Here is a 57065-nt window from a genome sequence, read left to right on the forward strand (position 1 = left end):
GTTGATTCTATAGCATTTTTGAAATTAAGGTTTTAAAGCAACGTAATAAATTTTTATAAATGCAGTCCATATCTGAATCATAACGTAACCAAAAAAAGAGTAACGTAATATTTTTTTTTTGTAAATGCTGTCCATATCCCAATCATAACCTAACCAGAAAAAAAAAGTAACGTAAATAAATTTTTATAAAGACCGCTTTGTTCGACTTCATCATCTTAATTCAAAGACCGAACATTCTCTTTTTTCTTTTTGGTAAAAAAGACAGAACCTTTTCATTATGTCCTGCTGAAACAATGCCCAACTCCAACGCCGACCGTACTCATCCTCCTCCTCCTCCGCAGCCGTCTCTTTCCTCACTGCCTGACGATATCGTTTTGAGATGCTTGGTCCTTGTCCCAAGGATCTATCACCTAAACATCTCATGGGTCTCAAAACACCTAAGATCCCTTGTCCACTCGCCTGAGCTCAACGCCTTGCGATCCATCCTCCTCCCCAGGAGCTCCTCCCTCCATGTATGTTTTGAAGAAATCCACGGCAACGGCATTGACGAAGAAGAACATTCAACCTTCCACTGGTTTACTCTGACTAGTACAGAGGAGGAGTATGGGTTTGTTCTGACCCCAACTCCGTTCCCTCCTCATCCTAATTACGGTTCTACAACAGTCGTTTCAGTGGGCTCAAAGATCTTCTTCATTGGCGGATCTAGAGAACCATCCACGGATCTATGGATCCTTGATACACGAACTGGAAACATGACTCAGGGACCGAGCATGAGTGTGCCTCGAGTACATCTCCAAGCAGCTGTGGGAGTAATCGACGGGAAGATATACATACTCGGAGGCGGAAAGTTTGATGAAGAGTTCAAAGTTGAAGTTTTTGATCCAGAGTCGGAGACTTGGGAGCTTGCTGGGGCGGAGATCGTTCGTAAGATTCCACGGAGTGGTTCCTCGGTACTGGAGGGGAAGGTTTATATGGTGGAGTACGGGGAGATAAATGTGTACAATCCGAGAGAAGGTGGAGGACAACGGATGGTTCATATGGTAAGCCAGAGACTCTCGGAAGACGACGGAAGCAAGGTTAAGTTCACTGGAATGGCGTATAACGTGTGTGTGGTGGAGGATGTTCTCTTTGCTTTCTTTATCCGGACCGGGTTGATGTGGTTTGATACAAAGCTCAATGTGTGGAGGAAATTGATTGGTCGTGATGGGAAGGAGCTGGTTATCTCACGTGTGAGGGCCATGTCGGAATATGACGGAAGGCTTGTTGTTTTTACCTACATTATTCCAGCTGACGTCTTGAGGAAATCAAATGCAGTTGATATGAAGAAGGATGTTCAGTGTATGTTGGTCTCACTGGATAGAGCCGGAGACAAGATTTGTGGGACGATCGATTGGTCTGGTATTGTGGCTACAGTCCCAGTTTGGTTTAATTCTCGGCATTGTTTAGCTGTTTCCGAGTGATTGGTTAGAGTGTGTGTTCTTGAGAGAGCAAGTTGTTTGCAAACTAGAAAGAGATTTATAATGGAACCAAATAAAGAAATGAACATGTTTTGAAGTTTTTGGAATGAAAGGAATTTGTTTGTAATAACTGTTGCTTGCTTGTGACAACCATCAGGTGAGTCTGGTAAACAAAAGTTGGCAGGTTCCAAACTGATTTTCCATAGGTAAGTTTTTGGTAAATTTTCAGGCGAGTCAGGCGAACGAATTTTGGCAGGTTCCAAACTAATTTACGGCAGTTTTAGATGAGTTTTGGACGAGTCTTACATGAGTTTCTGGTGAGTTTCCTACAAGTAACTTTTTGGTTTGCCTTCTAGTAATTTATCACTATTATGTTCCATTATTCAAGTTGATATTAATCTATTGTAAGCTTCACATCAAAATAATTGATGATGATGATGATTTTTACGAAAAAAAATAATTGATGACTACACAATACACACGTGGAGAAAAAGCATACAATATCTTTGATATCTTGCAGTTTCTCGCACAACATTGCCGTTTTTTCGGTCGAGCACGTACTTCTTTTTCCTTTTTTAGCTTAAAAATGCTACACCATCATGCCGTTTGGAAACTAGAGAATGAAAGGATACTAGAAGTCAAGCATGTGGTGAGGTGGCAAGTATGAGATCATCTAGACGACGTCAATCAAACCGCAAGTATCTCGCATGAAGAAGGAGTCGCACGACTCAATTTATTTTCTAGTTTTATTAATAAGCGAAGTGGTCTTCCTTGACTATAGGAACCAATCCTCATGTCAAGTTACCCATTAATTCCATGTTTGTTATGAGTTGATGCTCCACTTTCCATTTTTTTGATTCATGTATGCTTTTGCTATTTATATGAATGAAAAACCTAAAAAGAGGTAAAGTCTTAACTACCCAAAAAAGTGTGTTCTTAGTTTGTTCTTGACAAAGTCTCTTTGATTTGAAGAGGATCTTCGATCAACGATGTCCAACTCCAACGCAGAGGAGCGACCGAGAAGACACAGCAGCACCCATCATCCCTCGCTTTCTTCACTCCCCGAAGAAATCGTATTGAGATGCTTAGCCCTCGTCCCAAGAATCTACCACGTAAGCGTCTCTTTGGTCTCAAAACAACTGAGATCCCTTGTTCTCTCCCCTGAGCTCAACGGCTTGCGATCCATCCGGAACAAGAAGTCCCTCCACGTATGTCTTCGAAAAGGATACAACGACGTCCACTGGTTTACTCTCCGTCCGAGCGAGGAAACAGAAACAGCAACGGAGTATAGATTAGTTCCGAACCCAACTCCCTTCCCTCCTCATCCTAATCACGGTTCTTCGACCGTCGTAGTGGGATCAAAGATCTTCTTCATCGGCGGATATAGAGAGCCTTCCTCGGATCTATGGATCCTTGACACCCGATCCGGGAACATGACTCAGGGACCTAGCATGAGCGTGCCTCGAGCAAAGAACGAAGCAGCCGTGGGAGTGATCGACGGGAAGATATACGTGATCGGAGGCGGAGGGTTTGCACCCGAAAGGTTTCAGGAAGAGATCCAAGTCGAAGTTTTTGACCTAAACTCGGAAACTTGGGAGCTTGCGGGGATGGAGAACGTGCGTAAAACCTCACGGTGTAGTGCCTCGGTGGAGGGGAAGGTTTATATGGTGGAGTACGAGGAGATAAATGTGTACAGCCCGAGAGAACGGATGGTTCGTATGGTAAGCCAGAGACTGTCGGAAGGTGGGAGAAAGGATGTGTTAAATGATTCGGCGTTTATTGTGTGTGTGGTGGAAGATGTTCTCTTTGCTTTCTTTAGCAAGAGTGGGGTCATGTGGTTTAATACAAAGCTGAATGTGTGGAGGAGATTGTTGGGTCGTGATGGGAAGGAACTACCTTTTGTCTTACATGCGAATGAGATGGCGGAATACGACGACGGGAGGCTTGTGGTTTTGTACACTGTTAGCAAGAGTGTTCGGTGTGTGGTGGTCTCGCTGCATAGATCTGGAGACATGATTTGTGGGACGATCGATTGGTCTGGTGTTTTGGGTACTGTCCGACATTCGTTTGATTTTCTGCATTGTTTAGCTGTTTCCGATTGATTTTGACTGATTGTGTGTGTCCTTGGCTGCTTCTTGTTAGTGGTATTTTCTTGTTGATGACCATTTTAGAAAATAAAGAGCTAGTTCTTTTAGTATCCTTGATATTAGTAGAGGTCCTAATTAGTATCGTTGATATTAGAGTAGACCCCTAGAGATTTACAATGTAATCAAAATGAAGCTAAAAACCTTTTAGGAAGGGGAGAAGCGAAGCTAGTAGCATGGATAAAGCCGGAGCTACATTTTATCATTTTTTTATCATCTTTTAACATCTCTAACTCTATAAATGATTTCATTTTTAATTCTCCCATTGGCCTATTCAAACTTTAAAAATGAAAATTTATTTTAAGAAAATTCAATTCGGTAATCTCCAGAATTCAAATTTCTATCTATTCTTTATGTAAGAATTTTTGTTGTTTTTTCATCAAGATAAAAGGCTAAGTAGAATAGAAAAACTTAATGGAACTCTAAGAATTTCGGTGTAGTCCTCTCTTTAGCGATGTCTAAGAACACATGCTAGCTTTAAAAATATTGCTAAGGAGGCTTTCGTATATATTTTTAATATTATCCAAAGAGTTCAGCAAGAGCTTTAAGCAAAACTTCCTACGCACACATGCTGGAGTTTAAGCAATAAGAACTTCACGAGTGACCAAGATCACCTGTCTCTTGTTAGGAATTTGGACTTAATAAAAGAGAAAATAGACCCCACGCTAGCACATAGTTAGTTAGGAAAAAAATAATGGTAAAAGTTCGTTGCAGACAGAATTGTAAAAGTTTAGTCTTGGGTTAAAGCATGGTCAGAAATTTCATTTGTGAGAAAGCAAAATCCATACGTTGAGTGTTTGTGTTAGAACATGGGAAGAGAAGAAAGATTAGCCAAGTCAAAGACATGGATCAGATTGTATGGATGGAGGCCCAAATCTGAGTTAAAGCCCATAGATTAAGAACAGCCTGCTGCAACTTATTTACATCAACAAGAAGACAAAAAAAAGCAGAGGAAGTAATGGAAAAGCAGCAGTAGAAAACAGGTACCAAAAAAAATAAAAAAAGCTTACTCAAAGCAGTTATCATCTCAAAGCTTTAAGCTTTTCTTTTTCTCTCCTGTTGAACGCAGCAATGTCTAACTCCAACGCAGACGAGCCACCGGAAAACTACAGCACCCATCCTCCGCCACCGCCGTCGCTTTCTTCACTGCCTGACGAAATCGTTCTGAGATGCTTGGCCCTTGTCCCAAGAAGCTACGACCTAAGCCTCTCGTGGGTCTCAAAACACCTAAGAGCCCTTGTCCGCTCGCCTGAGCTCAATAAGCTACGATCCAACCTCCACAAGAAGTCTCTCTACGTATGTTTGGGAGAAAAAGGAAGCGACTCAACCGTCAAGTGGCTAACTCTCCGTCCGGTTGAGAAAACGTATCGGTTAGTTCCGAATCCAACTCCTTTCACTCCTCCTCACCCTTTAAAGAAGGGTTCTTTGACCGTCGCTGTGGGGTCGAAGATCTTCTTCCTCGGCGGCGGATCTAGAGAACCTTCCTCGGATCTATGGATCCTTGACACCCGTTCTGGGAACATGACTCAGGGACCAAGCATGAGCGTGCCTCGAGCAGGCCGCTGTGCAGCTGCGGGAGTGATCGACGGGAAGATATACGTCATGGGAGGCGGAGAGTTTCAGGGAGAGGTCAAAGTCGAAGTTTTTGATCCAAAGTCGGAGACTTGGGAGCTTGCTGGGGCTGAGAACGTGCGTAACGTGGAGGGGAAGGTGTACATGGTGGAGTACGAGAAGACAAGCGTGTACAACCCGAGAGGATCCGAAGGAGAGCAGTTGGTTCAGATTGTGAGCGAGAGGCTCGAGAGAGGTGGGAGAAAGGAGAAGCTAAAGGATGGAGTGGATCGCGTGTGTGTTGTGGAGGATGTTCTCTTCGCCTTCTTTCAGCGGAGTGGGTTGTTGTGGTTCGATACGAAGCTTAACGTGTGGAGAAGATTGGTGGTTCGTGGCGACGGGAAGGAGATGTTTATCTTTCATGCGGATGCGGTCGTGGAATACGATGGTAAGCTAGCGGTTCTGTACATGTGGGGTGAAAGTGAAGTTGATGGTGTTGTCACCAAGAGTGTTCGGTGTAAGTTGGTCTCGGTGCATAGAGGTGGAGATAGGATGTGTGGGACGATTGATTGGTCTGGTGTTGTGGGTACTGTCCCTGATTCCTTTGATTTTCTGCATTGTTTAGCTGTTTCCGACTGATTGAGAGCAAGTTGGTTGCTAGCTAGAAAGGATTTATATTAAGGAATCATATTTTAGGAAATTAACATGTTCTTAAGTTTTGTGTAATGAAAGCGTATGTTTTGTAAAACTGGTTAAGTGAAGATGATGAAAGGTGGTTTCTTGTTTGTTCATGGTATTGTTGTCATCTTCCATTAGTCAAGTTGACGTTAATCTATACATCACAGATACCCCATGGAGATAAAAGTGTAATCTTCAATCCTTTATTGGTCACCACTGGGAAAATTACGTGTGTTGGTTATAACTTATAACCATCGCGCACTAAAACTTTTACAACCAAGGTATACATTCTTGTTGACAAGTAAACCAAGAAAAATATGCTTGTTGAAGATGCTCTAATGCTAATAATGAACATTTAATCGTAGCGGTGACCCAAGAACCGCTAGTGCGAATGCGGAACACCTCTTTTGCTACCTACTAATCTTTCACCAGAACCAGTCCAAACAAAGCATTCGAGTGAAACTGAAGGGAATACTGCTTCACCATGTGATCTTTAATGTATCTTATTACAAATGTACTATATAGCAAACTAAATCGGTGATAAATTCCCGCAAAATCTCTGATTTTTTCATTCGGCGCTAGGCGCAACCCAAGTAAATGTAAGAAGAGTAACGAATATTTGCTTAATTTTGACATTTTCTCAAAAAAAACATATATGGGAGACCTCTCGCGTCTCGTATCATCCACGTCACCAATATATACATACCATATCTATCCACAAAACACATACAAGTGTATAACAAATAATGTCCCACGCAGATATTCCACCGTGGAGGTTTGGTTACGGCTAGAAACGTCAAGCGTGGTGGCCAGTTGATGGGGGTGGACATGCTCTTTGATGCTCAGGTTTGTCAATTCTTAAATCTCACAATCATAGTGTTAAACAATTCCGGCGACCAAGTATCAAACTTTTTATTTATCTCATAATCAAACTTTATATTCCGATTTTTTGTTTAATAATTTTTTTAGAACCGAATGTGGTTTCTCAGATCTTAAATCTCTTAATCATAATGTTTTTAACAATTCTGACGACCAAGTATCAAACTTTTATTCATCTCATATCTTCACTGAGTTCATCTTTTGAAAAGTTTGTTGATGATGATTTTTTCCACAACTGTTTCAGGCCACTCTCATGCCGGCCACCGTGAATGTTCACCGGCTCCCTGCTTTCAGGAAACTTCTCAAGGCTGGTTCATTGTTCACACTAGGTGGATTTGAATCGGTTCATTGTTCGATGCGTTAACCAAACCGTTTCACCAGCACATAACTTCCAGGTACATCCTTGTAACTAGTAAATAATAATGCTAACCCTCATCTTGCAGATATTCTTGGTGAGCTAATTGTTGTGAAAAGTACAATGAGTGACAGCCCCCAAGGAAAGAACGTGTCATGGCAACTATCAAACTCGATAAGTTAGTCTCTTCTCCATATGAAGCCATTCAATTACGTTCATAATTGATGAAACTTTAGTATTTCAATGCACGTTTACTATTTCATATTATGTCTTCCTCTTGGCAGTGATGTGTCTGTGACTTTGAGTCTGCTTGAGTTGCAATTTGTGTCGTTTCACAACAAAACTGGAAGGCTTTCGGGGTGATTCCTCCCAGATTTGTTTTCACAACTAGCTAGCCTAAATCCTAAGATTGTAAAAGGTACTAAATTTAAATCGATTATGTCTGCGTCTTGCTCTAGAATTTATTCTTCTTTCCTTGGTTAAATGTGCTACCTAATAGCTTTTTGAACACCCATTAAATCTTATTCTAATTTTTGTGAACCATATTGCGATCTCCTGTGGAGAAAAATATGTGGTGAATTCTGAAACAGTCAACGTTTGGTTAATATGTTATTCAGTGTTTAACTACAAAAACTTGCTTTATTATTGTTTAATCTCATAGTGTTTAACATGTATCATCCATTTTGATATTTTTATAGTAATTATTTTTGACATAAGATGTTTTTAACATCCAAAACCACACCCCTTCCAAATTTTAACATCCAAAAATATAACTTTACCAAATTTTTAACATTAGAAAAAACAACTCTACCAACTTTTAAACATCCAAAATACTTAAATAACTTCCTAAATCTATTCTATTTAAACAACATCATAACCTATTGATATATATATGACTTAAAACACAATTATAAAAATTAAATCACACAAATATAAAATTAAATCTACCGTGAATCACTTTTCAATAGGTCATCCATCCTTCCACTACTCCAGTTCAATCACACTTAACTCTGGAGTTTTAAACAGATGTATGACGAAAAATGTAAGTCAACTTTGGTGACATAAGTAACTAAATGAATTCTCTTAAGTCTTTTCACATATCAAAACTCGGGATGTTACAATTCATCCCTTCTCAAAGAACACAACGTTCGTGTTGCGCCCTACAACAGGTCTCAAGACGCCTTTCAGGTCAGAACCGAGATGACTAACCAGTTCTGACACCACTTGTAACACTCCGACCGTTCACGGCTAATGAGCCACCTACGCCCGTTCTCTCAATCTGTGGGTCCCATCTCATCCGACGGTTGGTCCGTTAATTTTCCCAAAAGCCCGAAATCATTGTCTATTGACCCTACAATCACCACATGATGTTTCCCCATGTTTTGGCCTCATTCACATGGTATCGTGAATTATTTTCCGATAGATCACCCAATATCTTTCCACTACTCCAGTTCAAGCACGGTTAATTCTGAATTTTTAAACAAATATGTGACAAAAAAAGTCAGTCAACTTTGGTAGTTTTTTCACATATCACAACAACTCTGATGTTACAATTCTACTAGCACAGTCCGAATTTTCCGAAGTCTGATACAAGAGGTGCCATAAAAAAAGTAGTCTTCGCCCAAAAAGTCAACTAATAGGAATGCTTGACCTCAAGAATTGGCATCTATGGTGATGTAGAAGATTGGTCCGCTAAGGGCAGAGCCGTCCCTATGGCTTTAGTAAAAAGGCAAATGCCCCAGGCCCCTACTTCACATACTAAATTTGGGGCCCCAATTTTATATGCAACTAGTTTTAAAACATTTGTCTTATAATTTCCTCACGGCAAATAGTTTCCTACAAATTTAATTATGTTAGTCTTTTTCTCTTTGGCTTGTTATAAGATTTTATATTTTATCATTATAATTTACTTTAGCATTGTTGAAATTTTTTGTAACTTTATATCTAAAATTTATATTTTTAACTTATAGCTATGAATTTTTGGGTCACCATACAATAATTAAATACACATAAGCAATCTTAATAAATATTTTTTTGTATCAAATCCTTTTTATTTATTTTTTCCTAAACTGTATTGACTTCACATTTAAATCATATTTAATACATAAAATAAATTTTAAAATTTTCCATTATGCTGAAAGTATACTTTATAAAAATTTATTTACATGATAAATTTTTAAATCTTTTATAGAGGCCCCAGTTTTGAAAGTGCCTTAAGCCCCACAAAATGTAGGCACGGCACTGGCTAAGGGCTTTACCTCTTTTATCTTCCGTTAAGTTTGAAATTTCTCTCGTAGACATCTATTGATGTTGTGTTGTTGTTTTATTTCTTTTGATACTCTGTTTTCCCCATGTCTTTTGACTCGATCTTTATTGAATGAATCATTCATTGACAAAAAACAAATTATTAAGACAAAATACAGCTGGTGGTTACAACCAATTTCGAAATGGAATAAAAATCTTCGTTGTGACTTTGCGACCCTTTAATTAGGCTTACAAAATAAAATACTGAAAGCTATTTTAAAATCCATAATTATGAAAATAAGTGTGAATAATAATAACTCTCAAAGTACTATATCAGGAATTAAAGTAGCAATAACGAAATTTACAAAAAAAAAAAAAAAACAAAGAACAGAAAGTATAGGGATAGAGTTTAATAAGTTACTAATCAATTATATGGGTTAATACATATAATTAAATCTAGTGCTTGTGATTCTGAGTGTAAATATAATCGGTGTGAGCAACAAGAGTTCGTCTAATCAAACACTCATCTTCTTCAATTCCTTCGCAGCTTTCTTCTTCAGCTTTATCTCCTTCAGTTTCCTACACATAAATAACATATTAAGTCATTGATAACTTCTTCAGCTTTTTTGTCAACAGTATAGAATCAGTTACGCGAAACAAATCGGGAGAAATATGGACCATCAACCATGCATGCGAACTTTCTTGGGTTTCCTTTTTCTACGTACTTAGAATCTTAGACGTAACTCGTAAGCTTATGTAGACTAATATTTTTTTGGTCAACGTATATATATAAGACTAATCTAACTATATGCAGTTTTTATATATGAAGTCTAATCTATATCTATCTTGCACTCTTTTTTTCTTGCTATTTGCTAATTAGTAGAACATACATACAAGTTAATTTCATCGTTACAGGTGCCTTAACCCTTAAACGCTTGAATTTGCTCTAAATTTGGACTCCATATACACATGTAGGTTCCAAATATTAGTTTCAACCTTTGAAAGTAATAATGATAGTAAAAAAACTATTTTGTAAAGTAACTCAGACTTTTGACCCATAATTTCTTTTGGAATATTAACCTATAATTCATGTTAATTAAGGCGTTGCTAATGTTTTTACAACGGAGCGTTCAGTTTTGCAAATATGCTTTGAGTTGCAATATTATGAGACAAAAACAGAAAAACAAAGAAGGTAGTAGTTAACGAACCTTGACGGAGTCTTCTCTGGAAGAGAAGGTGGTTGTCGTCGGAGTCAGCCGGGCTGCGTATGTTAGCGTTGAGCAGAGAAGGAGGGCCATGATGAAAATGGTTGTGAACTTAGCCATATTGATTTGCAAAGATGAGAGAGAGAAGAAAAAGAGATATTAAATATTGTTAGATGTGAATGTGAGGATGAAGAGAAGATGAATCATTAGTTATTATTTATAGAGAAACACGAGTTGACAAACAGCGAGATGCCGCCGAATGTGAACCATGGAAACTTCTAAAGGGTAAAGTTATCTACTTTATGACTTTCTAACACAATTTCGTATATTTCCCTAATATTAACCGAATTTAGTTTTATGTTTGTTAGTGTTAATTAAACAAGAAGATGCTCTTTCTTTAATAATGTCTATGCCGTATTAGATTATTTTATGGCCCTACTAAATTATTTGATGTTGTTATTGTGTGTGAATGATTATTGCTAAAAAAAAGCAAAGTATCATGTGAGCAGGGCAAAAGGTGACCTGTGGATGAGATCGAAGACTATAACATTTTGATTTAATCTGGAATTTATTTTTCCAAATTAATACAGATGAAAACAAAGAGTGGATTAAAACATAATATATATGCTTATAGAACGTTTTTTTTTTGAAATTTTGCTTACAGAAATGTTTCAACGCAGCCAAAGTTTTATCCGATGTTTCAACGTAGGCAAAGTTTTATCCGTTTTGTGCGCCAAGTTTTGCATGCAATTTTTGTATAGCTACAGCCGACCCAATATGTACAGGGCCGTTTTTTAGCACGTGCAAATGGAACGGTCGAACATGGTCCAAAATTTTAAAGGGTCCATAATTTCTTTTTGTTTTACTAATAATTATAAATCTAAAATCATATTTTTATAAAAAATCAGAATGACTATATTTTAATTTAGTTTTCGTATTTATAACTAATAAATGTAAATTACAATTTTTTATTTTGTTATATAACCAACTAATAAGACAATAAATTAGGAAGTAATTAGTATTTATATCAATTATATATTTTGGAAAGTAATAAATAATTGTTGATGTTTGTTAGAATATTCAATGGTAGTATTAAAGTTAATATTCTAATTGATTATGTTTAGGAAACATGTATCAATTAATGATTATAAATACGGAGAACAAAATATATTTTCTTCACTGTTTTTATTCAAAAATAGCAGACACGAAAAAAAATAAAGATAGCATACAGCTTCTGTTTACAAGAAAAAATATTGATTTGTCCAATCAATAATATATAGCTTGCTATCCAGATTTTGTTACTCTAAAATATTTATTGATTATGATTTCTGCTTGTAGATATAATAAACGTAAAAAAAAAACTGAAAGAGTTAGAAAAATGATCAAATTTACTGATTTGATCGATGATTTTGTATTAAAAATGCTAAATAACCAAGTTTAATGATTTGATCAATGATTTTGCATTAATAAAAATTGGTGTTATTTAGATTATAAATAATTAAATTAATGTATTTATTTTATATTATAATGATATTTTGTAAAAAATCAAAATTATTTCAGATTATTAAAAGAGGTCTTATTTTCTTTTTTGAACAGGGTCTGTGAAAAGTTTGAGACGGCCCTGAATATGTATATAATATACTCTTAAAATTATTGATCAGAGTCAAATCACATATTCAAATAATATTAATGTGTGTATCATAAAACAAAACAATTCTTCGACGGTTGAGTAAAGTTGTGTGTTTATATGAATGAAAGATTCACCTACTGGCTACTGATTCTCACTTGCAGTTGAATGGAAAGAAGACTTTGGGAAAATTTTCAAAAAAAATAAAGTGGTGTAATTGTATTTGAACAAGACATTTAATTTCACATTTTTATCAAAATAGTTGACATAGAGTAGTTTCAGAAGTTTTCTAGAATGGCGTTGAAGTCGTAACCTCATCTATTGTCATTGGTTGAATCGCTGTTTTGTTTATTTTTATTACCTAAATTCCCTGTTCGAAATTGCGTTAGGCGTAATGCGTGCGGTGAAGCACCGTCTAGCGCCGAATCTGTTAATCGGGGATTACGCGGAAATTAACCGGGGATTAATTATAGGGCATTTATAAGATTTCAACGTCTATATATTAAATTTGGGAACTGACCAACACGTTGAAGTCTGGTCTAGTGGTTTATCTTGTCATTAATGACTGTGGTTTGAGTGGGTCAAACCCCGGAGGCTACGTTTTTGATTTTTTTTTTCATTGTTAGGGTTAATGAGTAAAATGACTAAGCAGCCCTCGTCTTCAACCTTTGTTTCCTAAAGCTGCAGCCGTTTTACGTTTTATTTTTTTGATGATTTCGAGATTTTCTCTCCTTAATCTTCTAAGATTTACTGGAAATACACCAGATCTCTAACCTAGCATGCTATTTTGAAACTGAAATCTTCAAAATCCTGAACTTTTTACACATCCCGAGTAATAGACCGCACATGGTCAACTCGCTTCCGGCGATTAAACGTCCGCCTAGAGCGCGTTTTAGAACAGGGCCTAAATTAGATGTAACTAATATGAAAATGCTTGTCCACGGTCACTATTTAAAAACTTATGGATAATATTGTATACAGATTATATGATTCATATCTCGTGTTCAACAAAAAAAAATATATATATATATATATATATAAAGTGAAACATTATTCAAATGAAACAGATGAATTTGTTTATTTTGTGGGTCAATAGTTTGATCGATAACATATGTACTTTTTCAGCTTGATGTATGTACAAACAGTTAGATCATATAAGTAATTCAAATTATAAAAATAAAAATAAAATTCTTTTTTAATGTTTTTAGTGCATAGTTTTTTTCAATTAGGAAATTGCGTATGATGAAAATTGCACCAATTAAAATTGTAAGAAAACTCTAGTTATTTTTAGTGATAAATATTTAATTTAAATAAAATATATTTTTGTGAAATTTTTTCAAACATAAAGTTTTTGGATTAATTATTAAATTCTTATAAATTGAAGGTACTATTCATAATTATTCACTAAATAAAAAGAATCATTTGTGAATTTCTTTTATAAAATAAAAAATAGAATAATACATTAGAATAAAATCCTATTCCATTTTAGAGTTACACCAATTTAAAATAAAATATGGAATAATACCTCGAAATGCTCTAAAAACTTACTTCCAACCTTAGTAAGAGGGTTTGAAAATGGTTGATAAGACACTACTACTGATGATGAGAGACTCTCCTTTGTTTCAATTATATAAGATGTATATATCTGATAAGAACAATGATGGATGAGCTCGTCCCGAAATCCCAATAAAACTTTGTCGGAGATGAGGGCTGTTGGCTGGCAAGAACATTTGAATGATTCTAGAACCATAGTTAAAACGGTAGAGAAAGATTTTTTTGTTTAGATTTTTGACTCTAGATTTTATAAGCAATGGAGCAGCCTTTGTAGCCTCTACTGACATGTGATGACGGAAAAACCCATAAAATTAAATCAAGCATATAACATCACGGTTTTAGACTAGGCAAACCTTTTAAGACCTGATGGCTGATTGTGAACAGGCCTGATATTACGGTGGAAGAGCGTTGACTCAATCCTTTATCCGATGAAAATAAATCTTAATGAGACATGAAGATAGGTATTTCACAGACCCGTAAATTAGTCAGGCCCAACCAAAAACATGTGTCGACGAATCCAGAAGGGTTCGGTGGTAAGACGCGATGGAAGAGTGAAATTGACGGTGGGAAAATAGCGGCCGTCAAAAAGGAAGAGAGCAATGGTGTAGGGCCGCGGCGGAAAGACTCTCTCGTCCGTCCGATACTAACTCGTTCCATTTAGACTTTTATATTCATGTCTGTCATTAGAAATAAATATATTTCTACATTTTCGGACTCACAAGTCACAAGCCCAAGTAACGTAACGTTGTCACTTTACAAGATTCGTAAATACTGTTGACAAGACAAAAATCGTCTTTCATTAAAAGAATTGTAATTTAACAATATGGAGCTATCTGCTATCAAGCCTATCCAGGCCCGGATCTGAACCCATTCATAAGAAACAAATGAATGGGACCTCTGATTTTTCCATAACTTTTATGACCAATTTTTCATTAATTTTATCATAGAAAATGTATAATTGTGGAAAACACATAATAAAACTGTGGCTTATCTTACAACGACCACATAACAACGTTTCCTAAAATTTAATCTAATGAAAAAAATAAAGAATAACAATGATATATGGGATAATTTGCAAAATACCCTATTTAGGATTTGAAATTTGATAACTGCATTTTCTATTTTACTTTTTGAAAAATACACTTTCTTAATTATGAATTGACTTTTTTACCCAAGATATTTCAATAATTAAGATATTAATTCGAAATTAATATATAAATTCGTAGTTAATAAAAATAATATCATTAAAATTATTTTGTTTAAGATAAATATGTGTGTTGAGATAAATATGTTATTTTATCATTTAAATTTTATAATAATAAAGACAAATATGTGAATTATGATTTGTTTTGACTTTATCATGAAGTTTATACATCCCTTTATTTATTTATTTTCTTCAACTTATATAAACAAGTCACGTTATTAAAAAAAAATTCCTTGAATTTCCATGATTCTTTATTCATATTCCAAACTCATAAACTCTAGCCAAATGCATCATGATATTCTTAAAGAAAGGTAAAACAGAACTATTGTCAAAATAAAATAGATTCAGAATTAGAAACTAAAATATGATTCATGAATCAACAAACCTCTAATAGGAAGAATCTGTGACACTAAGAGAAAAAAGGAAAAAAAATCAGAAATTGAGAGGATACGAGAGAAGGAGACGAGAAGATGATACACGTCTTGATTTCATTATTTTTCAGAATAATAAAAAAATTTAAGATATTATTAAAAAGATATGGGAATGATATTGTGTAGATATATTAAAAGGATATTAGATAGATTCTCTAATGATTTTTTAAAAAAGCAAATTTTAAACAATATATTAGAAATTGCGATTTAAAAAACAATTTTAAACAATATATTAGAAATATTAAGATAGGACAATTAGGTAAATTTATATATATATATATATATATAAGTGTATTTTCCGAAAAAATTAAATAAGGATGTATTTTTCAAATTATAATCTTATTTGAGTGCGTTTCTCCAAATTTTCCCATGATGATATATCTAAATTCAATAATTTAATATTATATGCATTATTTAAAAATTTTATTTATAATTTTGTATTGGGTCTCTGATAACTCAGGAGCGGCACTGAGCCTATCATTAACACAAAAATGGAGGCGTCAAAAGCTGAAAACATTATTCAATAGACAGTATAATATTTCTGGAAACATTCAGTGAAAATTGAAGTACGGTATTCCAGAGAATTGTCCTAGAACTTATTTTTGCCAAATATGAAAATTTCATTAAAATAACACCAGTTTGTAACATGTCACATAAGTTTTAACTTCGTCCTAGGGTCACCTTGGAAAAAAGAAGTGGAAAATCAGACAAACCCAACAGTTTAAAGACAAGTATTGTGTTCAGGGCCTGGGAGTCAAATTGAAGAGAGAAATGGTGAAGGCTACATAACCTCTTCTGATCAGGAGAATGATGTAACGTTGAACAAGGGAGATGAAAAGAAGAATCAGAATGTCAAGCCTGGGAGTGAAGTTGAAGAGAATGTTGACAAAGCATAATTCTTGAAGTATCTCCGGATAGATGGGTCAAAAAAGATTAAAGTAAAATCGATTCATTCTCTTTCACCAAGCTTGCTCAAATTAGACATGCTTTGTCTGTTTTAAACATGTCCAAACCCATTTAGACTAACCAAATTAGATATCGATTTCTGCTATTTATATTTTTAAACAGAAATCGATGTGACCCAAATCATATAACAAAACAGACGAAGATATTTTTGAGTATGTAAAGGTTGGGTCTAGTTGGACTTCTACTATTTTTTGGCTCTGGGCTGAGAACTATTGTAACATCTCGACCGTTATAACTAATGGGCCTTCCATGTTCACTCAGTCGGTCCTTGAACCTCATTCTATCTACAGTCTTGTTTACTAACTATACATTCACCATATGTTTTTTCTCCGTGCTTCAGATTGTAATTGGTAAATTAAAATAGAATGATATGAATGGAATACTGCAAAAAATAGAATGAAATCATTCAATTCATTCATTAACAAATTTGTTATAAAATATTTTTTTTTATGTTCTATCTAATTATTTTTGGAATTAGTGGAATGACCATTCCATTCATAAAACAAAAGGTAAAAAAATCTATGGAAATAAACGTATCAACCATTCGACATCATTCCATTCCAAAACATTGTAGTCCAGTTGCACCCTTAGTTTCACTCATACAATATTTCGAAACACTTCATGATACGTCATCTGTCTTTTCACAATTTCAACTCAAGCACGATTAACTTTAGTGTTTTTTTTTGGATGTATGACCGAAAAGATATGCACTCTAATAGCATAGATAGCCAAATTAATTTTTTAAGCCTCTCCACGTAACACAAACTGGGATGTTATAATTTACTTCCTGTCAAAAATGTAACATTCTTGTTGCGCCCAAGATCGTTATCCATGTTCGTGTGAGCCACTCGTGACTTCACACTCGTATAGGTCCAACTATGATACCACTTGTAATATCTTGAACTCCATGGCTAATAGTCTTCTACGCTTGCTCATTCTGTCTGTGGATTTCATTTCATACGAATGTTCAAAATATTATTTACTGATTTTACAATTACAACATGATTTTTTTCGTACTTTGACTTTATTCGCATGATATCGCAAATCATTTTTTAATAGATCATCTAATTTTCTACTATTCGAGTTCAAAAACGTTTAACTTTGAAATTCTATTTAAATATATAACCAAAAAATAAATATACTTTGATAACACGCGGAGCACCAAAACAAAATAAAACAAAAAAACTCAGCCAATGTTAATTTGCAACCACAGGTATTGTTTTGGGTAATATAGGAAACATATACAATATTCTGAAAATCATTAGGTTTGCATGTGAACGCAATGATCATAGAATGGTACAATTAGTAAAATGTTCACATTGGTCAACATTGACGGAATGTAATTAGTAGAAGATTAGATAACGATGGTAGACTGAGAAAAAGAGAAGAAGATTATCTACATTTTTCTATCAAAAAAAGATTATATCTACGTTTTGATAGTTCAGTGTTTGGATAGTTTCAGCTTAATAGTCTCTTTACAAATTAAAAACAGGGTGAATTATAAACTCAAAAAGCTAAGCTCTATAAATTGTCGCTATATATAATTTTCCGGAAGATCAAAAGAAAATTACTATGCAATCTCTCATAATTGCGTTCAATAGTGATTAAAACATAGAACTTAAGTCAATTTATTATTATAAAATTATATATTTTTAATATAGTTAAATATATGATTTTAGATATAAGTTGGATTAGTCGAGATGATTATAATGAGTTACATATATTCTTTTAAATTCATATTAAACTATAATTATTTTTTACTATAATTAAGTAAAATCAAATTAATTTTATTTATCGTTTAAATATGCATGTATTCTCATAATATTTATCGCTGATTTTAAAAAGAAATATATTATAAAATGCAGTGAATAGCAATAAGAAGTTACATACATAAGTAACTTATACATTTTTGGAAACTCGGAAACACATATTAATATTTAAAATAATTAAAAATATTTACTATTCTAAATAATTTTATGTTTTAAATTTATTAAATGGTAAACTGAAATTTAATTTAAATAATCTTTAAAATGAAAATTTAGATTCTCTTTGGTATTTTGATTATGATTATATTAAGTTTCATAAACATAAAAACATCAAATCTAAAAGCATATTTAATATTTAAAAAACAATTTAATAATGATAAAATATAATATATCTACCTATTTAAAATATATAGTGTTATGTGTATTTTAAAATGTTTTGTAATTATTTGATCGAAAGATGTTTATTCTTAATTTTTCTAAATATCTCTTAAAATATGCAGTTCACAAAAGTTGTGTGATTGTATTTTAGAAATCTTATTATATAATAAATATAATTTATAAAAAAATCTGTAGTTTAAAAGATAATATAGTCAAAGAAATATATGAAAAATAAATAAAACATTTCAATAATACTAATTAATTATAAACTAGTCTTAGTCAATCAAATTTATATCAGTTTATGTTACTTAATTATTTTATGTAATCATCTAAAATAGTTAGATATATAAAAACATTTTCAATTACTTTAAAAGTTTGACATTTTGTATTGTTTAAAATTATGTTTTAAAAGAACTAATATTTCATTTTTTCTAATATCAAGATTATATATGTGAATTTTGTTTAATGAAATCACGTTATATACAATATATATTTATCATCTAAGAAAATATAGATATAAATAAATATTTTGTTACTTCAAAATTATAGTTTATGTTATTTTAAAATATTTTTAATGGAAAATTAATATTTTGTGAACTTTCCTTTTAAATAAAATCATATTATATATACATATATTTTCGTTTTTAAATTTGTTTCTTATACTTTATATTTTTTTATTATATATGTTATTTGGAAAATTTAAAAAGGAAACTAAATAAAAATTCAATAACAGTATTTAAATGTAATATTTTAATTTATTAGGAGTATCAGTGTAATCAACCATCATGAGAAATAATATTTCATTTTTCATCAAGATTATATGTCTGAATTTTGTTTCATGAAATCACGTTATATACAAATATATATTTATCATCTACGAAAATATAGATATAAATATATATTTTGTTACTTCAAAAGTATATTTTATGTTATTTAAAAATATTTTTAATGGAAAATTAATATTTGTGAACTTTTCCTTTTAATAAAATCATATTATATATATACATTTATTTTCGTTTTTAAATTTTTTTCTTAAACTTTATAATTTTTTTTTATTATATATGTTATTTGGAAAATTTTAAAAAGTAAACTAAATAAAAATTCAATAACAGTATCTAAATATAATATTTTAATTTATTAAGAGTACTAGTGTAATCAATCATCGTGAAAAATAATTTGAACGCGATACATAGAAAATTATTTTTTTAAATAATATTATAGAGATAAGAATTCTAGTAGTGGTGGGATCGAGATTCTCTCACCTACATATATTAATGTTTATTAATTGACATCTACTGGTTTAGAATAATATGATAAGGTGCATTTTTTTTTTGTTTTTAAAATTTTCGATAACAATCTCATAAATTATCTGACGTATTTTTTTTTTGAAACTTGGCTTTCAATTAAAATGCAAAGAAAAAAAAAATTTTACAATCCAATAGACTTTAGTAAATTACAAACCCATTAAGAAATTCATAGATTGGAACTAGTTTAGGCCCATATGACCAATCACGGATAGAGCAATCGCAGTAGGCGGAGAAAACGAAACGATGATCGCTCCTCAGTAAGATCAAGCAAGACGAATCCAAGCCCGCAGAAGTTGAGAAGAGAGTTTTGGATTTGTTACCCTGAAGCTTTTCGTTCTAATCCTTATCTGAAGATCAATATTTTCAATCGATCGGAAGGCGTTGGAATGCAGCCGAGCATTCCTCTCACTCCATAACCAATAGATCGTGGACTGCCAAGCTAGGAGTAGAAGGAGTTTATGGGGTCTCGATGATTGTGGACTGCCAAGATTATTTGACGTATTTGATAGGTCATTATTATACAGGTCTAGATTCATACCCATGACTTAAACTAAAAGAAAGTATCTTGAAGTGAAAATGTTGCACTAGAGTACTAACTCTAAGGTTGAAATGCAGAGTGAACGTACGACTAGCTGCCACATTTTATTTTTGAAAAATATTGCATAATCATTAAATCTAACATTAATTAAATATATACTATGACCTATACTGTAATTTAATTAATGACTATATATAATATAATCCGCAACAATTATAGTTAATTATTTCTTATTTAAATTACAAAAAAAATTTATTTGTGACAAAAAAAATTACAAAAGGAAATTTCAAAAATATGAATATAGTGTGTATAAAAATACTTTCAGCCTATTTAAAAACAACAACTAATATAAATCATGAACAAAAATTTAAGATATAAATTAAATTTCTTTAACAGATAAGGAAAAGTTACGGAAAATGTTACGAAGAAACGGGCAGGCATATGATTACGAAGAAATGGGCATACGAACATATGATTACGAAGAAACAAGTTTATGCCGGATCAAATTTAAATTGCTATCATTTTATAAAAAAAAATTGATTAAGATTTATATACAAATATGATTACAGAAAAAATAGAAATATTAAAATTAAATTTCTAAAAAGATTCTAAAAAATAAATATACCCGTCTTTAGTATTCTATTAAAATAGAAATCACAATTTTCTTTCATTTGTGATTTTTTAGACCATCTTCTAGAAAATTTATTAAATATATTGGCATATGACCTAATTAAAATTGTGATAAGTAAAATTTGTTACTGATTTTCTTCCAACATACAGTATATGCTGTTTTTTATTTGAACGAGTACTTTTTGTTTCTTCTTATTGATTTAGTTCCTATTTATATGCCTCATTAATATTTGTATGTAATTTATATGATTTTGACCTTAATACGTAGAAACATATATTTAGAATCATTATAAATAATGCACATATACTTTGTTTCATAGTTTATAATGCTTTTATACTTTGTTTCATATTTTTATTATGCTCTTATATATTACATATTAAAAATACATCATGTTTTAAAAACTTCACGCAACATTTAACATTCCATTATAAAGAAGATTGATTTTATTTTCTATCCCTTGAAAAAAAAATTTAAATATCTTTTTATTATATATTTTTTTTTTCAAATTTGTATTCCATGCTTTAATTTTTATTTCATGTTTTAATTTAATAAATATATGTTTATTATTTTTAAACATAAACTTTTCAACCAATCGTATATATATTTCATATAGATTTCATAAAAATTAATTTAAAAGTTATTGTACATATATTTGATATATATTTCATAAATATTAATCTTAAAAAGTTTTAAATCTAAAGTTAAAATAAGATTTTATTGTTAACAAAGAATAATCTTGCACTTCAAAAGTTAAAAAATAAATATTTTTCAGACATAACAATTCCGCCTAATATTAACAACATAAATATATTTAGTCAATTTGTAGAATTCATATTCATAAAAACTGTAACTAAAAAACTATATTTTGATTATCACATTCTTATGTTTTATATAAAACTGTAGCTATAAACCTATTTTATTTTACAAAAAACAAATTTGCATAAAACTTAATATATATAATTTTTTAAAAAAGTTCATAAATAATTTTTTTGTTAACAAAAATAGCTGTTTTTTGAAATGTATGCACGGATCAATATCAATACTATATATAAACATTTTAAAAGATACCTATCTTAAAATTTGATATATAAAATGAAATTCCAGACGGTTATGCATCAAATTTGGGTAATTGCGTTGATAGAAGCGAAGGAAAAGTTTACTGGCTTGAAGAGTCACGATTGTCATGTGATTATGCAGCAGCTCCTTCCGTTTGCTTTTAAAAAATCCTGAACTTTTGAGGAATTGCTAAAAGAAACATGAACTTTAGGGCTGACCAAAAAAAACACAAACTTTTTCATTGACTTTAGAATTAATTAACAATGTTTTTCGTTGACTTGCCAATTTAGCACGCCGTCACAAATTAATAGAAAAAATAACATCGGTAAAAGTTGGTGTTTAAGTGAAACGACATCGTTTTAAAATGAGATAAAAACGACGTCGTTTACATGATTTGAAAATAAAATCAAGTAGACCACTAAGGTTCGAACCGAAGTTGTTTAGATAAAATGACAAGGTATTGTATGTACTAACACATTTACTTTTATTTGGTACTAATTTTGAATATTAAAAAATTATCTAAAAACTTAAAAAGATCTTAAATTTTCTAAAATTGAAAATAATTCCAAAAAAGAAAATTTTCATTTTTTCGGATTATAAAAGAAATTTGAAAAAATAAAAAAAAATCGAAAAAAATATTCCAAAAAAGTTAAAAATATTTCGAATCTGAAAACATATAATCAGAATATATAATATATAATATATATATAAAATTTATTACTATTTTTTAAATGTTTTTATAGTTTCTGATTATATGCTTTCAGATTTGAAATTTTTTATCCCTTTTTTCTGAAAATTTTATTTTTTCAAATTTTGTTTTTCAATTTTCTTTTTAATTTGAAAAAAGAAAATTTCTTTTTTGGCATTTTTTATAAAAAAAAAAAATACTTTTTAAAAAGAATAAAAAAATAATTTTTTAATAAATTCTGATTATTTTCAGATTCAAATTTTTTATAACTTTTGATATTTTTGATTTTTTTTTTCGATTTTTTATCTAAAAATGAAAATTTTATTTTTTTGAATTTGTTTTAAAATGAAAATGTTGGAAGATTTTGATTTTTAAGGAAAAATAAAATTTTATTTTTACTTTTAGTTTCAAAATTAATTTTATAAAAAAATTATTTATTTTCATATTTTTGGAATTTTAAAGACCTTTTAAATTTTTTGGAGATTTTTTTATATTCAAAACCAGTACCAAATAAAAGTAAATGTGTTAGTACGTACATTGAATGTACCACTAGCCTAGTGTTAAATTATCTTGCCATTTGATCCAAACAACCTGGGTTTGAAACCAGGTCTCTTCGTATTTTTATTTTCAAATAGTGTAAAACGAAACAACGTCGTTTTACTTAACGCCAACAGTTAACGTTGTGTTAACGCTGTCTTAATTCTTGTTTAACGGTGTGATAATCTGATCAGTCAACCGTAAGTTTCTAAATTATTTAAATAAGTCAACAAAAGTTTAGGTTTTTATTGATCAGACAAGTGTACAATATTCTTTTGGCAATTTCAGAAAAGTTCAGGATTTTTTTGGCCGAATTCCCAATAATAATATGCACGGTTGCGCATGTTAAATTCTAGTTAGTGTTTACAATTGTACTACAAAACAACGATGTAAAAAAAATAACTTACATGAGATTGAGATATACGGATGTTAAGATGAAATATCAAACGTAAAGTCATTCATATACTTGGTTTATATACATATGTCCAATCTATAGAATTTTTTTTTGAGAATTAATTTATAAAACCTACAGAATGTAAATTTATATTGAAGAAGATCATACTTAAAGTTTAAATATCTTGGTGTGATTTCTCCTCCACTTCAAAAATACCACTGGTGACAGATCCGGAGCTTATTAGTGGATAAGAAAAAATATTCATAAAATTTAACACAATTCTAGTTTATATATCTTATACACCATCTTGAAGAAAACTGGAAATGTGAATTTGCGTGTGAAATAAGACTTATGCTGTCTTCTCAACCATGATAAATCTTTTCCGTTTTGAGAATTGAGATACTCTACAACTGTTTTGAGAAAAGCAAAGATGTTATCTTTAAGTGAGAAAATGCCCATAGTTCAGTGGCACAAGATAACCCTATAGAAGATGAGTTTTAAGATGATCCACATATACATTCTGTGACCAAAACATAAAAAATGGGGTGAAAAGCGAGAAACCTAACTTAAGCAGTGATATCCAAGTACGATATTATTGTATCGAACTTTGTTTTTGAATTAATGGGTCTTCATTTCCTTAACGCCCAATAATACAAACACATGGGCTAACATTGTGTCTTATTGTTTGTTTCTTTTGTTGACACAGAGTATTTTTATTGTATCAAACTTTTGTTTCAGCCTAAAAAGTAATTGCTTTTGCTTAACATTTGTTTTCTTTTGTTCATTGTCTGCCGTTCCCACTATTTAACTATTGGTCAGTTCTTCTAAAGAAAGTTGCAACATTGGTTGCAAATAACTTTAAATTAGTTTCTTCGAACTTTTAAAATAAAAAGGTTAAAGTGGTCGTGCACATGAACATGATCTCCAACAAACTAGAAACAAAGGCTATAAAGTTGGAAGAGTTTGATAATGAAGCCATGCTTTTTTTTTTTTTTTTTCAAAAAAAAAAAAAAGAAGCCATGCTTTTTAGTTGTTGTATTCCTTAAGAACGGCTTCTTTTAACCAGCTTTGCTGTTAAGAAAACTACGTACCATGAAGAATATTCTCTCTTTCTCCACCTCCCGTTCTTTATTTTGGTATTAATATTTTTTAACCGTAGAAATCCGGTGACCGAAATTAATCGACTAATTCTACGAAGTTCATAGCAGCTACGTATTCTTACCATTTAAGACAGTCTGAATGGTCAGCAAGAATCGAACCAGAATTTCATCGTATTGGATTCTTATCTCTCCTCAACGCCTTTAGATTACCACCACTGGTTGGTATTAGTATTCAGTGACGATCAATGATACTAATCATAAGTAAAATTAGTTCTACAGTAAAGTTAAGCGCACACGCGTAATTAAGCTTCAATATAGCTTGATTGCCACTATATAACTAGTGTAGATAAAGGAAAATTTCGGGCCATCGATTTCTTACAATATATATACTAACTTGTCCAAATGCATCTATAAAACAAGACGTACGCGTGGTAATATCAAGTATAGCATATTAACTTAAAGTTCAAATTCAAGATAACCTATTATATATAAATTTCAGTTTTTGTCTTTTGCCACTAACAATTTTATATATGTCACCTACAATAATCCATCATTTTGATTTAATTACAGAGTTATTATACAGAGTTATTTCCTTCCATTTCATACCTAATGTGTATATACATATCTTCTTCTTTTTTTGTAACTAGTCTATATATACATATCTTCTTTGTTATATGCTATATGATACTTTTTCATTGGGTCTGGTCCATGACTTTATCTTTTTCTCAAAATGTAGATTTCACTAACTATATTTGCTGTTACATATACCAGAAAAGAAAGGAATCTTAACGAAACCAGAAAACATATACTTTCCATTCAACTTTGATAACGAGATTTATACATGCACATGTTGTAAAAACAAAGACTGCGGATAAAAACAATTATAATAAATTAATATACAACAATATGTGTTACTACAAGAATTTGACTAATCGGACTATATTACTATTACGAAAGTAAAAGATTTGTTTTAGTATTTAAATTTACCAACCAATTTTCAGAAAGTACAAAACATTTAACTAACACTCTATCACACAACAAAGAATCTGTTGAATACACACATCTCCTTTTCCTATTTGGAACGATAAATCTTATATCTCTCTTACTATAAGTGCTCAAAAACACACAAAACGAAAATCTCTACCTTAAGCATTTCAGATCATCTTCACAAATCATATGTTCATATACGATCGATGTTAAATATTCATCATTATTCGTCTCATTCAGCTTATCCCTATCAGTCTCATCATCACCATTTGCACTCATGTCACCAGTGTCGGCCCTAGAGAAGCTATACAAGGATTGGCTTCCAGCCTTCCATATTATTACTTTTTTCGGCCCTGAATCTATTAAATTGTCTTTGGTGTAGTGGTTTACATACCACTGATAGTATCATCAAGGTGTTAGATTCAATGCATGATAGCAGCCATTTTTTATATTTTGCTTCCCATCCAAAAATCAGGACGGACGCTGCATGTCACTAGATACCCTTGAGTCATTTGTACATGTCGCATTAGCCTAACACCATGATATGTGCTTAGATGTTTCAAGTTATCAATTCAAAGTCTTTTTTTCTTCTTTTTCTTTAATCCAAAGTCTTCACAAACATCGATTATTAGATATTTTCTCAGCCCATATATTTTGTATCTCTGCCATAATTAAGATTTGATAAAATATTGATTAACTAATCGTCATTCACTTAAATATGTTAACTAGACATCTATTCTGTTAGTTCTAAGTTCTGACTTATAAAAATATAATATTTAAAAACAATAGAAATTTTTTTGTCAACTAATAGAAAAACTAGAATGCCCTTTTTCAAAAAAAAAAAAACTATTAAGAAAATAATAATTTCAGTTGAGAAAATGAAGCCTCCCCTGGCACTCTAATTTTTGAGCAAGATACAATCATACGATCGACACGTGTCCCACTCCTGATGCGGCCCACTTTTTCTCTTTTGGTCTTTCACTGAAAAAATGAAAAAGAAAAAAGAGGGAAAATTAGGAAAAAGCCCCATCGATATTTTACTAATGTGAGTCCCATTACCCGTCCATAAATATGGACTTCCAACAATGCAATTCTTCCCTTTTCTCCTTCTAATCTCACTCTCTATAATATTTAGAAGATTTTTTTTAATTGTCTTTTTTCTTTGGTTAAGCCATGATGTCTACAATTTCTCGGGTTTTCTCATGTGAACCGGGTCAAACAACCCATGTCCCAGCTTTCGAAACAGGGTTCACTCCATGGGACATTTCACACCTCTTCTCGGTCTTCGACTCATCAATGAATCTAATACCTCACTCGGCCCATGAGTACCTAAGCCCTGACTCGGTAAACCTTTATGGTCCAGACGCTGTTCCAACGGATAGTTATACCGATGAGCGGAAAAAGAAACGGAAGTTATCGAACCGGGAATCGGCTAAGCGGTCAAGGGTGAAGAAACAAAAGTACTTGGAGGAGATGAATATCAAGCTAAACCAGCTCAAGATTGAGAACCGGGACTTACAAAACCAGATCGGGTACGTTTTACACCATTTTCAACGAACAGAGACGGAGAATAATCGTCTGCGTCTTGAACAACGTATGCTCCATAGTACGTTGTTGAACATCACACAAGTTTTGATGTTGCATCAGATCGACCGGAGCTCAGACTGTGTCACATGGCCTTACGATGATAGTACTCGTGTTACGGTCCAACATGATCCATACGTCATAACAGATCATATCATTTTATAGTTTGAGATTTCTGAAACTGTTTTGGACGTCAGTAAAACGAGAATACCTCTGTAAAAAAGTTTTTATAAGAAATGCATGCATGATTTCTCTTGTAACGTTCAAATTAAATATTGTTTTCTTTAAATGTTTTCCATTTCATTACATTATTATTTAATCTTGTCGTGTACTCGTGTTCAGTGGCGGGGAGAAGAAATTATTTTAAACGGGTCAATTAATAATTAACATATATTATGTGGGTCAATTAATCTTATTTTGCAATATTTTCCTGTTTCTAAAAAAATATATACATGTAAAAATTTAAAACCAGAAATCCACCAGAGAAATTGATCCCTGCCAAGTGCCACCATGCTGGCTCTGCTACTGGTCGTGTTAAAACTTTTTAATAAAAAGAAAAGTTACAAGCGGTGGCAGAATGTGTCGCGCAAACCCTTTTCATTCAACTGGTTTCTTATTTTTTTTTGTACCTGACATTCAACGGGGCTTTTTTCATTCTAAATCTTACCAATGCGGGCTTTGACCTAACTAATGGTTCATGGAAGTTCGGTTCCTTTAGGTTCAATTTTCATTGGGAGGAGATTAAAACCCGTTATTGTTTCCAGCCTTTAGGAGTAATTGTATTTTTACGACCCGAGTGACCTGAGTTATAAAAAAACTGTGTTTGAATATTATTTTTATATTTTCAAAAAAGTACAAATGATATAAATGATAATAATTTTGAACATTCATATAAGTCTGATAATCGATTACAGTTTACCGCATTAAGGCGTCGTCAAATCTTGATCATCAACATGTTGATTTAGAGTTGTCAACATAATTAGCCATATTTTCAAGCATGAAATCCAAAACAACGTCACACAAGAAACATTGAGTTGGCTTACATGAGATTCCACAGCTAGCTTTCTAGTGATTAAGAAAATAAAACAATTCCCGGAAAAGGATTAATTAAACGATTTGTGTACGTGGACGAAATAGATGGGTCTTTGGGTCCTATATATAAAATTTGTGGTCAAAAATATGGAAAAAATAACTTTTGTCCCAATTATTATAGTTTCTGCAAACTAAATTCTTGGTTGTCTAGTCCTTATCACCTTTAGTGACATATATAGATTACTGTTTTGGTCTTTCTTAATGCATAGGTTTAATGCTTTTCATAATCAGCTTGGTAATCCTAATAGCAATATATATCTATACTACCAAATTTAAGAAAAAAAAATCTATACTTTGAAGATAATACGCCTCAAAAATGATTTCTATGATGTATTTTGGTCCATCTAATTAAGCCAATAAAAGGGAAATAAATAGGCGTTATTATTGTAATAATTAAGATGACATGACAAATTTTCACTACATGTCATTTACATGGCACGGGATTAGATATATATCCGACGAATAATAAGTTAGGTTGATGATAAGGATGGTGTGAAAAGAAAAGATTAAGGATGGTGTGATGACCAAATTGATCCAATATTAATCAGGCACTTAATCAAACCCTAATTAGCTAAATTATATATGATATACATTCAGGAGCGGAAGTTTTAGGCTCTTATCTAACCAACCTTTCACGATATATGAAGACATGTTAGTTATAGTTTCAGTATTTTTTTTTGCTTGAAAAGTTATAGTTTCAGTGTTATTAAATTAAAAGATTAAAATCAATAATACAGAACTAAAGTTATACTGTTGTCGGTTGCTCAAATAAAAAGAAGTTATACTGTCGTCGATTTGTTTAAAAATGCATGGGGGTATGATTCTAAAATCAATTAAAGTTGCAGCCATTATTTAGATAGATAGATAAAGATTACGGTGTATATTAGGACACGTGTCGATGCCACTCTTAACCTTTTCCCTACTTTTGCAGCCCAAATGGCTATCGTCCACGATTTGACCTTGAAGTCGGCTTGATTATAAACATTAGCCAACTCTTCTTTTTTTTTTTTTGTGAAAAACATTAGCCAACATTTCCCTAGTTGCTTTAGTTTAGTTTTGATCTGCTACTAGTCTGCTATGTAATTTCTGTCACAAAAGAAAATTGGTATAAAACTTAACATTTTACCAACTAAATTATTAAAATGTTATTAGGTTACATTTGTTATAATTTGTTCCTTTCTTGAATTATGTCATGTGGTTCAGTGGTTATAATATATAGTTAAGTGTTCGTATGCGTTGAAGTTAGGGAGAAAAAGGCACTATTATGTTGCTAGTGCTACATCTGTATAATTTAGCAACGTGCATGAAACAAAACAAACAAAAAAGTTAATACACAAAGATCAATTGTTTTTCAGAACAAGTACAAATGTAGTTCATACGATCAGCCATAATCAACAGAAACATATTACACACAACTGCTGAGTACTGAAGAATCTATCAACAAAAAAGTTTATTTGAGTTTTTCTGTAACTTTGTAATTTTATTTCTTTTGATAAAGACTGTAACTTTATTGGCCGTCTCTTTTGATCTTTTCTCTTTGGAGAAAAGAAAAGAAAGATAAAAAGTGTAATAAAAATCTGATTTTGATCTTTAGATATTTTACTTACGAGAACTTTTGTACCTTTTGCATGATCTTGTAATTTTATGACAGATGGAAAAACAAGAACTAGAATTCAACAATTCGAAAAATTTAGGTTGATGATGCTTTATTATGCATGATATATTCACATATAAGAAATATATAAAAATAAAATATTAGCGAAAGAAAAATCTTAATATTGAATATAATGATTGAAACATATTGTCCTTGACACTGCAAGAACAGACTGTTTTCTATGGAGGATTTCGTCGAAAATTTGTTGGAAGGCTATTTTTAACAGAAAAGTTATTGTTGAAATTTCATCAGAATTTATTTGGGCTATCCGTCGAATTTCTAATAAAATTCAAATAAAAATAAATTAACGAATATTATTCGTCAGAAATTTTGCAAATTATTATTTAAAAAATATATTTAAATATAATATTTAAATTAATTAATAAATTTGTTTAAAATACAATTTTCTATAACAAAATTTTCTAGTCCTGTCTATATAAATATAAAAAATTTAAAATTTGAGAAATTTTATAATATAATTATTTCAAAATTTTTATAAAATTTTATTAAAAAAAAACGTTTAACATTTTATAAATTGAAAAACTTTTAAGAGAAGTGAAAAGACATGTTATAAATTTTTAACAACATAAAACGTTTGATACACTGAAATGTTTAAAAAAAAAAAAGTAAATTTGTTTTTAAATTCTAGAAAAACGTTATATAATTGAAATATACTTTTATAAAATTAAAATATAAAGTGTTTTACAAATTGAAAAGGTTTTAAAAAGTGAAAAACGTTTTTATTAAAAACATGAAAATGTTTTATAAATTACAACAAACATAAGAACTTTTTGTAAAAGCTTAAAAACGTTTTATGAAAGCTTTAAAACATTTAAAAAAACAGAAAACAAGTTTTCAAATCATAAAACTAACAATTCTAACACAATCAAACATATTAAATCCTAAATCAACCAACTTAACTCATTTCTAACATTCAAATTCCTAAAATCTATCAATTCTAATAACCTAACACATACATAAACTAACATATATGATTATTGAAAGGATAATAGATGAATAATATAATTTAAGAGGAGTTTTAGTGAAGAATTTACAGATATTCTTCGATTGAAAGAAAGTAAATAGAGAATTTAAAGAAAGAGAGTTCTGAAATGAAGAAGAAAACTTTTCACTTTTATGTTAAAAATTCGGACGGATCTAACATATTAAATCCTAAATCAATCAACCTAACTCATTTCTAACATTCCAAATCCTAAAACCTATCAATGCTAATAACCTAACACATATACAAACTAACACATATGAATATTGAGAGGATAATAGATGACTAATATGATTTAAGAGGAGTTTTGGTGAATGATTCACAGCTGTTTGTTGAGAGAGAGAGAGAGAGAGAGAGAGAGAGAGAGAGAGAGAGAGAGAGAGAGAGAGAGAGAGAGGAGAGAGAGAGAGAGAGAGAGAGAGAGAGAGAGAGAGAGAGAGAGAGAAGAGAGAGAGAGAGAGAGAGAGAGAGAGAGAGAGAGAGAGAGAGAGAGAGAGAGAGAGAGAGAGAGAGAGAGAGAGGAGAGAGAGAGAGAGAGAGAGAGAGAGAGAGAGAGAGAGAGAGAGAGAGAGAGAGAGAGAGAGAGAGAGAGTTTAGAGAATGATAGTGCTGAAATGAAGAACAAGAAAACTTTTCAGTATTATGTTAGAAATTCGGACGGATCAAGTTCACTGGGCATCCCTTAGAATTTTTTTTACTTGACGCTTCACGAAAATTTTTGTAGTTCTTTTTGCTCGGGCAAATTTCAATTTCCAACTAATTTCCGATGAATATACAAGTTGACAATTTACGATATATGAATATATATATATATATTCATCAGAAATTCGTCAGAAATTTCTGATGAATTTCTAACAGAAATGTATATTCTCTGATTTGTTATTAACAAGAAAAACCAAATTCATCAGAAAATTCCTGACGAATTTTGACGAAGTGTGGATTGAGGTTTTGAAACAAGGCAAAAACAGACAGATAATATCTATTGATGTTATATTAATGACGTTTAGGGGTTTATAATCTTTAAAATGTTTGAAAACAATTGAAAACACACAAATTCTAGATCGTAAGATGAATTACCATAAAGTAGTTGCGTGTTAATGAAAAAGGTTATGTATCCGTCGATGCATTAAGATGAATTACTGGTAAAATTTTATATTTTTCAAATTCGTCAACCTGAGAAATTTTTCGACGAATATTTTTTCGTCGGAAATTCCGTCATAAATTACCATGTTTTCGAAAAAGTTTCGTAAGAAACTAGAGACTTAAAACTATTCTTTCTTGTAGATACAACTTTGTCATCGTCAATTGTTCCATAAGATGAATGTTTTTTCATCGCAATAAAAAGAGGGATGATATTGATCTTTTGTGTTTTTTTATTTTTTTACTATTCATTATATAAGATTTCACAAACGAGGAATAGCTAACCAGTCGTTTTATTTTTGAGAAAATTATCTAATTAGTCATTTTGATAATGTATATGGTGGTACCACCATTTTACTATCGATATTTGATGTCATGTCCATCTCTGATTCATATATAGTAGATATAATGATGAATCTTGAGGCGATACTTATAAACGCCAAATTCTGAGAGAGAGAAAATGTTTGTATTCCATTTAAAATTTATTTGATGAAAAAAAATAACAGAATTTTATAGTTTAAAAAATATACTAATTGTGCGATGTCAAACAAATTCCCACATTGGAAGTTCATACTCATATCATATCGTGTCTCATACTGAACTTCTAGGATATGTGGGACTTTGGTTGACATCTCACATTCTCGCTCTCAAACTAAGAACCATACTCATCTCGAGTCCCACAACTGAACTTCCAGAATCTTCTAACTTGATCTTTGCCACATACCTGTCATTCATATCTCGAATGGTATCAATCATATCTCAAAGGGTATATTTTTTGTTGCAAATTTCTCATCAACTTGGTTCTGATAATAATTGTTGAGACTAGTTGAACCCATGTTCAACTCTTATATGATCCGATTAGTATGATATTGTCCACTTCGTGTCTTGAAAAAGGTCCACATAGATTTACTTTTTGGTTTCCTTTCTAAAATGTATCGTTTAAATTAGAGTTGGATTTTTTTATATATTAAATATTTCTTGTCTAAATGTGATTTTGTTTGACATCTCAAAGTTATATACCAATAGAAACATACTCTCTCCGTATCACAACATTAAGAGGTGTTTAGAAGAAATCGTTTGTTTCAAAATAGTTGATGTTCTCACTATTATATAGGTAGAATTTAATAACTTTTGAATATTTCGACCAATTATAAAATACTGAGTTTTTTTATTGGTCAAAGTAGTTTCATTTAATGATTTTTATATAATCAAGATAAATTGTTAAAAATTTGTATTTCTTTAATCTGTGTAAAAACCTTAAAAATCACTTATAGAATGATACATAGGGAGTATATGACTACACGGTCTTATAAGGTTCCGGTGGAGGTCCGGTTCAGACGTCATAAAAGCATGAACAATATTAGCAAAAACAGTGAAGGAGGAGACATGGTTGTTAGCTTTATGCTTATTGAAACATTGTTACAAGCATGCAGGTATGCAAGCATGGACGGGGATTTCCTATTCGCGTTACATACATATATTTTTTTAACTGATTATGGAGTTTATGACCTGAAGATTCATATATTCCCCTAAGTTGAGGCTGAAACACTATCAAACTAACTCGTTTCGAAGAACGGATCAATCTCAGCAAAAATTATATGTGCAGTCTCTTAGGTTCATAATAAGTGATTTAAGAGGTTTATCCACTAAGCCAACTATTTGTTAGTATTATATAGTATCATATCACATTAGTAAATACACAATTTGTAAAATATAATTAGAAGATCCACTTTTAAAGTGAGCAGATGCATATATAGTATACCAATGAAATGTAAAACATCTACAAATATTTGAACCTATTGACCCTTGCGATTAACATGACGAACTGTATATTATTGTATGGGAGATTTAATTTCACTCAATTTCCAATAGACCTAATTGTAAATAAATAGAAACGATTGCAGATGTGTGATCAAGAGCTAGGCCCAAATCTCATATGACCTATAAGTCTTATCCGAACTTTATAAAAGCTATAAATGGGCTGAAAATAGGCTAACAAGAAAAACGATGTTAAATGGTTTATACATCTTCAACTACATTTTGTTGATGTCAACCACTCAATATAACAAATGGCCTTTTCAACAGAATTTCAACCTATTAAATATCATTGGAAACATTGAACTTGTTAACAAAAGTGAAATAGTGTAAAGCACTAAAGGATCACCTGACGAAACAATTGGTGAAAGTGCTTTAGGGGCCATTTTCAACTAGCAATACCTTTACTCTCTACACATGCTTCGAAATTGGTGGACTAGAAACTATAACACAAAATATTTAATAGAAAAACTAAGTGAATGGTTGTGAAGATATTCCTTTCAACCCATTTTAGTTATTTATGCAACTTTATAATTTATCTTTAATCTATCACTCCAACTTGTCGTAGAAAAAGATGCAGTCTACTCCAGTATGATTAAACTTATTTCAAAGATATATTTCATCCTCAGTTCTTTAACAATAGACTTACTAAAGAAGACCAAGAACCATTCTAAAACTCATGAAAAATTGTCTGTTGATCAGATCTCTGCACTAGGTAAAGAAGATGGATGGCATGATTAACATTTAAGCATGAGTGTTTGGTATACACATTTAGAGAATAATTAAAGTTGTAATTAAAATCAGACACCTCAGACCCAACATAAAATTAATTCAATTTAATCCCACAACAAATATTCAACCTCTTATCTTTACGCCCAGACTTGCTACCACGCGCTGTAACCGTTTCCTTTTTGGTTGCACTTTCTTCTTTAGTCTCCGTGAAATCTCTCTGAAGGCGACGGAGATAGACAGAGACCGAGAGAGATTATGAGTCACCGGTTTAGTCACCGGTTAAAATACCGGTTACTCCTCCTTCTTATAGCTTTCGAAACGGCAGGGCGTTTGACTTCGGCTGATCCAAACGACGAGGCGTGTTTAAAGAATCTCCGACAAAACATAGAAGATCCAGCGAGTAATCTCCGGAACTGGACGAACTCCGTCTTCTCCAACCCTTGTTCCGGCTTCACCTCGTATCTCCCTGGTGCTACTTGTAACAACGGTCGAATCTACAAGCTCTCTCTCACTAACCTCTCCCTTCGTGGCTCTATCTCTCCGTTTCTCTCCAACTGCACCAACCTCCAGTCCTTGGACCTATCCTCCAACCAAATCTCCGGCGATATACCGCCGGAGATTCAGTTTCTCGTCAACCTCGCCGTACTCAACCTCTCGTCAAACCGTCTCTCCGGCGAAATCCCTCCGCAGATGGCTCTATGCGCGTACCTAAACGTCATCGACCTCCACGATAACCAGCTCTCCGGCCCGATCCCTCAGCAGCTAGGACTCCTGGCGAGGCTGTCGGCGTTCGACGTGTCCAACAACAAACTCTCCGGTCAGATTCCGACGTACTTGTCGAACAGGACGGGGACTTTTCCGAGGTTTAACGCGAGCTCGTTCGTGGGGAACAGAGGGTTGTATGGTTATCCGTTGCAGGAGATGGGGAAGAGCAAGGGGCTATCGGTGATGGCGATCGTCGGGATAGGGCTTGGAAGTGGAGTGGCGAGCTTGATGATTAGTTTCACAGGTGTTTGTATTTGGTTGAGGATCACTGAGAAGAAGATGGCTGAGGAAGAAGGCAAGATTAGTCAGTCGATGCCTGATTATTAAAATTTTAAAATTAAGGATTTTGCTTCGTTAAATCTTTTAGATAATTAGTTAACTACGGCTGTTTATGAGACAAGAAGAAGAATGACTCAAGGTTCTTGGTTCGTGTGAGCTTTTGGTCTATTCAGTTTTTGGGATTAAAAATAATTAGAACTGCTTTTTTCATATTATTATCTCTTTGTATTTCACTTCTTTTCTAAGGATTGAGAATATTCTGTGAATAGAATATAAAGCATAAACTAATTTAGCAAAAGTCAGTTGTTTAAAAACAAAATGCATTGGGAATATTTATGTTTCATTTATGTGTAATAATAATTATATTGAAAATAATTCTCTAAAATCTGGTAAGTGTAGACGTATATGTAGTCGATGCTTAAATAGAAGCTAGATGGATATATATATATTTTTTTGTCACAAAGATGGATAAATATATATATATATATATATGTATATACTGAAAGTATATTGTATATATATACATATATACAATATAATTTCAATAATATATATATATATATATGTATATATATACAATATACTTTCAGTATAAATAAGGTTTTATGTATAAAAATATAGATGAGAAAATAAAATCAGAATGATAAACAAAGAAAATTTAAATGAAATCGGAGTTATATATTCTAGGCAATGAATACCGCGGTGACTGATGAGAGACAATTGGACCCGACACTGATTTGGTTACGTTCATCGTGTCAGTGGATTGTCAGGTAATGAAACGATGCGTTTTCTACAACTCCTTTTCCTTTTACTTACTGATGATCATCATCCCATTCCCCACACTCTGCATTTCCAGAAGAGTCTCATGATTATGTTTTTTTATTCTCTTGAAAAAAAACATGATATATATCTAAAGGAAAATTTTAATTTTACATTTTTTACTATTATTAAATTTTAGTGACATTTCCATAAATGCTACATTCATTAATGCATAAAACATTAAACTAGTCTTATCTTATTTTAAATTCATCCATCTCTTTTTCTTTGCGGTCGAGATTTATCTTTTTTCTCCGTCGAAATCGATCATTTCTCTCACACAGCCGGCGACAAAATGATTACAAGTTTAAAACCTCCAAAATGTCAACTCATGTACGAGATTTACAACTTGTATATTTCTAATTTGTGTATTTTTTGTTTCAAATAACTTTTTGATTTTGTTCTCTTTTTATAAAATTAATGAAGGTTGGTTTAGACTTCTCATTTGAATGGTTCAATCTAAGAAAAAGAGTTATGATGATGAACATTGATTTTTTTTAAATATAATTCTTTATAAATATGGGTTCAAATAATTTTAGGATTTTATTCTTTCTGTTATAAAAAAAAAGGTTGATTAGACTTGTCACTTGAATAGTTCTAGTTAAGAGAAAGATTTTCAGATAGTAAACACTGCATTTTAAAGAATTATAACTCTTTGTAAATATGGGTTTCGGAATATTGTTGATAGTATGGTTCAATGATTTACAAGGTTTTATAAAGAAAATTGTAAACAAGAGTTGATCATATATGTGTATAAAACAAAATATAAATGTGTGAACTTTTTTTTTTGGTAAAATGTCAAGATAAATGTGTGAACTTGAGAAGTCTTGTCTTGTATTATCTTATATTTTTTGTAAGACTGTTATCAAAATACATGAACATTATGTTTGAATAAGATATCTTTAGATCATGATTAAAAATTAACATCATCGTTTTATAAAATAATTTAGTTTATAAGTTTTGTTTTATTTTTCTTTTGCAGTTAGATAGCAATAATTTTACACATATTTGGAATTGCTTCCGAAAATTTATGAAACTGGAACATAAACACCAGATAATCAAAAAATGATTATCCAACATTTAAATATGGATTATGTCTATAAAGTTGCTGATATATTAGAAAAAGAAGAGTTTTCTCACGTAGAGATTATTCAACATTCAAATATGGATCATGTGATGAAGATCCAGATTTTTTTTGTGCTAAAAGGAAGTATGTGAAAAACATAGTACATCTATCTTATTAAAGCTGAAGTACAATTTCGGTGTGTTTGGATACTTGGATAAAAGTATTAAAAAAATTTGGTGTGTTTGGAAACATGGATTGTAGTCTTTTTAAAAAAAATTAATTTTGTTTGGAAACAAAGATAGTAGTATTAAATAGAAAAAGTAATGGGCTTAAGTTATTAAGTCCATTATAAAAGAATGTTGTAAATATATATAAAAAAAATACAATACAAAGCCCAATTTGAAATAACAACTCAAGTTATGGTTTTTATATTTCATATTAAGTTTTTAAAATATAATATATATAATTATTTATATGATGATATGTATTAAATATTATTAATTATATGATTACTTATATGATGGTACATATAAAATACGATTAATTATATGATGAAATTATACGATATATAATAATGACTAAAGATGGATTTTCAGACATCCATACGGGTTTGGTTCTGATCGGTTTGCGTTTCGGGTTTTCGAGGTCAAAGATTTAAGTCCTATTAGGATGTTTCTAAATTTTTGTTTGAGTTTGATTCGGATCTTTACGAGTTTGGTTTGGGTTTGGATAACCTATTTAAATAACATATATCAGAATACCTAAGCTTAACATATCAATTGGTTTGATTTAAAATTTTGGATACGAAATCAATAATTATTTTAAGTATTTTTGGTGATTTGAGTATACTTTAACTATTTCAGATATTTGTTTTTGACTATCTATATATATTTTCAAATATTTTAAACCAATTAAAAAGTATCATTCTTGATCTTTTATATACGTTAAATATAAAATAATTAATATATAAGTATATAAATCTATTTTAGATAAATTCAGGTACACGAATACTTCGGTTCCGATCTAATTCGGTTCTCTAACTAACAAAATTTTGAATAATTCAAATATTTAATCAATTTATGTTCAGGTTTGGTACTATATTTACGGATTGGTATCAGTTCTGTTCCTCAGATTCATTTTGCCAAACCCTAATAATCATATAAAAAACAAATATCATCATATTTTTTAAAATATACATCCGCAGAGGTGCAGAGATCAAAGTCTATAATCATTTATTTTAACAACAAGCCAAATAAATATGTTGATTGAAGAGCGAATAAAACAAAACTAGAGAAATACATAGTTTACCAGAGACACTCTATGTGTCGAATATATTATAAATAAAATTTTATTAAAATAAATAAATTCAATAATTACAAACAAATAATATACTTCATAAAAGTGAAAAATAATACCCGCGCTTTCGAAGCGCGGGTCAAAATCTAGTATATAATATAACATGGTTCCAGCCGAGAGCCTTATAAGTAATTTATTTGGGACATCATTTACAAAAATAAAAACGCACTCTCTCAAATGAAACAAAGTAACTATCTACATATACATGACTTATTAAAGTCAAAAAATCAGATTGGTGAGAGATGCAACTACCTACACACATGACTTATTAAAGACAAAAAATCGGATTGGCAAGAGATCCTTACATTTATTATAGATAATATCTTATTGTTACAAAACAGAACAAAATCTACAATTAGCTTAATTTCCATGTCATCCAAAACAGTAGAGACGTTGAGTTCACTGTTGTTTGGTTTCCTTATACTATAATGGAAACCCAACAGTCTCAAGGTATCTAAAAGCAATAGCAAAATCTTGTCACAGATTTTCACACTTGTATAATTCTTGTCACAGGTTTTCAAACACAAGAAGAGCTTAGATGCTCCTACGTTATTAAGATGTGATATAGTAATAAGAGCATCTATATTCATAGTTTCTAAAGGGTTTTAAAAAGGAGAAGGACTATAAAAAGGAGAGAAACAAAGTAAAAAAGTTGCCAGATGAGAAACGCGTGGGATGAGTTTTATGCACTATTTGCGGGTCCTACCGACACGTGGCGATCCACGATTGGTGTGATTTTATTTTTTTTTTTATAAATCAGAAAAGTAAAAAAAAAATTAAGAAACTCTAATGGGTTTTAGGGATGAAGATGCTCTAAAGAACCGTAAAAATATTTCTTTTATCTTATTTTTCGGATAGTGATAGGTTCTCAACGATATAAAAAAAAACAACGACTTCTAAACATTCTTAAAATCAATAGATTACTTACATTATCTTAGCTTCCGCTACGCCAATTTTGTATTATAATATATATATTTTGATTTTTAGAATATCTCCAACTCATAATATTATTTTAGTATTAAAATTACATTATTTTAGTGTATTTTCAGCACCAAAAAGACATTTATTTCTAACCACAACACTAAACTTAACACTAAAATCAATTTTATAATATTATATTTATTTATGTTTTTATTTATCATTTATTTAGTTATGTGTTTTATTAATAAAATAAATAAATAGTATTTTAGTGGAATGAATAGTAGTTTAGTGTGGTGAATAGTATTATACAAAATTTGGTTTGAAATTATAGTATTGCACTAAAATGATGTAATTTTTAGTGTTGGATTGAAAAAAAATTCTTGTCAAAATCAAGCTAAAATAGAGTTTTAGTGTTGGGTTGGAAATGGCTTAATGTATTTCCCCATACAACATGTTTTTTTTTTGTTAAAATGTTAAGATTCCATACAACATGTTCGTTGAAGGTACATGTGATTTCATGGATACATATTTATTTGTTTAATCTAAATATCTATGTGAAAGAGTTAGAGAAATTATTGCAATAATGACATGTTGGCGATAAATTTTATATTTTCTGATGAAGCTTTTGGAAAACTCCATGGTCATATGAAAACGCTCTTACTTATAGAAGATGGTGATTGTGGTGGGGATGCATTAACCAAAGAAGTTTGCGGTTTGTTGATTATATCTTGATAGCATTGTATCTGCAGAGAAACAAAATTCGAGGTAGAATCTTTTTGTTGCCGGACAGACCGATGCAGCACCTCGAAGACGCGCCTTCTCTCTCACTTATGGATCGTATCATCGTAATGTGTTGCTTTTATTTAGACCAAAAAAAAAATGTGTGTGTTTTTTTTTTTTACCAGACCTCGAATGTGTTGCTTTTATTTAAAGCTTTCATTAGTTTCTTATGTAAAGCTTTGCTATGTTTACGTTGTTAATAAAGAGTTTTATCATGTTCTATGAAAGAGTTGGGCTTTTAACAATCTCAAGAAAGACAACGTTCTCTTACGTATCAATAGGCTACTCTTTTCAATATAGTAGCTCTCATCACACCACTTTATAAGACGAAAACGCGGTCGTTCAGAGTGAGAAACAGAGAAAATGCGTAGATTCTCAACGATACTCGGTCTTTGTCTGAGCAAACGCTGCGTTCTCTTACCATCTTCTCATGTAAACTCTCGAATCACTAAAAGTCTTCACATTTCCAGAGTTCTCAGATACGATTCCGTGGAGTCAACGCAGAGAATCAACGGGCCTGGGCCGGTTCCTAACCAACACGAGGCTAATCAGGAGAATGAACTCGCCGGCAGCGACGTGGAGAAAATCTACAGAATATTACGAAACCACCACTCCAGGGTTCCGAAGCTGGAGCTTGCTCTCAACGAATCAAACATCGATCTCCATCTCCGACCCGGGCTAATCGTCCAAGTGCTGAACCGCTGCGGCGACGCCGGGAATCTAGGCTACAGATTCTTCCTCTGGGCATCGAAGCAACCTAGCTATCGCCACAGCTACGAAGTCTGCAGATCGATGGTGAAGATTCTCAGCAAGATGCGTCAGTTCGGAGCCGTCTGGGCCTTACTCGAAGAGATGAAGAACGAGACTCCTCCCTTGATCGAGGCGGAGCTTTTCGTCGTGCTGATGCGGAGGTTTGCCTCCGCCAACATGCCGAAGAAAGCAGTCGAGGTGCTCGACGAAATGCCCAAGTACGGGGTTCAACCCGACGAGTTCGTTTTCGGGAGCTTGTTGGACGCTTTGTGTAAGAACGGTTACGTTAAGGACGCTTCGGAGCTTTTGGAGGGTATGAGGGAGAGGTTTCCTCCGGATCTGAGGTGTTTCACTTCCTTGTTGTACGGTTGGTGTAGGGAAGGGAAGTTGGTTGAAGCTAAAGTTGTTTTGGTTCAGATGAAGGAAGCGGGGGTTGAGCCTGACCTCGTTGTTTACACCAACTTGCTCAGCGGGTATGCCCACGCCGGTAAAATGGCGGATGCGTATGATCTGATGAAGGATATGAGGAGGAGAGGGTTTGAGCCGAACGCGAACTGTTACACGGTTTTGATCCAGGCGTTGTGTAAGATGGAGAAGAGGATGGATGAGGCGATGAGGGTTTTTGTGGAGATGGAGAGGTATGGATGTGAGGCTGATGTGGTGGCTTACACCGCGTTGGTTAGTGGGTTTTGTAAGTGGGGGATGGTTGATAAGGGTTATGGTGTTTTAGATGATATGAGGAGGAAAGGGGTTGTGGCGTCGCAGGTTACTTATATGCAGATAATGGTGGCTCATGAGAAGAAGGAAGAGTTTGAGGAGTGTTTGGAGTTGATTGGGAAGATGAAGGAGAGAGGTTGTCATCCTGATCTGCTTATCTACAATGTAGTGATCAGATTGGCGTGTAAGTTGGGGGAAGTGAAAGAAGCGGTTAGGTTATGGAATGAAATGGAAGCTACTAATGGATTAAGCCCTGGAGCTGATACCTTTGTTATTATGATCAACGGATTTACAAGCCAAGGTTGTCTCGTTGAAGCATGCGATCACTTCAAAGAAATGGTAAGCCGAGGAATATTCTCCGCGCCTCAGTATGGAACGTTGAAGACTTTGCTGAACTCTCTTGTTCGAGATGATAAGGTGGAAATGGCGAAAGATGTGTGGAGTTGCATATCGAACAAAAGCTCTTCTTGTGAGCTGAACGTAGCAGCTTGGACAATATGGATACATGCTTTGTTGGCGAGAGGTCACGTGAAGGAGGCGTGTTCGTATTGTCTGGATATGATGGAGGTGGACTTGATGCCGCAGCCTGATACTTATGTGAAACTTATGAAAGGATTGAATAAACTGTACAATAGGACGATCGCTGCGGATATAACAGAGAAGGTGATGAAGATGGCGAGTGAGAGAGATATGAGTTTTAAGATGTATAAGAGGAGAGGTGAGGAGGATTTGATAGAGAAAGCTAAACCTAAAGGGAGTAAAGAAGGGAAGAAGAAAGGAACAGGTGATCGTAATAAGCATAAGTGGGGAGGTGAACGAAGTAGAGCTAAAGCATTTTGACAGTATTACCTCATGTTTCAAACGCTGTTCATGTTTTATTTGCTTTGTTTTGTTACATTACTTGAGTTTTGTACTTGTTTTGGTTTCTTTGCTAAGATATAAAGATGGTCAAGGGATTGATTGCAGTGGAAGGAGGTAGGGCTTAGATTTCGACCAGAACCTTGGTTCAAGTTCAGTTATGAGTTTGGTAGATGGAAAAAAAAGTTGAACTTTACAGTTTCGCGTCTGTTCCTTCACAAATTTTGATAATAATGCACATTTTATATTAGATTAAACAAAAATTTAAAATTACTGCGTTCTCAAATTTTATAATAGTGTTTATTTCATATTGAATTAAACAAAAATTCCGAAATACTAAACAAATTCTTAAAATCATACTTATATATATTGACTGTTAAAGGTATTAAAATGTCATCATTTTAGATAAATTCAGTAAAATTAAAAATACAATATAGGTTCTCCAAATCATGTTTATACATATATTGACTGTCAAAGGTGTTAATCATCCTTTAATTTATCAAAACGACATTATTTTGGATAAATTCTATAAATTATCTGTAGTTTTGTAACTTTTAAATTTTACAAAATCTATCAAAATAAAGTTTTTTTGATGAACTAATGTAGGCATTGGCGTTCGGATATCCATTCCGGTTCGGTTTGAATCTATTCGGGTTTTCGGTGTCAAAGATTTTAGTCTCATTTGGGTATTTCTAAACTTCGGTTCAGGCTCAAAGTCTAAATAGATAAAAATTATTATCTATATCAAATGAGAATTGTGGACGATAAATCCATAGATCTTGAATACTTTAATATAAAGAATTTATTATATATTTTTAATTTCAAAGAAAATTTATTTGATTGAAATACATATCCTGAAGATATTGTTTTCATGGAAAGAAATATGAAATTGTGTATAATTGTATTCTTTTCCTTATCATGATTTTTATCCTATTAGGTTTATTTACGACAAAATTTTAACGAAACAATAAAAACACACACAAAAACTAGACGCCAAAGGAGATGTTACTATCCACTACGGTGATGTTCATATACTTGTTCTCCACTCCAAACTAAACTTTATCTACTAACTATTGTAAATCTATATATAAAAGATTTATTACTCAATAAAAATAAATAAGACACACCAATTGTCTTGTCTTCTCAATTTTATAACATGATGCAATTTCACTTAGAAAAAACGAAGTAGACAAACCAAATACCCGGCAGACGAGAAGAGAAGCACTGTTCTGTTCCGGCGACGATCAGATTTGATACTTCTGAATCAAGACAGAAACACAGTAAGGTCTGTTTTGACATCGTTAAGCGAGTGAAATATCAAAAGCTTCAAATCTCCTTTTTGCTTATTCTCTCTCTAATAACGTACCTTCTTCAATTGACACGCAGAGTGTCGTCATTTGGATCGTCCCCTCGATGCTGAAGACACTGTCTCTAGCACGGGACCATCTTAGGTCCAAACCATCTCCTTCTACCATCCGTGTCCTCTCTTCTCCCTTTTCTTCGAAGCGGCATGCCCCTAAGGCCAGCGAAGAAGAATCATCGCCTCCAAAAGAATCCGTTTTGCTGTACCCGAAAGATCCGTCGAGCACACCTAAGCTCTTCCTTGTCCAGCCTCGTCTAACTCCGCCTAAGTTTCTCCAGGCCAAGCTTAACGAAGCGCTCTGCCTCGCCAACTCGCTCGAAGAACAGAGATATGGCTACTTCGAATCTGATTTCTTCGACAAGGAGCTGCCTTCTCACGTCGTTGTCCAAAACCCTATCGCTAGGTCGTCTAAACCCCGCGTAGGTATGTCCGTTTCAGTTTCTTCCAGAAGCTTTTGGTTGTATTGTATCAAGAAATATGCCTTCCAAGTGTTTGACGATTTTCCTGTGTGAGACTGATGAGTTGAGTTGTTTTTTCAATTTGTTAGATACTTATTTCGGGCGTGGGACTGTAGACAACATCCAATGCCATCTTAATGCTGAAGATTCCAAGGCAAGCAGCTATGTATCTCATTGTTATCAGTCTCTGTTTTTCTCTTGATTACATGTAATGAAAAGTTGGATCATTATTGTTACAATCTCTTGATGGCTCAGGAAGAAGTTGATGCTGTTTTCATTAACGCTATTTTGTCAGCAATTCAACAACGTAACTTGGAGGTAATAACCCCACAACACCTGAAGTTTTTCTTCCTCATATTGTCAGCCAATTGTTGTGTCTTTGTGTTTGATTCTTCAGAGAATATGGGGAAAACCAGTACTCGACCGTGTAGGCCTTATAATTGAAATATTTAATGCTCATGCGCATACCAAGGAAGCAAAACTCCAGGTACTTGTTGTGACAGTAAAGAAGAATCCTTCTTTTTACAGACTAGGAAAGTTCGATTAACATCAGTTTTGTTCATCCATTCACAGGCTGAGTTAGCAGCTCTGATGTATAAAAAGAGCAGGCTGGTTCGAGTGCGTGGTACTGATGGACGTCAGACTTTTGGGCAGTTCGGAGAAGCTGAAGTTGTTAGTGCCCGAGGGTGAGTAATCTCAACTTGCTATCTTTGTGTACACCTTTTTGATTGTTGATGAGATTGTTTGTGATAAAATCATTATGCAGGAGAGCGGCAAGTAAGGGAACTGGTTTCGTAGGTGGTGCAGGAGAAACTGAGCTTCAGCTTCAACGCCGAAGGTGAAACCATTGTTATGTTACATCTACAGCTCCTTGTCTTATCGGCAAAACGACTTCAAGCATCATGTTTTATCCATGGTCGTAACAAATCTTGATGTTCCAGAATAGCAGATCGGAGGCTTCGCTTGTTATCCCAAATTAAAGAAGCCCAGCGAACAAGGCTATTGCAACGCGCTGCACGTAAGAGACAAAGTGGAATAGCGGGTAAAAGTTTAGCCACCATTGCTGTCGTTGGTTACACGAATGCTGTAAGTGTTTGAATTTTAAGGAATCTAAGCCACAACCTAACTGTTTTTAACCTACTTCCTGATCTCTTTATTTTCTTTTGCTTGTTAGGGAAAATCGACTTTGACAAGTGCTTTAACAAGGACTGCTCTCTACTGCAATGAGCGGTATAATACAAATGCTTTTGAAACTATTTTTAAAAACTGAACTCTTAGCTTTTGAATGTTTGGTCTGACTTTCTGCAGATTGTTTGCCACTTTAGATCCGACACTCAAGAATGCCATCCTTCCTTCTGGGTAAGTTGGTTGATATGCGTCAAGGATCTTGTTCATAACTTTACAGTAATCATTGGAACTACTAAGAATCGTATGAGTTGACTTTATTCAGAAGGAAAGTGCTTTTTAGTGACACTGTTGGATTCATATCAGATCTGCCTATTCAGGTAATACATATTAAATTCAACTTTCATTTTTAAGTACTTTTAACTTCTGTTTTCTTGGCTCGTGGCTTTTTTTTTGTAGTTGGTGGAAGCATTTCAATCGACTCTGGAAGAAGTTGTAGAAGCTGATCTACTTCTGGTAAGGAACTAAATAAATAAAATCTGGTTTCGAATTAAAGTTAAAAGTGGAGAAGCTTAGAAATATTGGTCTTGATGAACATTTGTTCCTTGCAGCATGTAGTTGATTCAACGGCTCCAAATATCGAGGAGCATCGTTCGACAGTGTTTCATGTCCTTAATCAAATTGGAGTACCAGAAGAGAAGCTTAATAATATAATTGAAGTCTGGAATAAAGTAAGATTTTTTTTTTTCATCAAACCATCTAATCTTAAGTATAAAGAAGCAACAGCCATTTCACACGGGGATCTTTTTTGTTAGATTGATTATGAAGAGGAAGAGGAAGAGGAAGACATGCATTATCTAGATGATGGCAAGGGAGAAGAAGAAGGTGAGTTGAGTGATGGTTCAATAGCTGAAGAAACTTTGGAAGCATCTTCTGAAGCAACAATTGATGAAGGCCAAATCCATAACCAAGAGGATGACTCTGATGAATGGCTACTGTCTGAAGATGAAAATGTCAGCGACTCTGAGCTATGGAAAGTTCCAGAAGATGCTAAAGTAGATGCTGCACAGAAGAATGGACCAGATGTCAGAGTTTCTGCATTGACAGGAGTTGGTCTGAAGGAGTTGATGTATCTCATTGATGAAAAATTGAATGGTGAAGATGAGAAGCGTAAGTCTGAGACAATAGTCGAAAGGAACGATTTTCAGAGCCGTAAATGGAGACCACCTTTTAAAGATGATGAAGAGTTTGCCGCTGAACAATAGTTTTGCCTTTATCAAATTGCTTTCTGTGTGTTTGCCTGGTTTTTATAATACAATGGAAACTATATAATAGAAACTTTATAATACAATAAAAATACAAATTAATAATTTTAATAATTGGCATAAAAGAAAGTACCAAAGCAAACAAAGTAAAAAAAAGTAGTCCTAAATAAGGCTAACTTCAAATATAATATGATATTTTCATCAAACAATAGATTTTTAAAAGCTTTATATAGTCATATTTCAGAATATGGATATATTATATATAATTTCACAAAAAACACTAAAATATCTTAAAATAAAGAATTTTAAAGATAAATTTTATTTTTTAAATAAAAATAAACAATACTCCTAATAGTTTATATATTTGCAGTATTACATTATTTTGGTAAAATGATTTGGAAAAAATATTTCCAATATAACAAAACCACAAAATAATATCACAAAAATCCAAATATATAGTTTTAGTGGATAAATAAAATTGTGTAATCGAATATTTTTTTTAAAAATATATATATTTTTATAAAATTAATATCAGAAGTGTATGCCGTTTATGCATTTAGAAAACGGCAAGAGGTGTGGTTAAAAAGCTTTTGTTAAATGGCCGTCACAACGACGTCGTTATCATAACAGCGCGTCGTAGCCGTACGCGCTTTGAAGAGGCGAGTATATATAAATGTAGATAGCGAGAATGCAGTGATAAACACACTTGCGAAGCTTCTTCTTCTTCTCCTTTAGTAAATTGAAGTGAGAGAGAGAGAGAGAGAGTGTTAAAGGCGCATTTTCTCGGATCTCAGATCTTAGATCCCAAACACCATTCTCCTCTTCATCCTCTAACATATTGATCCAAGAGGTAGATTCCATTTCTCCTTCTCCTTCTTCTTTTAATCCTATTCGTCTCGCGTAAATTCATTTTTGATGGATCTATCGGTAATCTGATTTTTTTCTCTATTCAAATTCGTTGTTTCTAATTTTGTGGTGGAATCTAATAGATTTGAAGGTTATGTGTTATTTCTACGTTGATGGTTGTATTGGATCTTGAATTAGCTTAGACTCTGTATTTGGTTTCTTATGCTATTCGATGTTGAAATCATTGGAGATTGTTTTTTTTTTTTTTGTGCTTTGTAGATTTTGAATAGCTTTTGAGGTTGCTATATCAATGGCGAGAAGGCAAGTAGGTTCAACACGACGTGTAGGAGATGGTGGAAGCTTCCCTTTTGGTGGAGCTTTGCACTCCAAGTCTCGCTCTTCTCCACTTTTATCTATTTGTCTTGTTCTCGTGGTATGCGCTTTTTCTTTATGCTTCATTCTTCTTCTTTAATCATATCATATTTGCTCATCATCCTTTTCAATTTACAGGGGGCTTGCCTACTCATTGGTTATGCTTACAGTGGCCCAGGTTTGTATTTGTTCATCTTTGTGTAGTCTTTTGTTTGCATTATGTGCTGATTTTTTTTCTCATTTTAACTCGAATACAGGACTCTTTAAGAGTATCAAAGAAGTCAGCAAAGTTACAGGTAACCCTTGTTCTCATTTTCAATACATTTGCTTTTCTAAATGCCCTTCCTCTGCATTGAGCCCATCTTGAATGTTTGCCACTCAGATTTATTATTATAAAATTCTCAGGTGACTATTCTTGCACATCAGAAGTCCAAAGAGCCGTTTCTGTTCTGAACAAGGCCTATGGAGATGGGATGCGCAAGGTCTTGCACGTTGGCCCTGAGACATGCTCTGTCGTTTCCACTCTCTTGAAAGAAGACGAGACTGAAGCATGGGGTGTCGAACCCTATGACATCGAGGATGCTGATTCTCACTGCAAGGGTCTTGTCAGCAAAGGCCTTGTACGTGTGGCTGATATCAAGTTCCCTCTCCCCTACAGGGCAAAATCCTTCTCTCTCGTGATCGTCTCAGATGCTCTCGATTACCTTTCTCCCAAGTACCTGAACAAGACCGTTCCTGAACTCGCAAGGGTCGCTTCAGATGGTGTAGTTCTTTTTGCAGGTAATCTAAGCGCCTCAAAACTTTAGAATAAAAAATGTTTTCAATTCCAGTTTGGTTTCTAACTCTTTAAACTTCAATTGTTTTTAGGTCTCCCTGGTCAGCAGAGAGCTAAAGTTGCTGAACTGTCTAAATTCGGTCGTCCCGTAAGTTCTCCTTCCTCGTTAGTTTATAAGTGACATGGGGATAGTTTATGTAGTTAGCCGTTAGCATCTCTCCATGATTCAAACACAATGATTCTTGAAAGTTGCATTCAAAATCTCTTTTTTCCTATAACAGGCTAAAATGCGTAGCGCTTCGTGGTGGAACCGATTCTTCGTGCAGACAAGTTTAGAAGAAAACGAAGGACCAAGCAAGAAGTTTGAACAGGCTGTTTCCAAAGGATTATACAAACCAGCCTGCCAAGTCTTCCACCTTAAGCCACTACATTAACCAGCCACCACCAAGCCACTACATTAAAGCACATTCACACGTAGAGCCACTCCCGAAACAAGAACAACTAAAAAATAGCGTAAGCGATATTCTCCTTGTATTTTGTAACAAGTCAGTTTTTATTTTTTTGTCATGTTGTATCCATCAACACAGTTTTTTTCTTATTGAATTTTAATCAATCGTTGTTACCAATAATCCCCACATGAACACTTGCCATCTTTGAAACAATGGAACCTAAGGTTATCCCTTACAATGATCTCTCTACCTGCAACCTCAGACATGAACTTGATCGCATTGTGACAATCCCCACATATCCTCAGATTCTTCTTCACAACTATCTCCTCTCCATGTCCTGTCGACATCAACCCGAAAGCCACAGCTAGCTTCTCGCTGTGATGTCCTAACCTCATCTCTTCTTCACCTTCTCCAGCCTCATCCACCTTCACCATTGCCCATCTCTTATCCATCACATACCCAAGCTCCTTCATCTTCTTCATCATCTCCTCTAGGTACTCACAGACTTGACGTATCATCGGGTGAGACCAATCTTCCGCCACAAACACATGCTCCTTCTTCTTCACTTCTATCCAACTACATCCTGGCTTCTTCCTTATCCTTCTCGACCTCATTAGTTTCCTCACAGCCGCCATCTCTTCCCATCTCCCCGCATCCGTGTACATGTTTGCTAGCATCACGTACGGCGTGTCAGAGTTTGGTTTCATCTCCATAAGCTCGTTAGCTGCTCTCTCCGCAAGGGCTATGTTTCTGTGTTTTCTACAAGCATTGAGCAACGCGGCCCAAGCGACAGGGCCTGCCTTGATCGGCATCGAGTCTATGAATCTCTCTGCCTCTTCTAGCTTCCCTGCTCTTCCCAAAAGATCAATCATGCAAGAATAATGCTCAGCTTCTGGTTCAATCTTAAACCTCTCCTTCATGGTGTTGAAGTAGTTCTGACCCTCAGCGACTTTACCAGAGTGTACACAAGCAGAAAGAACAGCTACAAAGGTTATGTTGTTAGGTGCAATACCAGAGTCCAGCATCTGTTGGTACAAAAGCAAAGCCTCTGTTACACGCCCGTGCTGTGCGTAGCCTTTGATCATACAGTTGTACGTTACAGCATTAAGCTCTGTCATACGATCGAACATTCGCCTCGCGTCTTGCAGGTTCCCGTTCTCGTAATACATGGAGATCAACGAGTTGTTCACAGAGATTCGATTCGAAGGGATGTGTGACTTGATCGCCAAGCCATGAATCTGCTTACCTTGAGAAGTAGAGCAGAGATTCGAGCAAGCGCTCGTGACGCAGACAAAACTGCAGTCGTCAGGTCTATGTCCAATACGTTGCATCTGTCTAAAACTCTTCACAGCTTCTTCAGAGAGCTCCTCGTTCATCGAATACCCTGAGATCATCGTGTTCCAGATAACCAAATCCGGCGATAGAATCTCTTGGAACACTTTCTCTGCGTCACACATACCGTTAAGACCTCCACATTTCGAGTAGAAATCGATCAAACCACTCCCCACGTGTGAGTTTTGGTGAAATCCAGCCTTGATCAGCTTACCGTGGAACTGACGTCCACCCATCAGATCGTTTAAGCTCGTGAGAGCATTCAAAACACTTGCCAGTGTATACATATCGATCTTGAACCCTCTCAAGATCATTTCTTTATACAAAGCTAAAGCCTTTGCTCCTTCCTTGTGCTGCCCGTAAGCCACAATCATCGAGTTCCATGAAACTCCGTCTCTCAACTCACCCATCCCATAGAACACCGACACCGCCTCTCTCAAAAGCCCTCCTTTACTGTAATACGACACGAACGCATTGTTCACAGAGGAGTAAGAATCAAACCCTCCCGACACAGCGAAACAATGAAGCTGCACAATCAAACCAACGCGGTCGCAACAAGCGGCTATCAGCCCTGACAACGTGAACCCATCAACCTCGAAACCCAACTCTCTCATCCTCTTGAACAAGACCATCGCGGAGACTGTCTCTCTAGCGTCGGCATACCCGGAGATGAGGGTGTTGTAAGAGACCGTGTCCGGCTGCGGAATTTCGTCGAACAGCTGTCGCGCGATGTGGATTTTCGAGTCTTTAGCGTAGGCTTTGACGATGACGTTGTAAGAGAAGACGTTGGGTTGCTCCGTGGAGTCGAAAGCGGCTCGCGCGGAGGAGAGGCGGCCGCATTTGGAGTAGAGGTTTACGAAGTGGTTTGAGAGGTAAGTGGAAGAAGCGACGAGGGATTTCACGTAGCGAGCGTGTAGGGTTTTCCCTGTGAAGAGATCTCTCTCCGCAACGCACTTCAGAAGGAGGTCTCGAAAAGACTTGAATGTCCATGCTGTCTGGTTCATCTAAATAGTTACAAAAGTGAGTCCCAGAGATTGTATGTATCTCTCTGTTCCTCGCATGGACCGGTTATGTGTTTTTTTTTGTCTGAAGAAGTCAGTTAAACTGGTCAGAGTTTAGTTTTTTTAAAATATTAGTTTGGGCTCAGTTTTTTCTTAAAGCCCATTTATTTCTCTGCTGGACTCATTTAGAGGAAAATTATAAAATAAGGCCTTCTCACTTTTAGGGCTGGGTTGGATTGCGGGTCAAACCCGCCCGCTGATCCGCCAATCTGCGGGTTTCAGTTTTTCTGGTAAAAAATTCTGACATGTACAACCTGCGAATAAATAATGCTTTATCCGCATCTGTTCCGCTAAATTTTGCTGGTAACACCAAAAGTTTTCGCCCCTCCATCTTTTCGATAGAAGGACAGATTCCAGATGCTCACTAAAGCTGAAAAAAACTAGTACTTCGACGTGACATGAGCTTGAAAAGAGTTCCCGTGAGATCTGCTGGTTGTTTTTTCATTAAAAATAATCATTTAATTTAATTATTATAAAAAATAACATAAACAATATATTTATAACTAAAAATTTATATATTATTTAAAATTTAAATTATTTTTCTTTAAATTCCTGTACTTTTTTATTTTGTTTTTTTACAAAAAGAAAATTATTTTTATTTATTTAAAAAAAAAATTTACGGATCCGCGGATATCCGCGATCTAAAATCTACCAGTCTGCATCCGTTTCACATAAAATATTTGTAACACGTACCCGTTCTGCAGCAGATCAAATGGGACAGAGCCCGCAGCTTAAGATTCATATTCCCAAGCCTCCCCACCTCGAGATTATTGTCCATACCGGTGAATTCTTTTTTTTTATAGACATTGGTCAAACAGTCAATTATATTATTTACAAGATCGTGTCTCAAAAGTTAAATGCAAACTAAAAATATTCTTCTTGAGCAATTCCGTTGAATTTTAGAGCGGGTAGGGTTATGCTTTGACTCATCTCGGGATTACAAATGCACATTTTTATGCAAACAATATATAAAAACCAACCCCGACAAATAATCATGTTGCGGCTTCCATCATTTACAGACCCGAATCAAGTATTATACAAGCCTTGTACTGAGATTAAAAAAACTTGTTTTTAAAATTTAGGGTCCTAATTTTCTTAGCAAATCGAGACCATATGGAGATGTGACCATAAGATAACAGTTGTTTTTTTGGATAAAAGATAACGGTTGCTAAAACATTAAAAGGGATAAGAATATATATAGCAGACAAACATATATATCACATAAACACATATGTTATTATAATATTTTGATATAGCTTATAGTACATTAGTTTTATTCCAATGCAATGCTAAAACTGGTGGTGTATCAAGGCTTCTTGAAAAATATATCCCATCAAGTTTTGCCGTCCATATACGTTTCTCACCGCATCTCGGGAGAAATCTTTGTCCTGTTGTGTATGCTACAAATCTATAAAAATATTCCATGTTCGCTCCTTGTCTGAACAAACATTTCCATGTTGTTACATGAAGTATGTCGTCATGGAATGCGATAACATATGGAGGAGCATTGAAGGCTAAGGTTTGTATGCCTATATCATCTTCGTTGGAAACACAACGGAAATTGAGAGGTTTACCAGGACCGAGTTCGTTATGAAGTATAACACGATTTTTTTCGCAAGCTTCATATAGCCTGAAGCACATAGTAACTAATATAAAAAGTACGAGGTGTTTCATTTTTCTTGTCTAAATGATTATGAGTGGGTTACAAAAGCACTAGTGTGTAGTATTTATTTACAAAATTGTGTGAACAAGTCTTCTTACAATATAATATTTACCTTATTAGTAAATTTCTTTTACAGCCATGTTTTGACCGTATCTTTTTAAATCTTGTATTTTTTAATTTCAAGATTTTCTTCTAAAAAAAGATCGGCAAGTTCGTAATTATCTTTCTAAATTTCGTTTCCTAGGAAATAATATTCTAAGATTCTATCTTAATCAAGTTTTAATATTTACCAAATGATTATGAGTGGATTACAAAAGCACTAATGTGTAGTATTTATTTACAAAATTGTGTGAACAAGTCTTCTTACAATATAATATTTACCTTATTAGTAAATTTCTTTACAGCTATGTTTTGACTGTATCTTTTTAAATCTTGTATTTTTTAATTTCAAGATTTTCTTCTAAAAAAAGATTGGCAAGTTCGTAATTATCTTTCTAAATCTCGTTTCCTAGGATATACTCCCTCTGTATCAATATAAGTGGTGTTTTAGGATTTTTATTTGTTTCAGAATAAGTGAAGTTCACACTAATCTAGATAAATTTAATTGTCATTTGAAATCTCTAGCCAATTACAAAATAGTGTATCTTTTTTTAATTGGTTGAACTAGTATTATTTAATGCTATTTTTATACAACCAAGACAAATCACATAAAATTTTGTGGTTTCTTAATCTTTGTGAAAAAACTTTAAAACTCACTTATAATGATACAGATGGAGTAATATTCTAAGATTCTATCTTAATCAAGTTTTAATATTTACCATTTGGGAGCCAAATAATATATTATTCTACTAAAATAGAGTCATTCTATAAATCTACCATAAAAGAGTTATTGTCGAACCATTTCATTAATAACTTGACAAATTAAGCTAAATATTATATTAAAAGAAAAGTCACAACCTTGATTCATGTGTGATTTTTCTTCAAAATGGATCTTTAACTAGAAATCACTTACCATTCATTAATTACTACAATAATATATCATTCCTAATAAATTATTCCTAAAAATCAGGATTGATTAACAAACACATATTTGAATATTTAATAAGTGATTCATATTGGTGTAATTTAGATAAATTATCGTATATTAAGATGTTTTGGTAAGAATAATATATGTGAAAGTGTACGATTGAGATAGACCATCGTATAGTATAGTTGAAATAACTATCAAACCATAAAATCATTTGTAGGCTAACCATTTCAACTAAAATTAACCAGTAAACCTCTGTTTATATTGTTGTAGTCACTAAAGCATTATGAATGCATGCTCAATCTTTATATATTGATAAGTTAAATAAAAAAATTATGATCCAAAAATATATATTATATAGAAAAAGATACAAATACATGTGAAAATTTGAAATAACATATTCAACAAAAAAATAAACGGCAAATTATTATGTTTTAAAAATGTTAGACACAGCTCATATATAATATAAAATATACCAATTTAGAAGTAAAAATAAAATATTTATATAAAAATAAATAAAAACAAATACCCGCACGGTTGTGTGGATCGAGATCTAGTTTAAACTATTAAAACTAAACATTGATGTCTTATTTTATATACTGTTAACAATCGAAAAACAACTTTATAATAATTATACGACATTTTGGCGTATTATTAATCATTTATTCTATTATTAACCAACTATATCAAGATCCACGCCTTGCGCGAAATAAATATTTTATGTATAAATTATATTTATATATTATTATTTATTTTATATTTTCTACATTATGAAATAGTAAATGAACAAATATATATTGAATAATTGAAGAATAATTAACTGTTACATACTCCTTATATATCATTTAAATGGTGTTTAAAGATTATTATTTTGTTTCATAATAAGTGATGTTCTCACAATTTTAGATAACACTTAATGTCATTTCAAATTGTGACCAATTACAAAAAAATTCTGTGTTTTTTATTAATTGATTTAGTTTTATGTAATATTATTTTATGTAACCAAGACAAGTTGCATAAAAAAATTGTATTTTTTTAATCTTTATACAAAATCGTTAAAAAATTATTTAAAATGATACATAAAGAGTATATAGCTAAATTGGTGTGCACATATAAATCAAACGATCATTCTCATTTATTAGCGACCATTTTATATAGTAAATAAATCAAAATAATCATTTTAACTATTGCATATGAAATATAATTAAATACAAAGTTCGGCGACCCTGTAGCCGGGTGATAAACCAAAAGGGTCTGAATCGCTATGACGTTTCAGTTCGATCCACCTACTGTATAAAATCACATCACACTTCTCGTCATCTATATAGATATAAATTATGTTTTCGAACCTATTTATATATCCGAAAATATAGTTTATCTGTCAGATGGACCTTTCTTTGAGAATTAATCTGAGTTTTTATGAAATTTGGGACATTCCAGATTTATAAAAAACAACAATAAAAAACCCCCAAAACATATCATAATGAGATTCGATCTCACAGATATATTTGGTCGCTAATCCATTGTCATGTTAGTATGTTAGTATTGGCGGTGACGGAAAACGCGTTTTATTGACAAATCATTTTTACTGGACCAAATTTAAAACTTACTATTTATACGGTACCTACTTCACCAATCATTATTTTGCCGTTTTTATCAGCTTGTGTATTATTTTTCTACTCCCTGTTTTATAACATTTTAGTCTACTTTTTCCATTTTTAATATTCTACTAGATTTTGACCCGCGCGGATGTATTTTTTCAAAAATATGTCGATGTTTGTTTTTCGTGTTAATATTAGGGTTAGACAAAAAAATTCCAAATTCCGTATCCAAAGAACCAAACCGATCACGATCCGAAAAAATAGTATTAAACCCTAATTAAAATTGACTAAATACAAAACCGGATCCGATCCGAACCGGAGTATTTTGCATACCAAAATGTATTTGAAATAGATTTATATATTTATATATTAATTATTTTAGATTTAATGTATATAAAACATCCAATATATATATATATAATACTTTTAAGTTGGTTTAAATTCTTGAAAATATATAGAAATAGTCAAAAATAAATATCTAAAATAGTTAAATTACTCAAAACACCAAAAATACTTAAAATAATTATTGATTCTCTATCCAAAATTTTAAACCAAACCAATTTATATGTTAAGTTTAATTATTCTGACATATGTTATTCAAATTTATATGTAATATATTATTTTGTTTATAGATTTTGAGAAATAAAAATATATAATAATTTTAAAAATTTTAAACTAATTTAAATGGATTATCCGAACACAAACTCAACCCGCAAAAGCCCA

At 32.8% G+C, this 57065-nt stretch overlaps 9 protein-coding genes and 1 long non-coding RNA gene across 10 annotated transcripts; 8 read left to right on the forward strand and 2 right to left on the reverse strand.

The window, feature by feature from the left end:
- Positions 1 to 124: 124 nt before the first annotated feature.
- LOC108811599 (F-box/kelch-repeat protein At2g22050-like) lies at positions 125 to 1599 on the forward strand. Its single transcript, XM_018583660.2, has one exon. The coding sequence runs from the start codon at positions 294 to 296 to the stop codon at positions 1458 to 1460; it is 1167 nt and encodes a 388-aa protein (XP_018439162.1). The 5' UTR covers positions 125 to 293; the 3' UTR covers positions 1461 to 1599.
- A 306-nt stretch (positions 1600 to 1905) lies between these two features.
- LOC108810698 (F-box/kelch-repeat protein At2g22050-like) lies at positions 1906 to 3651 on the forward strand. Its single transcript, XM_018582791.2, has one exon. The coding sequence runs from the start codon at positions 2447 to 2449 to the stop codon at positions 3557 to 3559; it is 1113 nt and encodes a 370-aa protein (XP_018438293.1). The 5' UTR covers positions 1906 to 2446; the 3' UTR covers positions 3560 to 3651.
- A 902-nt stretch (positions 3652 to 4553) lies between these two features.
- LOC108807029 (F-box/kelch-repeat protein At2g22050) lies at positions 4554 to 5943 on the forward strand. The gene has a single exon (XM_018579264.2). The coding sequence runs from the start codon at positions 4673 to 4675 to the stop codon at positions 5789 to 5791; it is 1119 nt and encodes a 372-aa protein (XP_018434766.1). The 5' UTR covers positions 4554 to 4672; the 3' UTR covers positions 5792 to 5943.
- A 593-nt stretch (positions 5944 to 6536) lies between these two features.
- LOC108811122 (uncharacterized) lies at positions 6537 to 7570 on the forward strand. Its single transcript, XR_001943238.2, has 3 exons — positions 6537 to 6676; positions 6954 to 7242; positions 7349 to 7570. It is a non-coding gene; the product is annotated as an uncharacterized LOC108811122 (long non-coding RNA).
- A 2052-nt stretch (positions 7571 to 9622) lies between these two features.
- Positions 9623 to 10712, reverse strand: LOC108809857 (phytosulfokines 3). The gene is made up of 2 exons (XM_018581993.2): positions 10517 to 10712; positions 9623 to 9887 (listed from the first exon to the last, which is right to left on the reverse strand). The coding sequence occupies exons 1-2, from the start codon at positions 10631 to 10633 to the stop codon at positions 9765 to 9767; spliced, it is 240 nt and encodes a 79-aa protein (XP_018437495.1). The 5' UTR covers positions 10634 to 10712; the 3' UTR covers positions 9623 to 9764.
- A 16064-nt stretch (positions 10713 to 26776) lies between these two features.
- On the forward strand, positions 26777 to 27569 carry LOC108810870 (bZIP transcription factor 2). The gene has a single exon (XM_018582945.2). It carries the CDS (start codon positions 26851 to 26853, stop codon positions 27424 to 27426), a length of 576 nt encoding a protein of 191 aa, XP_018438447.1. The 5' UTR covers positions 26777 to 26850; the 3' UTR covers positions 27427 to 27569.
- A 7154-nt stretch (positions 27570 to 34723) lies between these two features.
- On the forward strand, positions 34724 to 36003 carry LOC108807355 (receptor-like protein 44). Its single transcript, XM_018579631.2, has one exon. The coding sequence runs from the start codon at positions 34953 to 34955 to the stop codon at positions 35787 to 35789; it is 837 nt and encodes a 278-aa protein (XP_018435133.2). The 5' UTR covers positions 34724 to 34952; the 3' UTR covers positions 35790 to 36003.
- Positions 36004 to 41028: 5025 nt separating this feature from the next.
- On the forward strand, positions 41029 to 47330 carry LOC108808489 (pentatricopeptide repeat-containing protein At3g49730). Its single transcript, XM_056987357.1, has 14 exons — positions 41029 to 42984; positions 44392 to 44791; positions 44916 to 44980; positions 45082 to 45144; positions 45224 to 45313; positions 45400 to 45512; positions 45593 to 45664; positions 45768 to 45912; positions 46001 to 46056; positions 46135 to 46185; positions 46277 to 46331; positions 46411 to 46467; positions 46563 to 46682; positions 46767 to 47330. The coding sequence occupies exons 1-14, from the start codon at positions 41044 to 41046 to the stop codon at positions 47214 to 47216; spliced, it is 3678 nt and encodes a 1225-aa protein (XP_056843337.1). The 5' UTR covers positions 41029 to 41043; the 3' UTR covers positions 47217 to 47330.
- A 573-nt stretch (positions 47331 to 47903) lies between these two features.
- LOC108812513 (probable pectin methylesterase CGR2) lies at positions 47904 to 49838 on the forward strand. The gene is made up of 7 exons (XM_018584791.2): positions 47904 to 48066; positions 48342 to 48495; positions 48573 to 48612; positions 48692 to 48730; positions 48840 to 49214; positions 49302 to 49357; positions 49491 to 49838. The coding sequence occupies exons 2-7, from the start codon at positions 48373 to 48375 to the stop codon at positions 49641 to 49643; spliced, it is 786 nt and encodes a 261-aa protein (XP_018440293.1). The 5' UTR covers positions 47904 to 48066; positions 48342 to 48372; the 3' UTR covers positions 49644 to 49838.
- LOC108812512 (pentatricopeptide repeat-containing protein At3g49710) lies at positions 49805 to 52069 on the reverse strand. The gene has a single exon (XM_018584790.2). The coding sequence runs from the start codon at positions 51992 to 51994 to the stop codon at positions 49829 to 49831; it is 2166 nt and encodes a 721-aa protein (XP_018440292.1). The 5' UTR covers positions 51995 to 52069; the 3' UTR covers positions 49805 to 49828.
- Positions 52070 to 57065: the final 4996 nt, after the last annotated feature.

The sequence above is a fragment of the Raphanus sativus genome, chromosome 6 (genome assembly GCF_000801105.2).
Source record: "Raphanus sativus cultivar WK10039 chromosome 6, ASM80110v3, whole genome shotgun sequence".
NCBI lineage: Eukaryota > Viridiplantae > Streptophyta > Magnoliopsida > Brassicales > Brassicaceae > Raphanus > Raphanus sativus.

What these genes read in the sequence shown, in the direction of transcription:
- LOC108811599 (XM_018583660.2), top strand. Translation starts at nt 294, where the DNA reads ATGCCCAACTCCAACGCCGACCGTACTCATCCTCCTCCTCCTCCGCAG.
- LOC108810698 (XM_018582791.2), top strand. Translation starts at nt 2,447, where the DNA reads ATGTCCAACTCCAACGCAGAGGAGCGACCGAGAAGACACAGCAGCACC.
- LOC108807029 (XM_018579264.2), top strand. Translation starts at nt 4,673, where the DNA reads ATGTCTAACTCCAACGCAGACGAGCCACCGGAAAACTACAGCACCCAT.
- LOC108809857 (XM_018581993.2), bottom strand. Translation starts at nt 10,633, where the DNA reads ATGGCTAAGTTCACAACCATTTTCATCATGGCCCTCCTTCTCTGCTCA. An exon ending in CCAGAGAAGACTCCGTCAAG is followed by an intron (nt 9,888 to 10,516) that starts GTTCGTTAACTA and finishes ATTTATGTGTAG; the next exon opens with GAAACTGAAGGAGATAAAGC.
- LOC108810870 (XM_018582945.2), top strand. Translation starts at nt 26,851, where the DNA reads ATGATGTCTACAATTTCTCGGGTTTTCTCATGTGAACCGGGTCAAACA.
- LOC108807355 (XM_018579631.2), top strand. Translation starts at nt 34,953, where the DNA reads ATGAGTCACCGGTTTAGTCACCGGTTAAAATACCGGTTACTCCTCCTT.
- LOC108808489 (XM_056987357.1), top strand. Translation starts at nt 41,044, where the DNA reads ATGCGTAGATTCTCAACGATACTCGGTCTTTGTCTGAGCAAACGCTGC. An exon ending in GTCGTCTAAACCCCGCGTAG is followed by an intron (nt 44,792 to 44,915) that starts GTATGTCCGTTT and finishes TCAATTTGTTAG; the next exon opens with ATACTTATTTCGGGCGTGGG. An exon ending in GCTCTCTACTGCAATGAGCG is followed by an intron (nt 46,057 to 46,134) that starts GTATAATACAAA and finishes GACTTTCTGCAG; the next exon opens with ATTGTTTGCCACTTTAGATC.
- LOC108812513 (XM_018584791.2), top strand. Translation starts at nt 48,373, where the DNA reads ATGGCGAGAAGGCAAGTAGGTTCAACACGACGTGTAGGAGATGGTGGA. An exon ending in CTATTTGTCTTGTTCTCGTG is followed by an intron (nt 48,496 to 48,572) that starts GTATGCGCTTTT and finishes TTCAATTTACAG; the next exon opens with GGGGCTTGCCTACTCATTGG. An exon ending in TGTCTAAATTCGGTCGTCCC is followed by an intron (nt 49,358 to 49,490) that starts GTAAGTTCTCCT and finishes TTCCTATAACAG; the next exon opens with GCTAAAATGCGTAGCGCTTC.
- LOC108812512 (XM_018584790.2), bottom strand. Translation starts at nt 51,994, where the DNA reads ATGAACCAGACAGCATGGACATTCAAGTCTTTTCGAGACCTCCTTCTG.